Source organism: Durio zibethinus, chromosome 18, assembly GCF_047325235.1.
Source record: "Durio zibethinus cultivar Kanyao isolate XHJ-2024 chromosome 18, ASM4732523v1, whole genome shotgun sequence".
NCBI classification, from domain to species: domain Eukaryota; kingdom Viridiplantae; phylum Streptophyta; class Magnoliopsida; order Malvales; family Malvaceae; genus Durio; species Durio zibethinus.
Genome location: NC_143179.1, coordinates 12,688,562 through 12,760,650, shown reverse-complemented (window position 1 = coordinate 12,760,650; position 72,089 = coordinate 12,688,562). Strand labels below are relative to the sequence as shown.

The following is a 72,089-nucleotide window of genomic DNA, read 5'->3' as shown; positions in this document are numbered from 1 at the left end:
ATGTATATGGATCTCCATTGTTATAGGTTATTTCTGGGAAACTATATGCTGGACCTGAAGTGGATGTATGGAGCTGTGGTGTTATATTGTATGCCCTTCTTTGTGGCACCCTTCCTTTTGATGATGAAAACATTCCCAACCTCTTTAAGAAAATAAAGGTAAGTGGCATCGAATTTTCATTTTTGTAAACTGAGATTTCTCTTAGGTCTCTGACAAATAAGTCTTGATTATATGCTTATGCTACCTGATCTTCACCTTGTTGTTTCTCTATCCTGTCAATAATTTCGGAATTAGATTTTCACTTTCAATCCTGTTTCTTACCTGCTTAAATCCTGAAATTGTTGATGCCTTGGAATTTACATTATTTGCCCTTTAGGAGGGCATATACACTCTTCCAAGCCATTTATCTCCTGGTGCTAGAGATTTGATCCCACGGATGCTTGTAGTTGATCCAATGAAGAGAATGACCATTCCTGAGATCCGCCAGCACCCGTGGTTTCAAGCACATCTTCCAAGATACTTAGCTGTTCCCCCACCAGATACAATGCAACAAGCAAAAAAGGTTATTAATTTTTTTTCTCCTGAGGTCAACTCTAGTTGTAGATATTCTTATGTACTTTTATATTAACCCCTGAAAAGGATTGACATGACATGAAAATCAACCATTATGGTCAAATAAATATACCTAGAGTGCATTTCATTGTAAAATTCTGAACTCTTGTCAGCTTTTGGATGTAGTTTTGCTACACTGTCATACTGTGGTTAGTGTTGTGGAGGAAGCCTTTTGAACACTCATGCCATTAATGCTAAAATGGGATACTTTTTTATCATTTTGTTCTATTTGCTCGTTATTGGACTCTTGGAAATAGGTTTGCTCCAATAAGTTATTTCCCTACCATTCCCTACCCACTAACATCCTCTTTTTGGTTGTTGACACAAGCCTTGACTTAATGCTTTCTGGATCATATTGGAAGATTTAGCTAGCCATTTGGTAGTGCCTGAGAACTTTTGAATTATGCTATATTAGATATTTTAATACTTGTTATTATGTCATGGGCTAGTTCCTGATTTAAACATAATTTACAGATTGATGAGGAAATCCTTCTGGAAGTGGTCAGAATGGGATTTGAAAGGAACCATCTGGTTGAATCTCTTCACAACAGAATTCAGAATGAGGTTTGACCTTCTCCAACTCGTCGTTTTCAGGGTTTTTAGGCAGTTTCTTATTGCATTCAGTATATTCCAGGGAACTGTTGCTTACTACTTACTATTGGACTATCGGTTCCGAGTCTCAAGTGGCTATCTCGGAGCTGAGTTTCAAGAAACTATGGTGCGTTTTTATTTGTATTTTTTCAACTTATTGCCAACATTGCTTATCTAAAGCTGCATCATGTTATTGAATTGATTATACTTATGAAAAGAAAAATTGAGACTCATGATTTAATAGAGTCCACTGTTGAGTGACCTACTTCTGTTACTTTAGTTGATTGAATTATCTTTCTTCTTTTCACATAGAGTTGAAATTCTAACTTGTTTTTTTTAATCCATTTTTCTAGGAATCAGGCTTCAACCGCATCCATCCAAGTGAACCTACAACTCCAGCTGTTGGACACCGTCTTCTGGGATATACTGATTATCAAGCAATGGGTTTAAGAAGCCTTGAGAGGAAATGGGCTCTTGGACTTCAGGTTGAATTTGTGATTTTCAAGTGATTTTCCCACAGTCAGCTTTCTATTACATTGATAGTAGTTACATGGGTGATTAGACATCAATTGATAGGCATTCTAAGGTCTATGCTTTTTTTTTTTTTCAAATAATGACTGGCCATATGAAAAATGAACTGTAACCAGCAGGATAAATGGGGTTGATACTTTTACCTAGTGAGAAGTTGGACAATTGAGACTATATTTAATATGTAGCAGATGTGGAGTTCCAGTAGTGGGACAAACATCTTTTATGTACCAAAGTTTGACATTGCACTGTTTTAATTTTTGTAGTCTCGAGCCCATCCTCGTGAAATCATGACAGAAGTTCTCAAAGCTCTTCAAGAACTCAATGTCTGTTGGAAGAAGATAGGGCTTTACAACATGAAGTGTAGGTGGTTTCCTAGCATTCCTGATCTTACTGAAGGCATGGTTAACAATCATGTGTGCAATAATCACTACTTTGGGGATGAATCAACCATTATAGAAAATGATGGTGTTACCAAGTTGCCGAATGTTGTCAAGTTTGAAGTGCAGGTAATCTATAACTGATTTTTTCTGATAGCAAATGAATTTTTTGAGAAAATCAGGTGTTTGGGGTTGAGACTAGATGATTTATGCTACTGCTTATTGTAGATTATCAAATGCCCTAAATAAAAGTGCTAACATATTTTTGCTGCCATGGATGCTGACAGCTTTACAAAACTGGCGAGAAGTATCTGCTTGATCTTCAGAGGGTTCAGGGGCCACAGTTTCTCTTCTTGGATCTTTGTGCTGCATTCCTTGCACAGCTCCGGGTTCTCTAACATGAGAAGCTTATATTTCTAAGAAACGCTGTCCATGAATCTCCTATGATGCAAGTGAAAAGGAACATTCGATGTATATAACTAGTTTCTTTTTCTTTTTCCTTTTTAGTTTGACTAAAACTTCACCTTTTTGTTATGGAACCCTCCATTTTAGATGGGTAAGTGTGGATTCTGTCCTCAACGCTAGGGTTGGCCAAGGCAATATTGTGTTAATCCAGGTTCTGACACAGTTTGCCTTAATCATAACTAGGGTTTCCACAATATTTGGAACCTACGGGAAACTTTTATGAATTATCATGATAGAATTAACCTTTGGTCTTTTTTATTTTTCAGCAAACTATGCTATTAATGTTCGCATAAGTCAAAAATTTTGATGGGGTTGGACCTATTTTTCACTCCCACTCCACTGTTAATGCAGTATTATCAGCATTCTGTTACAAGTCTCTTTCTTGCCTTATTTTTGGCATGACACATTGATTGAATGGTCTCTTATTTTTGTTCAAGCAAAAGCAACTGAGCATTCAATTTAGCTAAACATGCCTTGGGTTTCAGTTTTTGGGATTGATTTGGCAATTTTTATTTTTTTTGGCACGTAAAAGTTTTGGGTGATGGTGGTTTTCCCATTTAAGTGTTAGGACAGAATGTGGGTTTTAAAGATGATTTAGATTAGATTTACAAATAGTTCATCAAAGATGGATTTACAAAGGAGATTACTGGGATTTGAATCTAATTCTTATAAGCAAAATATTTGCATCTTATCAACTTAAATCTATCATTTGGAAGCATTTTTAGCAGCCAAACTATGCTGGTTTGGTGATTTTTGGCAGACATCATAAAACAATAATGCCCGAGGATCAAATCTAGTTTACTTCATCGGGATACATCGAAAAGAATCCTCTTTTGGCAATTAAACATCCATATACTTAGAGCAAGGGATATGAGGCTGCTTATTATTGTACACTGAATAAGGTCAAGGAGGATTTGAAATCTTCGATATGGAGATTACAATGACTAGGTCAAGCCTCGATCAAAACCGATAAAAGCCAAAGCCAGGCCTGCCTTGAATAAGTTATGAGCTGAATATCCTATATCAGTAAGTTAACCAAGCAGATTGGTGGAAGATCAAGTGAGCTCCAAAGAGATTCACCATCATTTCCTGTTGAAGACATATCCACTGAACTTGGAGATGAAAACCCCATATCACTTGAACTTGAAGAATCAAATGAACTTTTTGGGCTTTCCTCCTGTTTTTTTCCCATCATTTCTGAATCATCTCCTTTCACATTCTTCTCCATTTTGTTCTCCTTACATGCATTTTCAAGTTTCATTAATTGTTCTGGCCTTGCTCTCCCCATGACATTTTCTGAATCAAGCTTTAGCCTTAACAACTCTGGTATCCCATTGAAAGCATAGAGAGAAGCTGAGAATTTGCGTTCATATGTCATTCTCTTTATGGCATCACTAATCGTTGAGGGTTCATCTCCAAAACTCTCTGGCTCCATTGGTACCTCAATCTCTTCAGCAATCTGAAAAGGAGAGTAGTAACAAGATGATCCAATATCATCCACAAACTGGAAATCCAGTGCCTCCATATCATGGCCATCTTCTCCATCCTCTCTTTCTTCTCCCAAATCATCATCATCAGCCCTGGAAGATTGAACAGCATCACTGAAAGTGAAATTAGAATCCAATTCTCTCCTTTGAGAATCTTCATTATCACTTAAACATGATTCAAGGCTTGTTGTCGAGTAGTCAGCGGCATTTGCAGTTGTATTGTTGATGTTATCATTAAGAAAATCAGTAAACTCAGTATCCAAGAAATCTGTTGTTTCTTCTCTATACTCTTCTGCCTGCTGCATCAGTTGCCGGTTGATAGGTGGAGAAGTAGGCAAAGGAGCATAGGAATTTTCCCTTTCTTTAAGCCTTTGGAGAAGGAGATTAGTAATCTTTGAAGAAAGAGCCGGGGTTGATTTAGATGATGGAGAACAAGGCCAGAAGTTTGTCCTTGTATTGGCACCGCGAAGCAAGCAAGCAGCCTCATCATAGGCCCTGGCTGCTTCCTCTGCAGTATCAAAAGTGCCTAACCACACCCTTATATTCTGCATGGTGTCTTTAATCTCAGCAACCCATCTGCCTGATGGCCTTTGCCGGACACCAACAAATCGCTTTCTAGCTCTTCTAGGTCCTCCTAGTGCGGCTGCTGCTGTAGCTTCCTTCACCATTTCATCCCAAGCCAGTGTTTGTTCACTAGCAACATTTTTCTCTTCCACCACTTCACCAACCTTTCTTTTCCTAGCCATAATTCTTTTTCTTTGTATATCAAGTGAGTTTTCTTCTATTCAGTTATGGCAGTTGGCAGATAATTTGCTGCTTTGGTTCTGTTCTGTTGGTCTGCATTTATATGAAAAGGAGTGAAGATCCTGTCAAATGAGATATGAAAAGGTTTTAACTCTTGTTCATACCCTTTTGTTCTTTTTAAATTTCATCTCCATATCAAAACACATGGATGCTTCTTACTCTCTCCTTGAAAATCATGAAAAAATATTAAAATGATTGCTGCATTTCAGGCAATTTTGGCCTGACCAAGTCAAACAGGATCTTTGCTTCCATTTTGTAAGTTCTAAGCACTTTTTTTAATAATGCAACTCAATTTTTAGTACATTTTTTGCAAATAATCTAATAGCGTTTCAACTGTGGCATTTGGCACTTCTAGAAAGTTTGAATGTCTAGGACAAATGTATGTTACATGGACTCAAGATAGAATGTTGGAAAGGATATGTGTCCGAGATAAGGATGTTATGTTTTCGAAAATTTTTAACCTTAATTTAGGGATCCAAGTATCATACTCGTATGAATTTATAAGTGCTAAAGAAATGTTAAATATGAATACGTTAAGGTAAAGTGAAAAATACATGTAACACAGTCTCTAAATGGCTTGAACATGTGATCTTCAAACTCGGAGAAATTATATCATATTAGAGATAGCTGATACGAAAATTTGGTCCTGGAAACTTCAAAACATCCAATTACTTTACATTCTTCTTTGATGAAAAGTCTTGAAATGCTACCTAAATAACTCTTAGAAGATGTGTTTAGGACTGTTAATGTGGATTCATTGAATGTTTCATGTTGTTCCTGTTTTTCTGGTGTTGGTTATTTTTTTGTTATTCATGCTGGTGGTTATGGCTTAATCTTAGGATTATGATTTTAGTGGGTAGTTATTAATTAGGTTTTAAATTGTAATGTTTCTGATATTAAGAAATGTAACAGTGAGTAAAGTTTTTTTTGCTTCAAAAATAACAACATTTGGTATCAGAGCTCTCTTCTTAAGGGATTTGTGTGTGAAATTGACGCGTCATGGAAGCTGAAGCCAGTTTCTCCATAATTGCTCCGACGGTGTTTGACGGAGATAACTACCAGATTTGGGCAGTACGTATGGAGACATACTTAGAAGCTTTAGATCTTTGGGAAGCAGTGGAAGAAGACTATGAAATTCCTGCACTTCCAAACAATCCCACCATGGCACAGATTAAAGCACAAAAAGAAAAGAAGACAAAAAAATCAAAGGCAAAGGCCTGCTTGTTTGCTGCAGTCTCATCCATCATCTTCACTCGTATCATGTCTCTGAAGTCAACAAAAGAGATATAGGATTATCTCAAAAATGAATATGAAAGAGATGAAAGAATTAAAGGGATGCAAGTCCTTAACTTGATTAGGGAATTTGAACTTCAAAGAATGAAAGACTCCGAGAGGATTAAAGATTACTCTGATAAGCTTCTGAGTATCGCAAACAAAGTAAGGCTTCTTGGATTTGAATTTACTGACTCAAGAATTGTAGAAAAAATTCTTGTTACAGTACCTAAAAGATATGAAGCAACCATCACTGCCTTGGAAAATACAAAGGATCTGTCAAAAATTTCCTTAACAGAATTGCTTAACGTTTTGCAAGCATAAGAACAAAGAAGACTGATGAGGGAAGATACAACAATTGAAGGAGCTTTGACAGTCAAGCATCAAAATGTGGCCAAAAGCAAAAGAAAGAAGAAAAAAGATTTTGAAGGAAATGGGGCAAGTACTGCATCAGCCAATGCAAAAGGAAAGAATGAAAATCAGAAGAAATCTTATTCACCTTGCCAACATTGTGGAAAGAAGGGTCATCCTCCATTTAGATGCTGGAGAAGACCTGATGCTAAATGCACTAAATGTAATCAGATGGGGTATGAAGCTGTTATCTGTAAAAACAAAATTTTACAACATGATGAAGATACAAAGATTACTGATCAAGAGGAGAAAGATCACCTATTCGTAGCTACATGTTTCTCCGACATCGAATCAAGTGAGAGTTGGCTTATAGATAGTGGTTGTACTAACCACATGACACATGACAAGGATCTATTTAGGGAACTAAGCAATGCAAACTAATCGAAAGTTCGAGTTGGTAATCGCAAGTACATAACTGTGAAGGGAAAAGGAACAGTTGCAATTTCAACTTGTTCAGGTACAAAGTTCATTTCTGATGTATTATATGCCCCTGAAATTGATCAAAACTTGTTAAGTGTTGGACAACTAATTGAAAAGGGTTATAAAGTTGTGTTCGAAGATAAAAGTTGCTCGATTAAAGATGCAGTTAGCCAAGATATTTTCAAAGTAAAAATGAAAGGGAAGAGCTTTGCTCTAAATCTATTGGAGGAGGAGCAAATTGTTTTCCCAATCAAAAAAAATATCACTGAAGTATGGCACAAGAGGTTCGGGCATTATCATCATCAGGGGCTACTGCAGATGAAATCCAAGAATATGGTAAATGATTTTCCAAAACTTGATGATCATATTCCAAACTGTAAAACATGTCAGTTTGGAAAGTAAAGTAGGAAACCATTTCCCAAGGCAACATGAAGAGCATCAAAAAAGTTACAATTAATTCATACTGACATTGCAAGCCTACAAAGAATGCCTTCTCTAAAAGGTAGTCTTTATTATGTTGCATTCATTGATGGTTTCACCCGTATGTGTTGGATCATTTTTTTAAAGTACAAGTCAGAGGTGGCTCAAGTCTTCTAAAACTTTAAAGTCAGAGTTGAGAATGAGAGTGGCTGTAGAATTCAAACTCTCAGATCAGACAATGGCAAAGAGTACACCTCTGAAACATTCACTCATTTTTATGAAGAGGCAGGCATCCAACATCAATTAACCGCTCCATACACTCCATAACAAAATGGAGTAAGTGAGAGACGAAATAGATTCATATTGGAGATGACACGATGTATGTTACATGAGAAAAACCTGCCAAAGTAATTTTGGGCTGAAACAGCAAATACTGCTATTTTTTTACAAAACAGGCTTCCCATAAGAGCAGTGAAAGATTAAACACCCTTTGAGACATGGTATGGTTATAAACCATCTCTGAATTTCCTTAAAATATTTGGATGTTTGTGCTTCACTTATGTTTCACAGACCAAGAAAGATAAATTAGATAAAAGAGCACTTCCAGGCATCTTTATTGGCTACAGCTCAATTGTAAAAGCTTATAAAGTTTTTCAGCCACAAACTGAAAAAATTATTATAAGCAAGGATGTGCACTTTATGAAAAATGAAGAGTGGAACTAGGATGATGTAAAAAAGATGGATCCAACCTTAAAAGAGCACAAGCTCAAGTTTTCTAGCATTGGAGACTGAGAGAATGAAATAGTGGATGATAGTCCTATCAGAGGTACAAGACTACTTTCTGATGTTTATCAAAGATGCAATATTGTTGTGTGTGAACCTATAAATTATGAAGAGGCCAAGATGGATCAAAATTGGATTGCTGCAATGAAGGAGAAGCTATTCATGATTGAAAGGAATGAAACATGGGAGTTGGTTGATCGACCCTAAAATAGAAAAGTAATTGGAGTCAAATGGGTGTACAGAACCAAGCTTAATGCTGATGGCTCAATCAACAAGTATAAAGCTAGACTTGTGGTCAAAGGATATGCTCAAATACTCGGTGTGAACTATTCAGATACCTTCGTACCAATCGCTAGACTCGACACCATCAGGCTTTTACTCGTCGTTGCAGCACAAAAGAATTGGAAAGTGCACCAATTAGATGTCAAGTCAGCATTCTTGAATGGTTTTCTGCAGGAGGAGATTTATGTAGAACAACCAGAAGGCTATGTTAAGGAAGGAGAATAAGACAAGGTTTATCTTCTTAAAAAGGCACTTTACGGATTGAAGCAAGCTCCAAGAGCTTGGTACAGCAGGATTGATGAACATTTACAGAACTTGGGATTTGTCAAAAGCTTATCTAAATCAACATTATATGTCAAGGACAATGGAGCTAACATTCTTATCATCTCACTATATGTGGATGACTTACTTGTGATAGGAAACAACACAAGTATTGTGAAAAAGTTTAAGCAAGAGATGATGGAGTTTTTTGAAATGACAAATCTTGGATTGATGACCCTTTTTCTTGGAATGGAAATCAAACAGAATGAACATGAAGTCTTCATCTGTCAGAAGAAATATGCCAAAGAGATTCTGAAGAAGTTTAAACTCGAAAAATGTAAAGAAATAAGGACACCAATGAACTCAAAGGAAAAACTCTGTAAAGAAAATGGAACAAAGAAGATTGATCAGGTATATTTCAGAAGCCTGATTGGTTGCTTAATGTTTCTCACAGCAACTCGACCTGACATTTTGAATGTTGTAAGCATTTTGTCTCGGTTTATGCATTGTGCAAGTGAATGGCATCTCAAGGCTGCAAAGAGGGTGCTTAGATATGTGAAAGGCACAAGTAATTTTGGCATTAAATACACAAAGAGCAAAGAGTTCAAGCTGGTTGGTTTCTCAAACGGTGATTGGGGAGGTTCCATTGATTATATGAAGAGCACTTCAGGCTATTGTTTCACACTTGGTTCTGGTGTTTTCTCATGGAGCTCGAAAAAACAAGAAATTGTAGCTCAATCCACAGCTGAAGCAGAGTTTATTGCTGCAACAGCTGTTGTTAATCAAGCTTTGTGGCTAAGGAAGATTTTAATCGATCTTAACTTAGAGCAGGAGGAAAGCACAAAGATTCTTGTTGACAATCAAGCTACCATTACTATCTTTCAAAATCCTGTGTTTCACGAGAAAACTAAATATTTTAATATTAAATTATTCTTCTTAAGGGAAGTACAGAAAGATGGAACTGTTGTTCTTGTCTATTGCAAAACAGAAGATCAGGTTGCAGATGTTTTCACCAAACCACTGCCAGTTAGCAAGTTTGAATTTTTGAGGACAAAACTTGGTGTTTGCAGCTCCTAAAGCAAGGAGGAGTGTTAGAAGATATGTTTAGGACTGCTAATGAAGATTCATTGAATGTTTCATGTTGTTCCTGTTTTTCTGGTGTTGGTTATTTTTTTGTTATTCATGCTGGTGGTCATGGCTTAATCTTAGGATTATGATTTTAGTGGGTAGTTATTAATTAGGCTTTAAATTGTAATGTTTCTGATGTTAAGAAATGTAACAGTGAGTAAAGTTTTCTTTGCTTCAAAAATAACAACAATAACATAAAAAAAAAAAAACTTTCAGTTTTCCATGGTATAATAATATTCTTCCAAACTTGGCAGAACTTTGATATAATTGGCAAATTATATTCCATTCATAGTCCACCACCAAGCCTGCAATGTCACTTTCAGGGGCTGCAAGAGGTCTAGAAAATTACCTTGGATAAGTAGCCCTTGGTGCAAAGCAAGTGATGAGCCAATGATCATTTTGCTTTTGTCATTGCTGATAAAAAGTCAAGCGAACGATTCTCACAAAGCTCCTCTGCCAAAAAGCTTGTTTTAGACGGACGGATGTTGGTTCAACTAGTAATGAGACTTTGTTTTTTTTTTTTTTTTAATTATTGTTTGAGTTTGAATTTGTTAGGAAGCTGTTGAAAGATAATATGAATTCGTTAGGCTTGACATATATATAAGTTTACTTTAACTGATCCGTAAGAGATGTATTGAGCGAAACTCAAAAATCCTTACCACTTGAACAAAAAAAAAAGTTTGTTCTTGGCTTCTGGCCATTAAAGCTGACAATTGAGATTACTATTTACTTAATTATATGATCTAAAGTAAGCTTTTTTGTTTAATCTTTTTGATTAAGTGATTGATTAATCTTGTTGACTGACTACAACAATTTTTTATGGGGTTTGGCCAATTCTTTAAGTAGAGAAAATGACATTTTGGAATGCTTCCAAATGAGTGCTAACTGAGTCACTGTGAAACATTGTAAAAAGGTTATTTGTATAATCAAGCTGAAAATGGGGTATTTGTTCTTTGAAAGAATAGATCTATAAGGTTGTGACAAAATGGAAAAGAAAAGAATCTTTGATTGGATTTGTGAAATAAAATTTTTTTTAACTCGGTTTATGAAGTTAAAGAATTATATATTTTGTGTATAAAAAACGATCTTATATCTTAAATCATGAGCAATGAAAAATGTGAAAAATAAATATTAGAACAATTCATGAAATAATGATTAACTTATATATTAAAAAGATGGAAAATTATCATGAGATTAAGTATAACAACTCAGAATAAACATTAAATTTCGATTAAAAAGGTTTGGAAGTTAAAATATAAATTGAAAATCAACCAAAATTAATTAATCTTAAGTGAGATAAAAGGAATATACGGGACTGTGCTACTATAACAAAGAAATCTGAGATTTTTTTTCTTTTTACAAAGACATCGTAATCTAAAAAAAAAAAAAATTATAAGTGTTCGCTTGAGTCATGAATTTTTTAAATTCTTTAAAGTTGCATAAGAAGACAAATTTTCTCTTTTTGTTTTCTTTTTTTGTGTTGGTTTTTGACATAATTGAAGTTAACCTCTACCAAAAAATTAAACAAATATTATAAATATTAATATTCATTATAGGGAAGAAAATTGGGACTGACCTTTGTAAAATGTAGCTCATGCTGTCATGGGTATTGCTATGATGCTTCATGAATTATTATTATGATTAAGAAAAAAATATTAGTTGATTAAGCTTAATTAAGCTATGAATTGAGAGCATAAAAATGTCAATGGCCATTGTTGTGCCTCCACGTGGAGGACTAACGTAAAGTCAATTGTCTTCCCAAATTTCTTCTTCTTCATGGTCAAGGCCTAGGACTTTGCCATACTTTAAACCATCTTGTTTCCAAATTAATAATTTAGATATGAACTTAGGATTTAACTTCAATGATTTATGTAAATATTTTTAAGAAGTGGTATCTAGTAGTTTAAATAAGATATACAAACAATCATGCATGACCAAAGAATGAGTTGATCCATTTGTTATAAAAGACATCAAGAGGGAGGGGATTTGCAGTTGCAATAAAAACTGCAAAATTGTTGGCCTTCTCTATTCACCCTTACAAACAAGGACAAGACAATGCTTTTTGCTATACCTGCCAAGTCCTGATTCCAAAAACACTAAATTATTGGCGAAAGAATAAAAAAAAAAAATCTCTACATTAAAATTCAATAATTATTCAAAACTCTCTCCAATTTTTACAATCAGTTAAATTTTTAAATATTTATTTCACCAGTTGAGCCTTTGTTAGAGGAAAAATATTTAATTATTTATATCTAATTAAAAGTTTAATTGATTATAATAAAATTTTAAAAACTTAAATGATTGTTAAATTATTGTTCGAGTATTTTTTTTTTTATCTTTTGCCTAATTATTCTTATGTCTGGTTGGGTTAGACCTTTGCCTTCGATTGCTTATTTTTAGCGGTTTTTGTTGTTTGTATGTTTCTGTGACAATATAAAAAAAAAAAAAAAAAACGCAAAAACCCTTATGACATCCAGTGGTAGTGGAAACTCAACATACTATCATTAATTTAATTAAGCAAATATCAAGGTTTGTGGTTCAATCTAAGCTATATCTGAATGTATCCAGACAAGTGCGTAGTGCATGTGAATCAAAAGGACGCCAATGGGCAACGTTTAATAATGATCAGATCAACAAAAAGATGAAATGAGTCCTTGAGATAGCCTCAGCTCCTTCAAAACAATATCTATTCTGGCATCAAATGATCCACTATCATATGAAGAATTCAAGAATTATGATGCATGAAAATTCTTTGAAATCAATGCTGAAAATAGCCATATATTAATGTAACAGTAGCCGCGACAGAAACTACACATAAAAGTTGATGGGGAAGAAATTCTACTACTCTAATTATACGGAACTGAAAAACATCTTGGTCAGAACAACATGCTGAATTGGATGACTGCTTTTTAATATCCAAGCACCACAGGAGAGGAAAAATTACTGACTTTAAACTTCTACAGCACAAAGATGCTAGAGGAATGCCGGAAAAGGGATGGTTAAGCTGGTTGCTAGAGGAAGATTCTGAAGCCCGAATATTCCAATCGCAATAATATGCATCAGCACTAAGGAAAAAAGTGTTGAATTGCTCACTATTGGCCAAACCTTTCCACCGGTTCCGAACTTGGGTGCATATACATTCAAGAACTGGAAAAACAAATCAAAATAAAATGATAATATAGTGTCACAAATTCAGTGATGGAATGTTGGTAGGAATTAAACATGGGAAAAAAAAATCAATGATTCCATTTGTTGAAACTTCTTTAGTCAAGATCAATCCACTAAAGAAAGTATTACCATCTAGATAACATGTTTTTGACTTATAGCTCGTACAATAATACTAATTGATACGAATAAAGATCATTCAGAAAGATGAAGTAGTGCTTTGGAAGGATAGTTACTTGGTTCTCCATTTTCTTTCTTTCTTTTTCTTTTTCTTGAGAAATTAGAATTTAGAATAGAAAGTGAGCGTTATCTTTTCTATGTCAAGCCAAATTGAAAAGAGGCAACAACTCAAGCATATAATCCTAGTACCGGCTTCCTACATGTATCTCAATCTTTATAGTCAATCACATTAATCTGCATAAAATATCAGTGACTTGAATTCAGTTTCATCAACATGCAGGAGGGATTGGGAATACTTAGAAGTATCAGAAATATAGATAAAATGAAGTAGATAGCAGCTTTAAAAGGTTTGCCTTGAATCTTAACGTTTCTTTCTGTTCTATTATCTGATGGAAGCTGCAAAAGGGGCATTTTGCTTGCCGGGTTGCGATGATGTATCCCAGGCAATAATAAACCAAGAGGAATGGCAAAATTAGTGGAGCAAGGAAGAAATAAGTATCACCGATAAGTTTAAAGAAGAGAACTTTGGGAATTTCACTGTGGTAAGGGATTAAGGAATTTCAGAGTCCTCATCATTATCTTCTTCTTCTTCTTTTCCCGTAAATAGTCGACTCATGAAACTTCAAAGAAGAGGAATCTGGTAACCTTGCTTGCCCCGAAACCTCTTTCTATGTTGCATGAGAAAGATGAACTTTTGAAACTTGAAAATTCCCTGTCAACATCACCCTAAGGCAGCCTCTGAGAAGGGTTTTTTTTTTTTTTATAGTTATATTTTTTATTTCATTTATGTTGACATTCTTTCGTTAATTGCTGCAGATAATATGAATTTTCCGGAGTTTTTGCATAGTTGCCAGATTCTTCATTGAAATATAATTTTCATTGTACTAAGAAACTTGGTTGAATATGGGGGATCTGACTACACAATCTGGAAGCAATGGATTTAATGGAGAACTTGTCAAGCCCTCTAGAGGTGCTTTCGCATGTATGATTAATGCTGAAATTGGGGCTGGTTTGGCTGTCATGAGGAGAAATGTTCAATGGGGAGTCCACTATGTTGCAGATGACGATCAGCTAGATCACTCTCTCATTCATTCCTTGAAAGAATTGCAGAAACAAATTTTTTCATGGCAACATCAGTGGCAAAATGTTGATCCAGTTGTGTACCTCCAGCCATTTTTGGATGTAATTCAATCTGATGAAACTGGTGCACCAATAACTGGTGTTGCCTTGTCTTACATTTGCAAAATCTTAACCCTCGAACTACTTGATTTGGATACTGTAAATGTGGAAGATGCTATGCATCTAATTGTTGATGCCGTCACAAGTTGCCGGTTTGAGGTAACTGATCCAGCATCTGAAGAAGTGGTGCTGATGATACTTCGGGTTCTTCTAGCCTGCATGAAAAGTAAGGCGGCTGCTAGTTTGAGTAATAAGCATGTGTGCATGATAGCAAATACATGCTTCCGTATTGTTCATCAAGCAAGCTCCAAAGGTGAACTTTTGCAGCGGATAGCTCAGCATACAATGCATGAATTAGTTAGGTGTATTTTCTCACATCTTCCTGAGATCAGCAGCACAGAACATGAAATGGCTCATGGAAGCCCATTATCTGCTTCGGAAATGGTATTTTGAAATTTTTATTGATGAATATATAAGTTTTAGTTCTGGACCTTCTGGTTCTTACTTGGTTGAATATCTAAACTCATTTTTTACCTCCTAATATTTTATGAAAGTCGTTTTTCTTCTGCAGGTGGGTATACAAAACAGCAATACTCCATCCTCCCTTAACGATGCTTCTAGTCCTCTCATAGTGAAGTCAGCTACTGAAATGGACACAAACAAGATTGGGGAAAGTGATGGGAATGAGGATGCTCAACCTGGTGAAATATCAATGATGGCACCTTTTTGGATCCCATGCATGGTGGAGATGTTTCGATTTCTTTGTTCTTTGTTAAATGTCATTGAAAACATTGGTATTGGCCTTAAATCAAATTCCATCACATATGATGAAGATGTTGCCCTCTTTGCACTTGGTTTAATTAATTCAGCTATTGAATTGGGTGGGCCATCATTTAGCAGACATCCCAAGTTATTGGCTTTAATTCAGGATGAATTGTTTCATAATCTGATGCAATTTGGCTTATCCATGAGCCCACTTATTCTTTCCACAGTATGTAGCATTGTTCTCAATCTATATTATCATTTGCGCACTGAACTAGAAGTGCAGCTTGAAGCTTTCTTTTCATGTGTGCTTTTGAAGCTTGCAAAAAGCATGGGTCTTCATACCAACACCAGGAGGTTGCTATGGAAGCTTTGGTTGACCTTTGTAGGCAGCAGATGTTTATGGCTGAAATGTATGCCAATTTTGATTGTGACATAACCTGCAGTAACGTTTTTGAAGACATTGCCAACCTCCTGTCAAAGAGTGCATTTCCTGTGAATGAACCTTTGTCTACAATACATATCCTTGCTCTGGATGGTCTGGTATCTATGATAAAGGTTATGGCTGAGAGAACTGGCAGTGAATTGCCTATTTCAGATGAGGCTTCAACAGATCGTGAGGGATGTGAAGCTTTCTGGTCATTGAAATATCAGAATTACAGTGATCCTAATTCTTGGATTCCTTTTGTCCGTAAGATGAAGTACATCAAGAGAAAGTTGGGGAGTGGAGCTGACCATTTTAATCGAGATACCAAGAAAGGTCTAGAATTTCTCCAAGGAATCCATCTATTACCAGATAAGCTAGACCCAGAAAGTGTAGCATCATTCTTTAGGTACACAACTGAGTTAGATAAGAATCTTCTTGGAGATTTTCTAGGAAATCATGATGAATTTCATGTTCAGGTGCTTCATGAATTTGCTAGGACCTTTGATTTTCATGACATGAATTTAGATTCAGCATTACGTGTTTTCTTGGGAACTTTCAGATTGCCTGGGGAATCGCGGAAGATACAGAGAGTGCTTGAGGCATTTTCTGAAAGATATTATGAGCAATCACCACAGATATTGTGTAATAAAGATGCTGCCCTCTTGTTATCATATTCACTTATAATGTTTAACACAGATCAACACAATGCACAAGTTAAGAAGAAGATGACTGAAGAAGATTTTATCCGTAACAATCGACACATCAATGGGGGAAAAGATCTTCCTCGAGAGTACTTGTCCGATTTTACCACTCTATCTGTGAGAATGAAATTCAGATGATCCCAGATCAAGGTGCTGGTTTCCCATTGAAGACGACAAGCGCTGGATTAATTTGGTGCACAAATCCAAAGAAAGCACTCCTTTCATTGCTTGTGATTCTGGAGCACTCCTTGATCATGATAAATTTGCTATCCTGTCTGGCCCCACGGTAGCTGCTATATCAGTGGTTTTTGATCAAGTGGAATAGGAAGATGTTTTACAAGCACGCATTGATGAATTCCTGTCCATTGCCAAAATTTCAGCACACTATCACTTTGGCGAAGTATTGACTGATTTGATTGTGTCTCTTTGTAAATTCACAACCCTCTGGACTCCATTGTCGGTTGCAGAAGCCATTGTTTCCTTCGGAGATGATGCCAGAGCCCGGATGGCAACCACAACAATTTTCACGATAGCAAATAGCTATGGCGATTATATTCACAGTGGCTGGAGAAACATATTGGATTGTGTCTTAAGCTTGCACAAGCTTGGCCTTCTGCCTGCCTGTCTGGCTAGTGATGCAGCTGATGAAATGGATCCCACATCTGACCATAAGAGGGTTAAGCCTGCTACTAGTTCCTTATCAAAATCACAGACAGCACCTGCTGCCACTCTCCGGAAATCCTTCAGCCTTATTGGTCGGTTCAGTCAACTCCTATCCTTTGAAGTGGAGGAGCCAATGTTAGAGCCAACTGAGGAACAGCTCGCTACTCAACAGCAACTTCGTGCGATAGTGCAGAAATGCCACATTGACAATATATTCATGGAGAGTAAGTTTCTCCAAGCAGAGTCTTCATTGCAACTTGTTGGGGCTATTATCTTGGCTGCAGATCGATTCAGTGAGGGAAGTGGTGTTGTGGAAGATGAAGACACTGCAGTGTTCTGCTTGGAGTTGCTGATTGCTACTACACTAAATAACCGGGATAGGATTTTGCTTATCTGGCAAAATGTTTACAAGCACATAGCAGATATTGTTCAGCAGAAGGCATTGCCTTGCAATCTAGTGGAAAAAGCCGTGTTTGGGCTCCTTAAGGTATGCCAGCGCTTGCTTCCTTACAAGGAAAATCTAACTGATGAGCTTCTGAAGTCAATGCAACTAATATTGAAACTTGATGCATGGGTTGCTGATGCATATTGTGAACCTATCACACAAGAAGTCATGCATCTTGTAAAAGCAAATGCAACTCACATCAGATCCCATTTCGGTTGGCGCACAATCATCTCCTTATTTATCACCGCTCGACATCCAGAAGCATCTGAATTTGGATTCGAGGCACTTGCATTCATCATGTCTGAGGGGGCACATCTTTTGCCATCTAATTAGGTTCTTTGTGTGGAAGCAGCAAGGGAGTTTACTGAGTCTCGGGTTGGAGAGGTTGATAGGTCCATTTCTGCCCTAGACATGATGGCAGGTTCAGTTGTTTGTCTAGTAAGATGGTCTTACGAGGCCAAGAATGTTGTGGAGGAGAAGTCTACTATGAAAGTGAGTCAGGAAAATGGAGAGATGTGGCTGAGGTTGGTGCAGGTCCTAGAAAGGAGCAATTAATCCCATATCAATTGTGTACTAGAGTTGATCATGGGATATGAGGAGTCACACCATCTTTAACTTGTGAGGCATTTTTTGTAGGATAAACCATAAGCCTAAAGATGGTCAAAGCGAAAATACTTTATAAGAGTGTAAACCGTGATAGTTATATTAATTTAGAACGTGAAAAAGTCTATCTCCATGTCTTGAAGTGGCACAAGCATAGAGTTTAAGTCTCGACCCGATCTTTTCTCTGTAGGCTTTCGTTGGAGTAAGCGAGGATGTCACTGTCTTAAAGAGAAGTTGATTATGAGATGTAGAAGAGTCCATGGTATCGGAGTCAACTCTAGAAGTACTAGTGATGTGCCATCGAAGACAGTGGGCCTCTGTTGGAGTGGAAGAGGATGTCATGGTTTAATCTAGGACACGAAAAAGTCCATCTCCATGTCTTGAAGCGGCACGAGCCTAGAGCTTAAATCTCGACCCAATCTTTTCTCTATAGACTTTCGTTGCAAGGGGAGAGTATGTCACGGTCCTAAAGAGAAGTTGGTCATGAGACATAGAAAAGTCCATGGTATCAGAGTCAACTCTAGAAGTACTAGTGATATGCCACCGAAGATAGTGGGCTTGTGTTGGAGTGGAGGAGGATGTCACGGTCCTTCCTCGGTGTCATGGTTCTAAGGAGAAATTAATCATGAGATATAAGGGTTCACACCACTTTCAACTTGTGATGCCTCTTTTGTAGGACAAAACCATACAGTTAGGCTAATTTAGGATGTGAAAAAATCCATCTCCGTGTCTTGGAGCAACACGAGCCTAGAACTTAAGTCTTGATCCGATCTTTTCTTAGTGGGCTTTCGTTGGAGTGAGGGAAGATGTCACGGTCCTAGAAAGAAGTTAGTTATGGGACATAAAAGAGTCAATGGTATCAAAGTCAGCTCCATAGGAGGTACTAGTGATGTGCCACCAAAGACAGTGGACCTCCGTTAGAGTGAAGGAAGATGTCACGGTCCTTCCTTAGTATCATGGTCCTAAGAAGAAGTTGATCATAAGATATAAGAGTTTACACTACCTTCAACTTGTGATGCCCCTTTTGTAAGATAAAATCATAAAACCAAGAAAGGGCCGAAATGAACAATATCTCATAATTGTATAAATCATGATAATTAGGTTGATCTACGACGTCGAATGAGTCTATGCCTGAGTCTTAAAATCGCGCGAACCTAGAAGTTGACTTTTGGCCGGTGACACAGAAATTGAAGTTATGCCTGAGTCCTAAAATTGCCTGGAAGTTGAGTCTCAACTCGTGACATAGAGATTGAGGGTAGTTTGTTTGGAATCGTGACAACGGATTTGGAAGTTAAGTCTCGACCTGTGACACAGGAACTGAGAGCAATTTATCTGGAATTATGATAGTTAAGTTAATCTAGGATGTCGAATGAGTCCATTTTCGAATCCTAAAATCGCACGAACTTAAAAGTTGAGTCTCAACCTGTGACATGGCAGTCCGTTTGGACCAGAGAGAAGAGGTGAGGAATCATGCTATTTTAATGTTACAGAGGGGTAGATGGAATTCATGTTCCAAATGCTTTGTGGATCCAGTGTTTTGATCTTTTGATTTTTACGTTAATGGATGATTTACTAGAAATTGCATAGCAGAGTTCCTCTAAAGAACATCGGAAAATGGAGGGTACACTTGTTTTAGCCACAAAACTAATGCCAAAAGCTTTCATACAGCCACTTCAGGATTTGTCACGGCAACCATCCTTCTGCAAACTATGGCTAGGGGTTCTAAATCGTATGGAGAGATATATGAAGGTTAAGTTCCGCGGAAAGTGTAGTGAAAAAATTCATGAATTAGTCCCAGAGCTTCTCAAGAACACCTCCTGGTGATGAAAACAACAGGTGTTCTCGTGCCTAGTGATGATATTGGTGGAGATAGTTTTTGGAAATTGACATGGCTGCATGTGAAGAATATAGTTCCATCTTTGCAATCCGAAGTGTTCTCAGAACAAGAACTGGAGAAGATGCAAGCAAAACACAAGAAGACAGCTGGAATTCCTATGACTGATGGGGCAGTGCTAGTTCCAACCAATAAGACCACAGCATGAAGAAGGAAAATCCCAGAGCATTATGTGTTTTAAGATGATGTAAATGGCATTCATACCCTGCACCATACATTGCAAAACCTCAGAATCCAGAATTGAAGTTTCACAGTTTGGTTCTGGAATCTTGTCTTGGCAGGCCAGGAGGACAGCTTCATTTTTCCACTCCCTGAAAATTTTCGAAGGAGTTTTATGGTTGGAAAGTGTGTGTAGAGTCCATTTGTTCTACACAGAGTAAATTCCCTGTATAATTTTTGTGTTAACACATAAAATCTCTTTACCAGAAACCCATTCCTCTGTATTCTTATACCCATTCCAAGAAGTGTACGGCTGCTGCTGCTCTCGATGGAGGTTATAATTCTAATCTACCTGTAAAAAATCATTTCTTTATACATTTTTTTGGTTAATTTCTTCGTTATCTTGCTCCTAATTACCGACACGTGATATCATAATCCCTTTTTCCTTTCTAATTTAGAGTGATTAATGATGCTCGGATTATTTTGTGCTTTTTTTTGGATTTATGCTGATCACAATTTTAAACAAAAGAAAAAAACTAGATTGCTTAATCTGGGAGATATGAAGAAGAATAAGAAGAAAAGAAGATCCGATATTCTTTACTCTTCTTTGGTTTTTAAATTTTAAATTTGATTTAATCTAATTTACTTAATTAGATTTCCACGCTGCGTATTTTCATCTTAAAGTATTTAATTTTTTTTTAACTATTTTCTGGAATTCCCTTTAGCATTGAGGTAGATTAGGGGTAAAAAGTAAACTTCTGTCACTTGAATTTGGAACTTTGAGTTATATATATATATATATATATATATATTTATATATGGGGGAAGAATTTGAAATGTCTTGAATTTAAGCCATAAATTGGGAATTTAGGAAGTAATTCTGAAGTAGAAAGTGGAGTGTATGTTGTTATTGGAATCAGTTTGCTTAGTAAATTAGTAATATATTAAACTACTACAAATGAAATGAATCCGAGTTTTGGAATTAACTTGTATAGTTGTATCATATTTTGATTTGAAATGACGCAGCTTTAAGACGCTTTGATTTTGTTTTTTACTTGGAATCTTTAAATGGATGTATTGTTACTTGCATGTATCGTGTGAATCTCTGAAACAGCAAAGGAAAGCGAAGAAAAGAGTTGGTAGACGTACGATTAAGATATATGAATTGGAATTAAATTCAGCAGTCACTTGATAAGTTTGGTCTTGTAAAAAATGGCATCGAACTGATATGGCTTAGAGTACCCCATTTAAGGGATAACTAAGATTAAATGTATCTCTACTTGGGAGTAAAGATTTTAGTTTACTCCATTTTAGAAAAAACTTATGCGCGGTTACCCTTGCATCAACTGTGTGAAGCATTGAATTGGTAAAGAAAAGTGATAGTAAAGAGTTTGGTAGACAGACAATTAAGACATATGAATCTGAATAATATGCATTTCATTTTGTTGAATAATGCAGTAAGTTCACTTTTTTAGTTAATCAGAGGTGTTTGATGAGAAATGTTTTGAATTTGTTCGAGCATCAGCCTCTATGATTAGTTAATTGTTCTTTTTCAAATTCTTATTTGTTTTTTTTATTTGCAGAGCTGAAGAAGCAAAAACTTTCTGATATAAGAGCTGGGTTGGATGATGCAGAAGCTTTGGTACCTGGTTCATTTTATGCTTTGGATACTCCTTTTTAGCCTTTCCTTTCTTTGGCTATTCAACTTGATGTTGCTCTTTTCGTTTCTCAGATTCGGAAAATGGACCTTGAGGCAAGAAGTTTGCAGCCTAATGTTAAGGCTGTGCTTCTTGCTAAGTTAAGGGAATATAAATCAGATCTTAACAATCTGAAAAGTGAAGTTAAAAGAATTGCATCTGGCAATTTAAATCCTGATGCTCGAGATGAGTTCTTAGAGTCTGGAATGGCTGATGCCCTTTCGATATGTTTTGCTTCTTCTTCCTTCCTTTTAACATGCTGTGGTTCTATTACTGGTCTGCTTTCCTTACATTTAACTTTTGATTACTTATTGATGAATATGTAATAAGCATCATCTGATCAAAGATCGAGACTAATGATGACTACAGAGCGGTTGAATCAGAGCAGTGACAGAATTAAGGACAGCAGAAGAACCATGCTGGAAACAGAAGAGCTTGGTGTTTCAATTCTTCAGGATTTGCATTTGCAGCGACAGGCTTTCTTACATGCCAATAACACGGTATTTCTTTCTTTTCCACTGAGGTTGTCTACTCTCTTTATGGCTTGTGACCTTTGATTCTATGTCATTTGTATGCTCTTTTTAGCATTTTATTTTTCTCATATTTGAGTTGTAATTTCATTCATGCGCTATCTAACAACACCTTAATCGTAACTGTTTTGTTTGATTATGAACTTAGTATTCATTCCAAAAAGGCACCAGCGTGCCACCTTGTAGTCATCAAGCATGATTCGTTTCCTTCTTCTTCCCTGTTTTGAGCTGACCATTGCATGAGCATGCTATGTGGAAGGCTTATATGATAGTTAGACCTTAAATTCTCACATTAAGCTGTAATGATTGATTGTAAGCCTTCCTGTCGCATAAACATGTGTTGAAGTCTTATATGGTAGTTAGATGTCAAATTTTCTTATATTAAACTGTAATGGTTGATTGCAAATTTTTCCGTTCATGAAAATGCTAGGTCGTAAGACTTATATGATAGCTAAGCCTTATATTTTCTCACATTAACCTGAAATGGTTGATTGTAAACCATTTGGACTATCTATTTAAAGTTGGGTTTTCGTTTCTATTACAGCGGATGACAACATTGGCAAGAGTAAGCGAGTTTTGACAGCTATGTCAAGGAGGATAAGCAGGAACAAATGGATCGTTGGCATCATTATTTCAGTCCTTATCATTGCTATCGCCGTTGTTTTGTACTTCAAACTTGCTAAATGGTCACCATTGCTATCTTCCGGTCTTGGTTTTGTCTGGGTTTGTGGATGTTTCCGAGATACATAATCTTATTTTGTCCATGCCAGCTTGCCCATTTTGAGTGCTAGTATAAATGTATTCTTCATTAATCCAAAGACTGTACTATTCATTATTTCAATTCTACGCGGTGATTTTTAAGAAATAATTTTGCCTACTCTTCCACTTCGGCTTTGAAAGGGAAGAAGGTTTCCCGTTTTGCAGCTTCAGCAAATGAGAATAATTTGGATCCAGAGCTTAGATCAATGAATTCATATAGTAATCTTAAAAAAGTGACACTTCGAGGATATAAGGATTAAATTTTAATATGAGTAATTTTATTTTTATTTTTAAACTGTGAAATTTTTTATAAAAAATATTTAAAGAATATGGCCCTTCTCTGTTCATTGTTGCTTGGAAAATTAAGATGGATGACATGGCCAACCTCCGAGCCTTCCCTTCCTTCTCTTCTCGCTTACTCCGTCTGTTATGTGCTCAACAAAATCATTCCTTCGAAGATCTACAACCGGGAAAATGTTGTCAGAGATCGCAACTGTTTCATTGTTTTAAGCAAGGATCACGTTCTTGCTGTGATTTCTGGTGATAATCCACGATTGTGTCACATCGACATTGAATGAATCAATTTGAAAGAATGCCTACAGTTAAGAGTAATTAATACTTTTATTTTGTGGCAAATAAAGAAGTGGGGATGTAGCTCAAATGGTAGAGCGCTCGCTTTGCATGCGAGAGGTACGGGGTTCGATCCCCCGCATCTCCAACTTTCTTCTTCTTTTGCTTTAATTCTTTGTCATGACAAAGAAGAAACAGAGGAATTCCCATCTTGTCTGCAACATGAGAGCTTTGGATTGTTTAAGAGGAATGATTTACCGTGCAATGTGCAAGGCTCATGTTTTTCTTCTGCTGCTTACAATGTCAAGCTCAGGAACTTTTTTCATATCACGAGGAACTTCTAGTGGGTAACCTCTACCTCTTGATTTGCATCTCAACCTCAAGTCTACTATCGGCTGGGGAAACATCTTAATTCTCAATTCATCCTGCTGTTTCTGAGTGCTTCATGTGTGTGTGTCACTGTCCGTGATTGTCAATAAAATCCCCCCCAAAATCTAGTTTGCTGCACTTGGTCGTGCTTATTATCGAAGCTTGTATTTACTATTTAATTGATTGATATATGAAAGGTGAGACTTGGCATAACTACAAATTGAACTTTGGCTTCTAGATTCATCTAAACATCAATTACCTTCGTTGTTTCATATGACAATTTTCCATTGTGATTCTCTAAAATCATGTATGCATTTGAGTCATGTACAGATTCATTAGAATTCGGAACAAACATCAGAATGAGTTGGCAATACCACTCGGCAAGACATCAGCTATATTTCAGCTTTAGTCTCAGGTTATGACTGAACTCTTGTTAGGACGGGATCTTAATTCCTAAGCATTATACTTCTGAGTGTGTAGCTAACTGATATCGAATCAATCATGAATTATACTACTTGTAAGCACTATAATCAGGGATTTCTTTCGTAAATCCTCGTGCTTTTTTCATTAGGAACAGTTACAAGTTTTCTTCAACTAAAAGGATAGTCAAGAGCTGTAATTCGATTTGTTAATGTAATTTCAGATCTTGATGTGAGAGAGACCCGCTGGATGTTAAGATGGTGAGAGAGAAAGTAAAGAGAGTAGAGTAGCAAATACGATGCATGTCTGCTCTGATTCCCCCTTTTAAACCCTCATAGATCGCGTGGCTAGTTAGACAGCCATGTGTAAGCCCTGATGACGTGAATGTTACTGACGTGGCCATTAAGGTATAACACAACTCAACAAATTAATCAAAAATAAATAATGTTCAAACTACAGCAGATAGGAAAATTTTCTATTGTGAACTTCTGCAGACTACAATTCCAGCTTGATTCATAAATTAGTCTTATTACATTTAGCCTCTGAAAAGAACAATGAAGGTACATATGAGAAGCCTGTAGCTTCCACACATCAAAGTTAGAAGGAGAACAAAGCAAAATTACAGGAGCTTCTTCCTCTCAAAAAATGTCTTTAGATGCCATATCTGCAACCCAGCCACACACATGCAAACAACAAGCGAAAAGAAGCTAAGAGTAGCCATTTTGGAATTTGTTTCACTATTAAGCTGTTGCATTTCTTCCTCCCTGGAAAAAAAGAAACAGATAGAGAAAAGGAATGATCAAAACATGTAAAAGCCTACTGGTGCTTCACAATAGCTATAACAGCAGTAGTTGTTTCATACCTCTCACGAAGATAAAACATCTCTTCATGAATTGATGTGACAGTGTCATACAATTTCTTCAACTCAAGTTCCATTGTCTAGCACAAGGAAACAAATTTTAAGTCGATAACCGGTGATACAATCCAAAACTCTCACTAAAGTTGTCATGTTACATTTTCTTAACCGTCTTTTTTCCATGTTAACAGGCATTCAATGTTACAAACACAACTATGAAATAGCATATTCTGACTTCTTTATTAGAGGCATTCAGACATCCATATATCATATCAAAATTCACACGAGAATGGTGCACAGCAGATTTCTCCTTTCCTCCACCTCCTATGTTCTCAAAGCAGCTTCATACTAAGATTCATTATACTTATAGTTCACATATAGGAGGAAAACTAAATCATCCAGAAATACCAAAGAACAACAACTTCCCATAAAAAACTAATCCTTAACTCATATTTTGTTGTGACTTTCCACTACAAGGAGTGAAATTACCATTCAAACTAATCCTTTAACTCATACTACTTTGTAATGTGACTTTCTAAAGCAGGTTAAATCATATTATCGCATTCATTAATAACATTTAAAACACCAAAAACATAGTTCATTATGCATCTTAGAACATCCTTTAGAACTGCAGAAACTTGTTCTTTCTAATGATAGTTGTACAATCAAGTTCAACTAAATGCTTTCTAGGGACATAATTCAAGTAGAAAACAGAAAATGAAACACAATACCAATCATAAATATCAATAAAGCTCACTGTTAGATGCTATATATGAAAGAATTCGCTCATGTATAAGAATGTTTGGCTGACTTCAACTTCAGGCATGTTGTCAGCAATTTTAAATGGCAGCTTCATGAATATAGGTAGCCAAAGCTATACGATAATTAGTCGAAATTACGAATTATGGATTTATATTAGATCAAAAACATGAGAAGCAATTATTATATGAACCAAGAAACTACTACCATTGACTGGACCTACGAATCTACTTTTGTTTCCAGAAGTCGCAAAATCTAATTTAGACATTAATCAAAGTACTAATTATGCACGAACAATATGAAAAGGGTCATGGTGAACACACTTACTTCAACCTGCCCTTTCTTGGCAACCTTGGACCAACCCTTAGCAGCAACACCAGTTTTCCAATCAAATTCAATGGTAATCCTTACCGGAGGCTTGTGCTCAATAGCCCAAAAACAAGTAGTGTAATCACCACCCTCGGCTGCAGTGAATGCAAAAGTACCTGAATCCACATGATCTCCAAGGTGATAATTGTTCCCATAAGGTGAAGTCACCTAAAACAATAAATAAACACCTTGTTAGCAACAAAATTTATCCCCATGAAATACAAAATCAAGGAGGGCTAATTTCAAAGCATAATTTGTATTTCAAAATTTTAATTTATACCCATTAATCCTTTTTTTTTTTCTCTTGCATTAATTCCCTAAAACAAATGGAAAATGAACAGTAAAAATAATTGAAAAATAGAAATAAATCAAGCCTAATAATATCCCAACAACAGAAATGCATTTAGCCCAAGAACAATTGAGTTTTCAAATTACCATTTTCATTCAAAATTGTTATCTCATTCCAACAATCTAAATTCTTTCCTACATCAAACTTCCACCATAGATTCACCCAACGAAAGAAAGCATTTTTTTTTTTTTTGAAAAAGAACAAACTTTATCTCCAAATTATATCTTAAACTTTCCAAACTAAATTAAACTTCTCAAATCAATCAAAATTCAACCCCCAAAAATCCGAAAAGGCAAATCAAAATAAAAAGCAACAAAACCCAAAAGTAAAAAAACAAAAAAAAAAGCTTGGGACTTACCCTAACAGTGAGTTTGTGGGTATCAGGCAAAGAGTAACCTTCATTTGGATTGACAATGTTGTATTTGCCAACAGTCATTGCATTTGGCTTGATGTCTTCTGAAATGCATTTGGTGTTCCCTGAGTCCAACTCAAATCTCATTGATTCCCCAATGTCTGTTTCCAACATTAACCCTAGCATTATCAGAACTAAACCCAGATTTAATCTAGACATTCTCGTCTTAGACAAAGAGAAGAAAAAAATTCCCTGTTTTATTTTTTGGTTTTGTTTTGAAACTTTCGCAAACTTTGGAAGAGATCTGTTTCAGTTAATGTTGTTGGACCATTACGTTAAGGAGTATTTTTTCTATCGTTAAAGAACGCTTATTTATGAGTTTATGACAGCCTATTAGATTCTGCCAAGTAATTAAACTAATAATACTAATAATAATTGTTAGAATTTCGATAGGAGTGAGTTTTATTTTTCGGTTCTTTATTTTTATAAATTACCCATGTATTAAAATATATATCATTGAGTGGTATATACCTACACGAGTGTAAGTTGTATATATTTTTTTTATTTTTTGGATCAAAATTAAATTTATGATTAATTTGGATCATAATAATATTTTTAATTTTAGTTATTTTGATTTAAAAAAAAAAAGACTTAAAATTTACTTTGATATAAATAAATTTCTTTTTTATAAGTTTATATTTGATAAACTATTAATATAATTAAAAATTTTAATACGTTGTCAAAAAATCATATGATATTATTTTATTAATAAAAAAAATTTAAATTAAATTTTATATATTTATTTTAAAAAATTTTAAAAATTCATATTTATTTATTAATAAAATAATTATAAGTAATAATATACAAAATTTATATATTAAGAATGTATTAAATATAAATTTATATATATAAACATATGTATGCATTTCTATACAAATAGATGGCCTCAACCCTAAACCAATTTGAAAACAGTCATTTGATAAAGGAAGAATATATTCTAGACGGGGAAGTAGTTTAATAAATCTCGTAACTTTTTGAAATCCTAATTAATTTTTAATTAATTACCTAATGATTGAAGCATCAATTCACATCTACTTGATTATGGATAAGTGACTAGAAAAATCCCTACAAACGCAAGGAAAATCATGGACTGAATTAATTGGAATCAACATCATATATGCTTAATTTCTTGCACTCTTCTCAACTATGGACCAACCACCATTTTTATGTTCTAGATTAGTATGCAGATTCCTGAAAATTGAGTTGTTCCAAAGTTTTTGACAAGTTTCAGCTTAAGCACAAGCTAAAAATTGGCAGATCAATTTCCGGTTCTTTTATTTCTTCATTTTTTTTTTTTTTTTTTTTGTCGGATGTTAAAAAGTACCTACTGTATTCCTTTTCTTTTTATTTTAACTCCAAATATAGGCTTATGAGCTTTTAGCCCCAATATCCAATTTTACGACCTTTGGACTTATATGGGGCGGGTCTATCTATTCATTGCTGTTAATATTGAGTCTTCTATGTGTGAGTAAATCTATGTTCCTAGGGTTTAACCTTTACCTAAAATCAAGGTAAAATATCTTAAGTATAGATTTTGATCATTTATATATTTATTTCAGATAAAATATTGATAATTTTTATATTTATATAATATTTTATATAAAAATTATTTATTTTAATTCGTGTCGATAAAAAACACGAAATATACTTATTTATTTTTATTAAAATCATATATAATTTTTACTTAAACTTTAAATCATGTCATTTTTATATCTATTTTCATATTATTTTTATATTAATTATAATATTATATTTTAAATTATCAAATAAACCATAAGCCAGGTAAAACATTTTTCCATAGTCCATAGGAGATTTATTTTACTTGAGGGTTACCCTTTTCCCCTCGGCCTTTTGATGCAATCATGTGAACTAGTTTCACATTTTTTCAGCTTTTTCGGCTTTATACTGTGCCTTATAGGCTGCCATTATTTTCACATTTTTAAGTGGTTTCCTTTTCATTGATACGAGACCTACTAACCCAAACCGTTTCTTACTTGATTTTCAACTGATCAGGTTGGAGAATGAGCACTTGAACAATGTGGCCAAGTACCGGGCATTCATATCAGTAGCCTTGCCTTTTTACCATATATGACTACAATGAAGACTTATAAACATTCACTGCACAGGAGAAATGATAGGAGATTTTTTTTTCCTATACAAATTCACTGAAATTTCATTCAAGATTACCTTGTTATATAAATATATATATATTTTTTTTTTAATTACTTAATTCATTTTATTGTCAACGGAGGAAAGCATATCAAAAGGGTACATTTTAGTGGCACAATATATATTGGATGAAAACTACATCCTGATAGCCAACAATAGATGCACAATTAAAATTTTAAGAGAATTTCACCTTCAAATATTCGATCTTTCAATCCAACTCTAGTACGTAATCGATGTAAGACTCTAATGGTTGTTTTCTTTCCCGTTGGGGGGTTTAAGGTTACAAAATTAAAATCCCCCTTAGACTTCTCAAATATACCCAAAAAAGAAAAGCATTAAAAATCAACACTATTCAGATTAGTGTTACCTTAATCTTGAACCCAGCTTATGCACTGTGAAAATGCAAAACACAGCGTCAAACACATTATTCATTTGTCAGTCGTTCGAAGATATAAAGCCAAAAAAAAGATAAACTAGCCAAGAAAAATGGAAAACTAGATTAGTTGCACAGATTGTGCATCCTCTTTATCAGCCTCCTCGCCCATTTGCAAAGTGGCTGAAGATTTTGAACCAGAGTTTTCTGCCGTTAAAGCACCATTGTCATCATCCTGGTTCCTAAGGAGAGCGGAGAACGATAACGGATTGTAGGTGGAGCTTGCCTTTTGAAGGCCGTGCATTGCTTTCATTGCAGCCAGAGTGCTACGATATATCTCCAAGGTTTCCTGACCCAGAGTTGATGAAGCTTCCTGTGAATGATTTGCAGTGTTATTTGATGGTTGGTTTGGTTCTCCATGTGGAGAAGATTCAATGACTTCTGCTTCAAGTGGAAAGAGAAGCTCAAGATTGGCTTCACACTCATGTACTAGCCTTGTAAGAGATTCTATTGTGAAGAAAGGCTGGTGAAGGACAAATTGCGTGAACTGGAGTCGCAACAGCCCCCCTGTTCGTTTATCATACTTCTTTAAAATTTTAACAATCCCTAATAAAGCAGAAATATAGAAATGGTTTAGAAATTGACAATACGTATAGTAGAAAGAAATATATGATGTAATTTTCGTACCTGCAAAATTGAGGGCACTGTAATTTTTGAGAAGTACCATTTCCCCATGAATAGTGACGAGATCCTTGTGAATATCCATCATTTCTTCACTAAATTCACGCTCTGATCCAAAAACTCCACCCTTGCCACTGTACTCCTTAATTTGTTCAATTCTTTCCTTCAGCTCCTGTTACAAGAATAGAATTGCATAAAAAATTAGAAATAGAACATTAATTACATGCAGAGAACTCTACACTGACCAATGGAGATTATTACACTAGGAATCTTAAAAAACTGCAGAATAAATAAGATTTATACAGATTCATACTCTCAAAAACCAAAACCAAAACCTAAAGCAAAAAGAGCTAAGTAAACCACCGAAAAACATTTACACAAGATTAGTGTTCTGTTATATACTAGATTTCAGATTTCAATCTTTTGTTTTGATGCAATAGATGCCAACTAGAACATGGAAGGAAAAATCACATTATGATCAACAGAAAACTAAAATAAACTGAAAAGATGAGCTGGCCATTTACACTATGGGAATAAGAAGACCATGATGAGAATGGGGATGAGAGGAGTGCTTATTGAGTTAAAATTGGTTTAATATGCAACTTGCACTACCTAAAATAACAAAAGATGAACTTGAAAGTATATTAAGCATGACTGACCAATTGGGATTTCTTGAACGACTTGAGTAGATTTCAAAGGATTAGACCAATTTAGCATCATTGCCAAAAATTATGTTACCCAAGGAAACTGCTCATTCAACATATTAAACTGATAAAAGAGGAATAACTTTTTAAGACATCTAGACGATTATGATGTGCCAAAAATATTCACATTCTCCACCACTTCCAAATAACTAGAAGGCATATAATAATCTTTGGAAAACTCAAGCAAATCAAATTTTGACAGAGCTCCACTAGAGATCCAGTTGATATGGTAAAATGGATTGTCATGAGAGGTTTTCTCAACATACCAAAACCTATGGAGTTCAGCTTAACAGAAGAACACTCAAACAATGTCGGAACTCAGATGCAAGCAAAATTATATGGTTATAATCTCCCAGAGATATCTTGACAAATCATAATTATTTAGATGTCTTAAAATGTTATTTGGCAAGCAACACCAGCGAGTACTGGTTTATGATTGTTACATTTGCCGGACAATTTTTCTTTTCTGGTACATATTTGCTTGACAATTTTAAAGCTTGCATCAAGTATCATCATCCATGAGAAATTCCCAAGACAATAACCTTTCCAAAAATTGCATTCAATATAGGGACTTTGACCACAAATTTAACAAGATAACTATAAACACAGAGGAACCAATGGCATTGAAAACATTGTCTTGGAATTATAACTCTCATATCCCCACTATTTTGCATATTCCAACAACAATCAGAGTTTCTAATTCTCAGTGGCCCTCCAAAATTTGCTTGCCACCACCACTGTTCCCGTCCAAAAAGTTTCAATAACCCAACAATCTATAAAGCAAAAACAAAACTTTAAACTCCTAAAATCTTTCTTAATTTTATCTTTATGCCATCAAAAAGCAAAATTCAACTTCATTCTCACAACTATATGTTAAAAAAAAAAAAAAAACTGCCCATTTAATGAAAATTTTAAGAGAAACCCAATAACCTATTTATTCATTTGTAACACATAATCTAACTAATACCCAAAAAAGGAAAAAGAAATGAAGATAAAAGAGAGGGTTAAAAGGGTGAAGAACCTGAAAGCGAATAACGAACTCTTCTTCTTTATCAACATAAAAATCATTGAACTTTTCAAGCTCTTCATTCAGAATTCTAAAGAACCAATCTTGCAAATCAACCGAAGGCTGTTGGTGATAATGATCAACGGCCAGAACAGCTGTGTTGGTGGCGTCCGCTAATACAAGCCGTTGATCACGGGGAAGATGAGGATCAAGCGATGGGGTTGAAGGAATGTTTTTGAGGAGTTTCTTCAGGGGTTTGTAACATAGGAATTTGTCCCTCCACTCGGGTAGAGTCTCCTCTAGATGGGTCTTGAACTCCTTACCGAATTTCATTGATTTTTTTTTTTTTTTGGACAATTACGATGAAGATTTTTTCTGGGTTTTCTTCATGAAGTATGGGAGAAAATAAAAGTGGGAGGACAATCTCAAAAGGCCGTAAGCAGGAAGTTGGAGTCTAATGGAAAATGGATAAAGATGATAACAATAGTAGTACTTGATTTGTTTAATCTATACATTGCTTTTGTTTTATATTTTCCCCAATATGATTACAAGTGAAAAAAAATTCAATGTTTTTATTTTTATTTTATATATAAAGCAAATCACATTCTGGCAATAAAAAATTTCTATACGTACTGAAATTTAAAAAATGAATTAAATGTCATTTGTTAAAAAATTACTCATGATCCAAATGATTTTATAATAAATATTAGGGGAATGAGAGATCCAATTATATCATTCAGCAATTACCAAGTACAATTTGGTTTTGATTGGCATATATTAAGTTGCATTTTGATTCAATTAACAGATGTTTTAGCAAATCTAATTCATTTGCAATGCAAGAAAGTTTTAAAATGTAAATTAAGATACCGAATTTCCCTCCTTGAGCTTGTTTCAGCTTTTGTTTTCAATTTTGATCTTGCTTATTCCCCCTATGAAACATTCAAAAAACTGGATATCAAAAGCCCAATCTCATCGAGAAAAGCATTACAAATAAAGTTCCTAATCATCCCTGAACTTTGAAGTTCAATGCCAATTGCAAAACCAAAACAACTAGATTGGTCTCCTAAACTACCATAATCGTTGCAACAAGGGGGGGAACAAAGACAGGCAATGTGCGCCATTATATGGTCTCCAGGGCCTGGAGTATATCAGCCTTCAAATCTTCAAAGTCTTCAACTCCAAAGCTGAATCGAACCAAGTTATCCTCGATTCCATACTTGCGCCTCTCAGCTGGGCTAAGATCCCTGTTTCATATTGCACAAAAAGATTAATGGAGTTTTAAAACCACCCGTAAACAAACATAATTATGTTAAATAACCATGAAAATGATTTCAATCAATGTCAGGCGATGTCTATATCAAATATTTAACACTCTTATTTATTAACATAAGTCGATATCAATCTGACAGTGTATTAGTTACGAACTCTTAGGTTCATCATGCTCTCATTGTTTTGTATGTATATGTTCTCATTTCTTTCCTCAATCTCACTTCATCAACAGTTGACCTATTGCTTAGATGGATAAACAAATGCAGTACGGACGAATACATAAAACAGAAATAATGCCATACCAATAGGACATTATAGCTGGTTGATCCACAATGCTCTCACAGCCACCAAAGGATGGAGCAATGTATGGTATCTTCAATGCATCAACGAACTTGATGGTGGTCATCAAATCTCCATCCACCTGAATGATTTAGAAGACATGAACTTTTGAACAATTTTTGCATGAATAATATCAAATAAAAGCAACAGAGATTAAAGATGAATTCCTAGTTACAAGGTTAAAATAGTTAGAAAATACCAACCTCAAAACTGACCACACCACCAAAGCCAGTCATTTGCTGCTTGGCAAGTTCGTGTTCAGGATGACTTGGCAAGCCTGGATAATAGACGCGCCTCACCTGCCATTGATATTTAATAAGCCAAGAGATCAGGGAAATAAGTCCAAATTAGATAAGAAATGATAAATCAAAGAAAGTCAGACTAGGTTCGAAATACAACGACATCAAAAGCTAGATGAAGGTCATTCAACCAGTAAGGCCATGCAAATACAACTTATAATTACCAACTGTTGAGGAAATATTCCCATTGGGAACCAGATGCAATGGCACTATCACATCTATTGAAAGTAAACCAAATCCTCTCGAGGAAGTTCAAGCATGCATAAGAATGACATAAAATGTTGGAAAGAACCAAAGGAAGGATGGACTTGTTCATTGAAGACACTAAAATCCAACAGCAACCAACTTAATTCACAAGCGCACTGTGTTGTTCACTTCTTTTAAAATTGACTACAGTCATTCCCATGATCCCATCCTCCACTTTTTTGCCGTTTTCTGGTTGATTGGCACTTAAATTGAGTTGCATTAAATGTTATATACACAAAAAAAAAAAAAAAGGACCAAAACAAAGGGAAAGTCACAGCTATTCATACATTAGGATGTGCCTCTAAAACTTTGGCCATCCTTAATGCTGTTGAATTTTGTTGCTGTACACGAAGATGCAGTGTCTTCATGCCTCTGATGATCAGATACGCGGCATTCTGTTTAAACATTGAAACAAACATATTATTTTGTAAACTATGCAACTTATAATGGAGAAATATTAGGGCACAAATCTTCAAAAAATAAGGTGAAAGTCATTATAACGCAACATATTCTTCTCAGACTAGAAGTTCAACCTATCACCTTAATGATCAGTCCTCTTAACTGAGTACAATAAACAAATAAATCTACTTAAGGCTGACAAATTAGTATATATGATTTGACAACATGAAAGAAACTGCTTAATCAAGATTCGGGAGAACTCACTGGGTTGAGAGTACCGCCCAAAATATGATGCAAAGTACGAATTTCAGTAACCAACTTCTCAGAACCACTTATGCAACCAGCAAGAACCTGTGACATGAAGAATTACACTTGTTTATTCCTTGAATTAAGGATAATTGACAGCATAAACAGAGAACTCATTTCATTACTGACTAAATGAACAAGAGCAAATGCTTACATCATTGTGGCCCCCAATGAATTTTGTCGCAGAGTGCAACACAAGATCAGCACCAAGGGCCAGGGCCTTCTGGTTAAGAGGTGTAGCAAAGGTACCATCAATGCAAACAAGTGCACCTTTGCTGTGGCACAGCTTTGAAACTTTTTCTATGTCAACACATCTGAGGAACGGATTTGTTGGAGACTCAGTAAAGAAAAGAGAAACCTGCATGGAATCATAAGAATTCACTCTGAACTCAGGATGAACCGTCATTTTCAAAGCAAACATAACAAGATAAATCTAGCAAAACAATGGAACCACTTTCTATGCTACTAACTTTGTTCTTATCGAGTGCAGCCTCCAAGCCATCCACATCCGCTGGGTCAATAACAGTAGCCTGCAAATTGGATGATAACCAGAACAAAATTAGAAATGAACCAAAATTCAACATATTACCCTATAGAAATATAGAATTTGAGCAAGTCAAGCATTAAAATTGCTACAAACAGCATTAGGTTCTTATTGCATTGGAACTTCTCATATATAACCAAAATATCAAAAAAAGAAAGGGGGCAGGTGTAAACTTTTACTTTAAAAACTACATTCCCCTAGATGCATCTATATTTTAGTTAAAAGCTATTTCAACATCATTGCCCCAATGCCCACCATAAAAAAAGCATGGTACAAAATCCCTGGGCATTTCACTCACCAAGATTCTTAAAAAACAATGCAATGAAACAAAAGAGTAACAAAAACGAATTTGAAGCCATACTGAGATTCCCATTTTAGGCAGAATGGTCTCAATGAATATCCTAGTTTTTCGGTAGCAATCTGTTGTTGTCACAATATGACCACCAGCAGGAACCAATGCCATCAGCATGACTGTGCTAGCACACATTCCAGATGCCATAATCAGGGTCGATTCAGCCCCCTCAAGTGCACTGAAACAAAGAAAGATTATCTAATGAATGTTTCAAAAATGACAATAAAAATGACAAAAAGAGAGAAGCAGCCAAACCTTATCTTCTCCTCGGCAACCACTGTGGTTGGATTCCCATACCGCCCATATTCAAAACTTTTATGGCGTTTCTCCTGCAACAAGATCACACAACATGTTAATGCAATACAATCTCTGGGTCAACCATCACATGCTCATCCAACAAAAAAGCAAAAGACATCATTAGCATTGTATTTTGGCAAATGCTACCTTATAGTAGCTGACCTGAGAATAGCGACTTAATATATAGTGAACCAAGATACTTATTTAAATAGAAACCTTAACAAGTACCTAAATGGATCAATGAGAATCTTTTTTTGGTACAAAAGAGGCCACAGCCTGAGAATAGAGAAAGGGTTGCATATTATTATACCTTGAAGTCAATAAGCTCCTGAGTTTTCTTAAAGAAGTAAGCAGAAGTATTAACCACCGGAGTAGTAATTGCATCAGTAACTATACCGCGACCTAATCTTTCACCTGCAAAAAAATTTTAAAAAAAAGAAAAAGCAAAAACCTTAGTTTTTAATTATTAAAAAATCATATAAATGGGCTTAGATACTTATTTTTCCACGTAAACGTAGGATTTAATAAGAGAAGATAACGTGATTAAAGGAAACCGTAAATAAATAATTATTAATTAATGATTAAATCTATAAAAAAATTGAATCTTTAATTACTAATGATCTCAAAAACATGAATCAAAATATTAACTACAAATATCGCTATCCTTTCAAAATCAAAACTTTTAAAAAAGAAAACATTAAGAAATAAATAAATATATATTTTTTAAGGGAATTAAAAAATTAAAAATTATTAATTTATTTACCAGCATGAACAGTGATGCTCCCATCGGAGCTCAAAAACGATGTCCTGGAATTATCTGAAGCCGCAATCTGTACACTACCGTTGTCAATACAACCTTCTACAACCGCCACGACATCAGCTACGGGGGCGGCAGCGGCGGCCGCTGCGGCTGCGGCAGCCTGAGCAGCAGCAGCCGCCGAGGAGGGGGAACCTGAAACGGGACTGTTCGACCATGAAGCAGCGACGACTTGTGCGACACCGATGTTGCTACAGTTGCGGCGAGCCTTGACTCTAAGCTGGCGCACGAAGTTAGGCGGGAAACGAAAGATCAGAGACGATAAACCCCCGCCGCTGATTCCTCCTCCAGTGCAAAACGACGATGCCGTCACCCTTCGGGTAGACCCGACACGAGGCTTGTCCCCGATCGGTGCACCGGAGAAGTCGGGATCGGAACGGCACTCGAATGAAGAATATGCATTAAAAACCCTAGCAGGACACGTACACGAGGACACAGCCATTTGTTCCTTTCACCAAGACAACGACACCGTGTCAGCTCTCTCTCTCTCTCTCTCTCTCTCCTCTTCTGCGACTTCTCCAAAATGCGAATAGGCTCCCTCTATTTCCCTTCAATGGCTTCGAATGTAACCGGTTAAATACGCGAATTCCATTGTCGTTTTCTGGATCTTTTTTAATTAGTGGAGTGGGTTGGTTCTTTTAATTAGGGTTAGATTCTGTGGAGTTAGGTTTTGCCAACGTGGCAGTTAGAGACTGGTTGGAAGTTCGATTTTAAGGTGGCGTGAGTTTTTTTAGTATATCCCTACCTTACCCTGGAATTGTAGGGTTTTCCAGACTCCGACTTAGATAACGTGTTTTACTTTAGGTTGTAATTTATTTTTGGATTTGTATTCTTAGTGTATCAAAAGGAATTATTTTATTAAAATAATTATTTTTTAAAAATTAAAATTTTGTTTATTTATCTTAAGGTTAATAAAAATTTAAAATTGTATTATTTAAAATTTTTATTATAATTTTATAATTATTTAATCACAATCGAGAATTATATATGAATTCATCACTTATAAATATAAGTTTTAAATAAAATTTGGATAGATGTAATACAATACAAAATTATAGTTAGTTAATTGTATTATAATAATTATAGATAAAATACTAAAAATTTATGCTTGATCATTAATATATTGTATTATCTAATATATTGATAGTATATAAAAAAATTTATATACTAATAATGTATCAAATATAAATTTTTTATTTTTAATACAAAAAAAATTTTTAAAATGATTGTTGGTATTAAAATTTAACTTTTAAATTTATTGAATATGGTGAGTGCATAAATTAATTTAGATAAATTTTAATTTTTTAAATAAATAAGATAAGATTGGAAATTATTTAAAATGTATAAGTCGTTTGATCTCCAAATAAAAAAAAAAAGATAAATTATATGTGATAATCCTATATTCAAAATCAACATCCACCAAGAAAGATTTTTTAGACTCGAATTTAAGATTAATCTTTTATAAGAAAAACAAACTAAACAATTGGGATATCTCATTGATATTTTGTGTATTTCTCATATGCATAAAAAATTTGATGATGAATAAAAAAATACTATTAAGTTAAAATATGTTATTACACCATTCAACTTAACGTTCAAATTTTTATATAAAAAAATCATAATTTAAAAATACAATAAAAATAATAAATACTTAAATTTTAATATAAATTTATTATATATTACATCTTAAAAGTGATTATATAAATTAATTAGATTCAATTTTGGATTCAATTTAATATTAAATTTGAAACGAGTATGTGCTAAAAGCTATGTGATTTGTTAAGAGAATCATTTATTTTTGTTAAAAGTACTGTCAATGGAACAATGAAATTTGTGTAAATCTTTATTTCTTTATCTAAATTGTTTCTAAAGAATAAAAATATATGATTTGAACAAATTTTGTGAAAAAATATATATGGTAATAAATATGATATTACACATTATGACAGAATTAATTGCAACATTGCTGATCTAATGATTGCTTGTAACTTGTAAGTTGGTTCAAAGTATTAAATTATAGGTTGATTTTAAGGTTTGAAATTCAATCAAAATTTAACAGGAACAATTGAGTTGCTAAATAAAATTTCTGAGCAGAAAAAAGTTACTTTCTTTGATAATATAGTTAGGAATATATTAAAGACTTTAACTTTATCTAATCTCTTCTTCGAACGATCTTAAAAATACATTTTTCACATGAAAAGGAATATTCGATTTTATCAAATTTTAGTGTACAATTGATGTTACAATGTGTGGTCCATATATAGTTCATAAAAGTTGATACTAGCAATATCACAAGTCACTGTCTTGGCTTTGTTGAACGGTGGGTTCAAAGAATTTGGCAATTTTCAAATTGGGACCCCCAAGTACAAAAGCAAATACTTTGAACCTTTTCCTTGTAGACGTGAGTTAGGACTATTTTTCTCCCCTAAAAAGTAGAACCGCGTTTTTCTTTTTTTTTTTTTTTAAATAATTGTATTGTTTATTACATAAATGAGATAAACTTTTCTATGTAAAAACTAATAAACTTTTTTTATGCAAAAACTTGAATTTAAGACATTTCTTGTTATGAATTTTCCCTACTGAAAAACACCTTTTGTTTGTGTTAATAATTATTTATATATTTTAATCGATCAATTATTTTTAACTTATCTATTAAAACTATTTATTAGTAGATTCTATATATTGTAATTTTGCTAATCCAATTTAGATGCGAATGATCTTTATCAATTTTTCTTTGTAAGATTTGTAAAGATTATAGTTTTATTTGTGGGATCCACTTATATCAATTTTTTTTATTTTTTTCTTTTTTTAAATTTTTAAATAAAAAAATAATTAATTTTTTTATTATTATTTTAGAACACACTTGAATGATGGATAGTATTCAATCCCATTTTCATTTGTCTATTTTGTGTCATTTTTTTGTTTTACTTTTTTACTTTTTTTTTCTTTACTTTTCTTTCAAATTATTTAATAAATACTTTTGCAATTATAAAATTATAATTTTTAAAAGTTTTTTTTATATTTGAGACCCACTTATATCATACTTCTTTTTCTTTCTTTTTTTTTACCTTTTTAACATTTTTCATAATTAAATTTTTAAATAAAATTTTTTGAATTAATTTTTTAGTAAAACCCACTTAATACTAATTATATGTTGTGTCATTTTTTTTTTTTTTGCTCTTACCATAATTGACCAAAATTATTATAGTACCCCTTTTACTATAATTACAAAAAATACCCTTCATATTATATTTAACTAAAATTACTATAATACCCTTTAGCATAATTACAAAAAAATGTCATTTTAATTGTTTTATATGTTGCCACTCCTATCATAATTATGAAATATCTCTCATATTATAATTGGCTAAAATTATTATAATAATCTATAATCATAATTAATAAAATATCATTTTAATTGCTCCATGATTACACATTAAATTTTAACATTTATATAATAATATGAAATTAATTTCCTTAAAAATAATCATAATATCCTTTTAATTACTTCACAATTAAATTACATACATCTAAATTCGTTGTGATGTCTCTCTTTTTATGATTAACTAAAATTACTATAATATATTTTTTAACACAATTACTAAAATATCCCTCTTACTAAATTGATCAAAATTATTATAATGTCCCTATAATCATAATTACCTAAATGCCCTATTAACATCATTTACTTAAACTACTATAATGTCTCTATTATATTAATGAAAATATCCCTTATATTATAACTTATTATAGCTAGAGTTTTGAAAATATCTTTTATATTATAATTATTAAAATTACTACAGTACCTTGTAACCATAATTATAAAAAAAGTTCATTTTATTTGCTTCATATGATGTTTTATATAATTACAAAAATACTCTCATATTATAATTGATCAAAATTATTATTATATCTTCTAAATATAACTATATTTACAAAAATATTCTTTTGATTATTTTATAATTACGAATTAAATTTTAACATTCATATAATAATATAAAATAAATCTATTTATAAATGATCATAATATTTTTTTAATTATTTATCTATTAAATTATATGTACTTAAGTTGATTGTAGTTTTTTTATAATTAATTAAAATTATTATAATATATTTTTTAATATAATTATTAAAATATTTTTATAATAATGGATTAAAATTATTGTAATACCTTTCCAAATAGTGCTATCGGATAGTTTTCTAGTATTTCGTAAAAGTTGTACCCAAAATATCACGACTTACTTTCTTGGCTTTGTTGAACGGTGAGTTCAAAGAATTTGGCAACAGCCAAATTGGGACCCCACCAAGTACAAAAGCAAATGCTTTGAACCTTTGCCTTGTAGATGTAAGTTAGGATTATTTTGCTCCTCTAAAAGTACAACCACGTTTTTCTTTTTTAAAAATTATATTATTTATTACACAATTGAGATAAACTTTTCTATGTAAAAACTTGAATTTAAGACACCAACGAAGGTTGACAGAAATGCTAAAAGATGAATATTGGGTATATTGACATTTACGTTTAAAGCCCTCCAATTGTTTTGTAAATTAAAACCTAGATAGTAAAAAAAATCTCTAAAATATATTAAATTCATCAACGAAAAAGTCAATCTCAAAAATCCTAACACTAACCATCATATTAAATCTAAATCACATATTAAAACATAAAAATGCATCTAAAATAATAATAAATCAAAAAATAATTTACAAAAAACAACTAAAAAATTACCAAAAAATAACAAAAAAAAATTCTTTAAAAAATTGCCAGACCTAAAATTTATTAAAAAAAAAACATTTCACCTAAAAATTAAAATTAAAATTAAAAAAATTAAAGACATTAGATTTGAGGTTTTAATAAATTAAAAAAACAACAATTAATTAACACAAATAACCGTACAAAAAATTTTAGATATATGATTTTTAATTTTTTTAAATCCCATAAATCCAAAAACTAAAAAAATAAAACTTTTAAAATTATTTTTTATAAAAATAAAAAAAAAAAAATCTCGCAAGATGGTATTCTAGTATCTATAAAAGAAAGGTGGACGGTGATAGGATTTAGGGATGAGCATAATTGGCAACAAACAAGCAAAAAGAGAAGCTAGTTATATGAGCTGTACCATAATAAAGCGACAAATTGTAGACAAAGTCATGTTGTAAGAGAATCAAATCGCATTACTTTTTGTAAGGAAAGGAAAAAGAAAGAAAAGGAAAGATCGTACAGGGTAGAGAAGATTAAAAATCACGTTTTTTTCTTCTTGAATATTTCACCGTCACTTGTATTCTCAAGTACCCTCGAATGACTTGATTTCCCTTTTTTTTTTTTTTTTTTTTTCTAAATGGATTTCTTCTTTATCATATAGTTCAACATGATTTTATATTGTTGCATAATAGATTTGCAGTTATTCAGTAATTGTGTTTGAATTAACTCATCTAAAAAAAAATCGTAAATCATTACAGTAAAATAACGTATTAACGACAGTTTTATAGCGATTTTTCACTTACAAACGTCGTTAACTTTCGTATTTTTATAAAACTTCAAGCATTTATTATCTAAACATTATTAAATATTCAAATAGCGACGTTGTTACTTATAAACGTCACCCATAACTTGATATTAGAGGCATTTTTCGATTAAAATGCCTTGAATATTTTTTATTAAAAATTTTAATGAATAGTTAAGGCATATTTTTGGTAGATAACGCTTTCAATAATCACGTCATAAAAAATTATATGAGATTAATAAGGTGTTGTTTACAAGAAACGACTTTAGTATTTGGATCAAAAAATTTCGCAGGCTTATTGAATTTCTTTTGTTAAAAAATATATTCAATATTAAGCTTATCAAATTGTTTAGATCGTATGGATATTTACCATAAGGTTGTTGGTTCGATCCATCTTTTTAGCCTTTTTTTGGGTTTTTACACATATTATTTATTATTGATTATTATAGGCATTTTTCTTGACAAAAACGCATTTATCAATTGCTTTAAAAAAAATTTCATTGAATATTGAAGACGTTTTTCGTGGAGAGACGCCTTTAATAATCTATACAAAAAATATGGAGTTGATTCTTGAAGGTTTTTTTGACCGAACTCGCCTTCTATAATCTAATTAGTAAATTTTTTTTGTGATTTTTAAAGGCGATTTTGTAAAAAAAATGCCTTCAATATTTCATAGACAAAACTTGGATGGGATGCTTGAATGTGTTTTTTGCTCAAAACACCTTCAATATTTCCAATAATAAATTTTAATGATCGAATTATTAAAGGCGGCCATATCCAAAAACGCCTTCATAAACATTTTGTTAGGTATTATTGAAGGCGTTACCCGTAGGAAAACGCCATTCATAATCCATTCGATTAATTTTTAGTTGGTATTATTGATAACATTTTTTACCCAAAATGCCTTTAATATTTCACACAATAATTTCTTGGAGGGATTATTGAAGGCGATTTTTATAAAAAAAACGTCTTTAATGTTTTTTGTTATGAGTGATTGAAGGCCTTTTCTTGTTAAAAATGCCTTCATTAATTGCATTAAAAAATATATTTAATACTGTATATGTGAAGTCAGTTGTAGGTTTATCCCCAGAAAAATATTTGTTGTCAGTTGTATATTTATGCCCAAAAAACGCCTAATTTATATATCTGATACTATGAATTACATTTTGGAATTTACATAATGAACATTGTTATATTTTAATAAATTGACCACACATCCGAAATTAAAACTGATAATGTTGTCATATTAATATACTTTTATGAAATAATCGTATTCAGTAATTTATTAAGTACATATAGTGTATTCATATTAAGTATAATAATAATATTAAACCAATACCCCCAATATACAAACTTAAAGTTTTCATTCAACATGGCATGTTAAAAACATTATAACAATTTGTTCCATATATATTTACATTCAACCAATAATGTCTAACCTTGAATGGTGTGATCATAAATTATGTAACACTATCTTTCGCATAAAATGAAGGATAGAATATCCACATTCAGTATTATCGGGTTGACGAAATTGAGTCGGTTTAAAAAATATTTATTTACACAAACTCAACATTAAAAGAATATATTTCACATTTACCGATAATGACATTCATTTCGATTTATTTATCTTCTTATTAAATGCAGATATTACCCTAAATTAAAAAAAAAAATTAGTGGGAACATAAATAAAATTACTTATGAAGAAACAGAACATATATAATATAATAAAGTACTGTAATACCTCTTTATAAAAGTTTGAATATTGGGGTTAGGCATCGTCGTTGGATTAACTGAATTAAGAAGGTATGGTGTTAAGGATTTAGTGTCAATCACAATAAGCACCCAATGACGACTGTAAAATAATAATAATATACTCATAATATGCATCGAATCATAGAATGGAGCAGGTTAGAGTAATTAAGGTTAGAATATAGCTTACTGCATATTATACGAAAGCAAATAATAATCAGCAGGTCTTTTCATGTATAGGATCACATGATTAGCATGATACACGATTATGCCACTCTGCTCACTAATGAAGTTGGGGTCAATGAATCTAAATCTGTTCGTCTACTGTCTCCCCTTCAACTCTCTATATAGGAAGCTATACGATAACAATCAATACTGCTGGTTAGTATTATACCATAATACTAACTTACTACATATTGAATGTGCATATTTGTATTTATAAGCTAACCTCATATAAGCAACAATTTCAGCAATTAATAATTCATCTATTTCACAAAATTATTTCACCTCCTCCATATTAATGAAAGAAAATGATTGTTTATCAAATAAGTCTTCCTCAGACTCAATGGATATGAAGTTTTCGTTAGATAAATGCTCCAACGAATATTTTGTTAACTCATCCATGAAAGCCTGGACAAGGGTCATACTTTGAGTCTGAACATCCTCCTACAATATTTAATGAAATATAAGTATTAAAATCAAATCAATCAATATAATAAACAAATTAATATTCATATTCTAAACAATATCATACTTCTTGGTAGGTAGCGAATGATGGGATCGCTTTCTTACTTACAACGAAAGCTTCTCGTACGATGACGATGCTATCAAGCTAGGCTACTAGCATAACCTGCTGCATTGCTGCCCATATGGACTCCAAAGCAGTGAGTCTTTGCTATTGGTTATTGAGGCATTACTCTTGGTCATTAATTTATTGTTGTTGTTGCTCAATTATTGCTTCATATTATACATTTCTTATTCATGTGATTTTTGGTTGTTTACCAAAATACGTTGATGGCAAGATAAATTTACTAACCCTACGAACCCGACCAGTCCTTTCTTTAGCGTTTAATGCTAAAGATAAAGGATTTTCACTATATTGGGTTGCCAATTCACCAGATTTTGCTTTGACAATATAATCATCCTGAAAGATAATAATAAATTGGGCTGTTATAACAAATCTACACAAGCTAGTATACACTCATGCATATAACCATAATGCCAATCATACATTATATTAAAAAAATAGTTATACATATAATCTTTTTTACCATTTTCTCGGTTGCTTTATCTGTGAAAGATCCATCTTTTCGTAGATGTTCTTATTCTAGATATCTCATCTAAAAACTTCTGTGTTTAAGCTCACTGATTCCTATTAAATTATCACAATAAAAGAATCACAATGTATGATATGAATGTTCATAATATTCATTAATGAGTATAAAATAAGTGTACGAATACATACAAGCTCATACTTCACATTTGCATATCATTTTTTTACTGTTCGATGGTGATATTACTGTTTGGCTCGAATGTCCCGATATTGTTCTTTGATTTTCTACAAAATAAAAAAAATTACGTCAATCACATATAAATATCAAAGGCTATATTGCATAAAGACTTATAAACTTCAAGAAATTACGTCAATCACATATATAGATCAGAGGCTATATTGCATAAAGACTTATAAACTTGAACTATTTTGGTAATGAATTTGCCTATTAAGAAATCTTTTGAAATTCGATATTGAACAAAATTTGTCTAATCTTAAACACTTATGACATCTGCATATGTCATAGGTGGAATAGTCAAAACATCACCTTCACCAGCCAGCAATAAAATATATTAGGTTGTCAATTTGTTTTTAAAGTCTCTGAAAGCTTTCTCAGTAGATTACAACATAATCTTTTTACATTAAATTGGGATATTGAACCGTTCCTAAATAAGTTAACACAATTAGTATCAACACATTGAATTTTAATTAAATGATCATTTAACAAATTTTATGAAATAGTTGAATAAACATACCACAACAGACTGTTTTATCTCATCATTTAGATCATCAAAAACTCGTCACCAATTGGTGTACGTAATTGAAATCCTCCGAAAGACGATGGCTCTAATATGAGTAGTCATCTTGGCAGCTCCTTTCGATACAGGCTGCCCACTTTGATTGAAGTCAACATAAATTTTTGTATCAGTCACTTTGATTTGTTTATTTGAGCCCTTTTTTGTTTTTGGTCTACACTTTTTTCTTATGCATGTTTATTAGAAAGAGAATGATGTTGTTCGAAGTCCATAATACCTGTAATATTGATCATAATTATACGAATTACACAATATGACCCTCTAAATTGATCATTGTACTTAATTTAATATAACAAATACCATACTATGTATAAAAATAACATTTAACATACCATTCAGCAATGTGCTCATACACATGCTTTAGCAAACCACTCAGAAACACCATTCAACATACGATTCAGTCCCCTAATTTCATTCAAACCCATTCAGCAAAACAATATCAAACAATAATGTTCAACAAACCATTCAGCATGAAATATGATTCAGACCCCTAATATCATACAATACCATTTGACAATACAATATCAGTCAACAAGATTTAGCAAACCACAATATTTAATACGTAATACATAAAAACAACATATTTGTAATATGAATAAAATCTTGGACGACTATGCTGACGGTGATGTTAATGAAAATATATAAACGCATATATCAATATTAAGGAACAAAAAAAATAAAAATTATCTATTGAATATTGTAGATAATATAGTAAACTAAAAAAAAGACTTATCGGTTAAAACAGAGGTTCGTAACAGTGATTTGTTAAAGGTCGGTGGTGACGAATGGGAGAAAGAAACCAATGGTCTGCTAGAAATGTGTTTAAGGGTTTAGTTTGTTTGGTTGAATAACGCAGCTTTTAATCATTTTATGTACCAGCCCTCTGTAAATTCCTATATTCAAGGCAGGGAAATAAATATAAAATTAATTATTAAAGGCATTTTTATGGAACAACGCCTTCAATAATCACTTGAAAATTTTATTGGAGATTAATGAATGAGTTTTTTTTACAAAAAAGATGCCTTTAATTATAAGATTATAAAATTGTCCAACCAACTTATTAAAGGCATTTTTTATAAAAACAAATTACCTTTTCTAATTCTTAAAAATTATAAAAGGTGTTTTCAGTAAAAAATTATCTTTAATAATTATGGATTTCCAAAGTTTATAACAAATTATTGAAGGCGTTTTATAATAAAATATGCTTTTAATAATCCAAAAAGAATTTTTTAAAAAAATTATTGAAGGTATTGTTATCTGCAATCATTTTCACTAATTATTTACAAACTATGATAGAAATTATTAAAAGCTTCTTTCTTGGATATACGCCTTCAATAACCGTGTTAGAATTTATGTAATGGTATATAGAAGGTATTTTACAATAGAAGATACCTTTAATAATTCCTAAAATTTTTAGTGAAAAATTTTTGAAAGCGTCTGTTATTAACAAACGCCTTCAGTAATGGATTACTAAGTTTAAAGATATATTGAAGGTGCCTTTTCGAATAAACACATTCCATAACCATCGTGGTATATTAAAGGCATGTCATAATAAAAAATGCCTTTAATGATCTAAAAAAAATTTTTAGAAAAATTATTAAAGGTATTGTTATCTACAATCGCCTTCACTAATTATATACAAACTGTGATAAAAATTATTAAATTTATCTTTCTTGGATATACGCCTTCAATAACTATATTAAAATTTATGTGACGGTATATAGAAGGTATTTTATAGTAGAAGTCGCTTTTAATGATTCTCAAAATTTTTAATGGGAAAATTTTGAAGGCGTTTGTTATTAATAAACGCCTTAAGTAATGGATTACTAAGTTTAAAGGTATATTAAAGACGTTTTTTCGAATAAACGTCTTTCATAACCATTATAGTATATTGAAGGCATTTCATAATAAAAGACGCCTTTAATAATCCAAAAACTTTTTTTAGAAAAATTATTGAAGGTACTGTTATCTGTAATCGCCTTCACTAATTATCTACAAACTATGATAAAATTATTAAATGCATCTTTCTTGGATATACGCCTTCAATAACTGTGTTAAAATTTATATGACAGTATATGTAATACATTTTACAGTAGATGCCTTTAATGATTCCCAAAATTTTTAGTGAAAAAATTTTGAAGGCATCTATTATTAACAAATTTCTTCAGTAATGGATTACTAAGTTTAAAGGTATATTGAAGGCATCTTTTCGAATAAATGCCTTCTATAACCATCATGGTTTATTGAAGGCGTTTCATAATAAAAGACACCTTTAATAATCCGAAAAACTTTTGGTAAGCAAATTATTGAAGTCGTTAACATAAAAAATGCCTTCACTAATTATTTGCAAACGCCTTCACTAATTATCTATAAATTGTGATAGGAATTATTAAAGGCATCTTTCTTGGATATGCGCCTTCAATAACCGTGTTAAAATTTGTATGGCGATATGTTCAATGCGCCTATAATATATTCAAAACATATTTAAGAGAGAATTATTGTTAGTGTTTTTTGTTAGTAAACGCCTTCCATAATTCTATCTAATAAAAATCTTCTCAAACTTAGCACATCTAATCACCAACTTCAAGCTTCATCTTTGTTATTATACTATTTCTCTTTTCAAACCAAGTACAATTTACTTTCCATTTTCTTCCACTTTTAGTATTCGAGCATTGTCTTTTAGAACCCTATCTCGACTATTCATTACTTATTGACTTTAGCTTTTACTTCATTGACTATTCTTTCAACTTTTACAATTCGTAATTTTCTTTTTGGTGAAAAAATTTTTCTCCAAAACCCACCTTATTTCACCTTATGTCAACCTCAACTACAAATACTCTTGGGTACTGTCTACGTTAGCAACAGAGTTTTAACAACCATAATATCTAGTAACTGATAAATTACTTCACAATAAGGAGTTTTCGTTTTGTGTAGGTACTGGTCTTGTTATTATCTTTTGTTTAAAACATAGTAAACTTAAGTATTGTACATGTTCATTTTCATATTAATTATTTATATACATTTGGTCTGATAATGTAGCAACTAATAAATGGATAAGAGTTGGATGTAAAAGTCAAGAGTACAAAGATTGAGTGAAATTTTTTTTTAATTTTGCATTTGAGAATACAAGTGAAGATAATATGATCATATGTGAAATATGCTAATATTGAGTGACAAATGCGTTAAGTTGTTTATGAGTAATTAATTTATATTAGATTTCTATCGGGATATGTTAATTGATATTTTCATGGAGAGTCTATACTTTTAAAGTCTTTCACTATACTTCCTTCAACATCAAAGGCTCTCTCATCACTAATATAATCATTTTATAGCAGATGATATTGAAGGCATGTTGCGAGATACTTTTAACATTCATAACCAATATTTTCATAATCTTTTTCTCCAAAATGAAGGATTTAATCAGTCCAATGTTGAAATGCATGAATTTGGTTAACCTGAGATAGGTGTACGTGACCAACAACTTAAAGGAAAAGCAACAAAGTTTTATAGGTTGCTTGAAGAGATGAATGAAAAACTTTTTAAGGGATCAAAGCATTCAAAGTTATCTTTCTGTGTTCGTCTTTTTCACTTGAAATATTTATGTGGATGGACGAAAAACTCTCTGACTTTATTATTATAGTTTATGAAAAAAATGTTTTCTTTTGCAAAAATCCCTGAATCTTGTAAAGAATAAAAAAAAATGATCAAGGATTTAGGTTTCGAATATGAAAAAAATTTATAGTTGTCCCAATGATTGCATCTTATATTGGAAGAATAAAAAAAATTAAGAATCTTGTCATTTATGTGGTATTTCTCGTTAGGTCGATAAAATCCTCGATGAAAGGTTGAATGATAATGGTGATGAGGTATATGTCAAAAAGAAATATGTTAAGATTTTACGTTATTTTTCATTAATATCAAGACTTCAACGATTCTATATGTCTTTTAAAATTGTAGATTCAATGAGCTGATATCATGAGAAGTGGATGGATGATAAATCATTGAGACATCCTACAGATTCTTTGGCATGAAAGTCATTTCATTCTAGGTTTTTAGACTTTGCATCTGATCCTCGAAATATTATGCTTTGACTAGATCTGATAGATTCAACCCGTTCAAAATGATGAGTACTTTTTATAATACTTGACCAGTTATATTGATTCCTTATAATTTACCATCATGGATTGTTATGATAATTTTTAGAGAAAAATGTCTGGGTAATGATATAGACATCTATTTACAACATCTTATTAAAGAGTTAAAGTAATTATGAAAATGAGTTAAGACTTATGATGCATTAAAAATAGAGAATTTTAATATGCGTGTTACTTTATTATGGACTATCAATAATTTTTTTGTTTATGCAAATTTATCTGGTTGGAGTACAAAAGGTTGTTATGCTTGTTCATGTTGTGCTACACAGACATGTTCGATGTGGTTACGTAATGGTAAAAAATTTTGTTATATGGGACATCATCGATGGTTAGATGATAATCATCGATTTAGATTCTAAAAACATCTCTTTGATAGAAATGAAGAGTTGAAGAGATCGCCTTTACCCATTAGTGGGTCTAATATCTTGTTAAAGCTAAAAGATATCAATTTTACATATAAAAAAATGACTTCATCAAGGAAAAGAGTAAATGATATCTTTGAAGGTGTCTGGCCTCGTATTACGTAAGTTGGTGATAGTTATACAGAAGTTGGTGATATTGATGTTCAAAGTGATGAAGAGGATGATGAAGCAGATGACCCCAATGATTATGAGTTGTGAAAAAAAAGAAGTATATTTTTTGAGTTACCTTATTGGAAATATAATTTATTACGTGATAACCTTGATTTGATGTACATAGAGAAGAATGTTTATAAAAATTTTATCGAGATAATTCTCAATGTGAATAGAAGATTCAAAGATGACTTAAAGAGTTAGCTTGACCTAGTTGATATAGAGATTCACCCAGACCTTCATCTGATGTTACTTTCTAATGGCAAATATTGATTGCCTATTACTTGTTTTGGGATTTTTAAAGCTAAAAAGATGTGTTTTGCAAGGTTTTAAAAAATATCAAAGTTTTGGATGGCTATTTGTCAAATATATCAAGATGTGTGAATATGAATGAGTGAAATTTTCTTTCATTGAAGTCACATGATTATCACATTTTGCTGTAAGACTTACTTCCAATTGCTTTACATTTATTAATGTCAAAGCAAGTGACTTCTGTGGTAATTGAATTGAGTAACATATTTAAATCTCTATGTCAAAAATGTATGAATGTGGAAAAGCTTGATAAAGTTCAAGATCGAGCCACGATTACTTTATATCATTTAGAGAATATCTTCCCTCCAAACTTTTTTACTATTATGATGCATTTGGTTATCCACCTTCCATATGAAGCAAAAATCGATGGGCCGATTTATTATTGATGGATATATCATATTGAAAGGTATTATATGTTAATAGATTGATTACATTTTTATTGATTATCAAGCCAATCTATTTAAAATAACATATGACTAATATTTTATGCTATAGGTTTTTGAAGAGGTTAAACTCTTATTATCGTAACAAATGCTATCCGAAAAGTTTTATTGCTGAAGGATATTTAGCAAAAGAGTGTATGACATTTTGTTCTCGCTATTTGAAAGATGTTGAAACGAGATTTAATAGACCTTCGAGAAATGTTAGTATGTAGCATACAGACTTGGCCTATAATTATCTTTTTCAAAATTTAGACAACCCATAGGCAAAGCTGAATTGGTGGAGTTAGATGATAAATCTTGAGCACAAGCACATCAATATGTTCTTTTTCATCATGACTCAATTGAATCGTTTCGCACGTAAGTTGTTTAGTAAGGAAATTATTAATTACATCAGGCATAATTTATTGTGTTTTTTTTATCGTTAATACTTTATCATGATGCTTTATAGTGAGTATAGAAATAATTTAAGAAATCTTGTATATTATCGACGATCAAACCTCGAGAGCTTGATAAGTTGTTTGTTGAAAACTTTCATAAATGGTTAGGAGCAACTGTAAGTAATGCCATACTTTTTGTTATTTTTTTATCTACATAGAATACTTATGGTAAAAATAACATTAATAATATATATATATTTATTCCACTTTTATAGGTTTAGAGTGGAAAACTTGTTAGCGAAGAGGTGAAGTGTCTTTCACATAATTTGAACTGGATTGTGAAACGATACAAAAGTTTCATCATCAATGGATTTAGATTTCACACAAAATCTCGTGAGAGATTTAGAAGTACATAAAATTCAAGAGTTATTGTAACTTCATCAACTACTAGCTATTCTAGTGCTAGGGACACAAACCCTTTAAAAGGGAAATGTTAACTATTATGGCATGATTAATGACATCATTGAGTTGGATTATTATGGCAAGTGAAAAGTTATCTTATTTCGGTGTGATTGGACTGATGTGAATAATGCGAGGGGTTTTAAGAAAGATCAGTACAGATTTACACTTGTGAATTTTTCTTGATTAATTCACACTGGACAACAATTCATCGATGAACCTTATGTATTTTCATCTCAAGTCAAACGAGTATTTTACTCTAAAGATCCAAAAAAATTGGGTTAGTTTGTTGTTCTTTGAAACACACCTAAAGACTTATTTGATATGGGATTATATACCAAAGATGATGTTGAACATGAAACTGAATGTTATCCTTTTGCTGAACAAAACTTAGATGAAAATATCTCTAGTACCTACGCTTAGTGGGTCTGTGAAGATGTTACTAAAAACATTTACAAACCATGATTTTGTGCATCTATAATTTGTAATTCGATTGTTTAAGACATAATGTAGTAAATAATAGTATGTAAATAATGTCACATTTGCTATTGTATAATTATTGTCTTCTAAATCATACATTATATTTTGATTTAATTAAATCGATATGTTTTTTATATATCGTAGGTTTTAATTTCTTAAATTGTCAATGTCTTTATATATTTTTTGAACTAACATTTTTTCTACATTCGCTTTTATGATGTAGGTAAGCTACAATATGAAGATGTAGGTTGAAAGGAAAACATATCAGAGATATTAGTTCAGAACTGTCTGCGGCACCTGTAGATATTGGCTATGAACTGAATCTTTTGAAGGTAAATGAAGGTACTATCAGATCTAACTTTGCCACTTCTAACCCTTCAACTGATATTGGATCTGACAATAAGAGAGGTCCAGTTTTAGATAATACCTCATCAATTGATTATGCTTTAAAATTTGAATGCAGGTATGATATACTCCAATTTTAGAATTCGATTATAATGATAAAAGTATTGAGATTTTACAGATATATTTTATATTTATTGCAATTGATAACAATAATCAACGGAGGACCAAAGGAATTGTTTGCACTACCTCCTAACGAGTGTATTGTAGTGTCTATAAACTCTTATAAGCAACCAATTGGTGAAGAGGCTCAACTATTGGCTTAATTTCTAGGCATGCTAGCTCGTAATGGAATGAAATTATCTATTGATGATAAAACATGGCATAATGTTCTAGAAGAAGTTAAGACCGATGCGTTAAACTTTATTAAGGTATTAGTATAATTAATTTGATGTATTCAAACTTTTTATTTTACATTTTGTTTACTTATTCAAACTTTTTTTATTGTATTATTACAGTTAAGATTTGTACTTGAAATACCAACTTCATTTGTGCTTAAGTTATTGGGAAATATATGAAAAGATTATAAGCATAATTTGAAGAATAAGTATTTCAATTAAAATGCTACTGTAAAGGCAATGATGCAAAATCTACCCCGTAATGTGATTAGATGGCAATATGAACAACTGGTTATATTTTAGTTCTCAAGAAAAAGAAAGGTACTAATTTATAACTTTGCATAATATAATGAAATGATGAAAGCGTTTCATGGTTTCAGTTAGAAATATTTGTATTTCTATCATATACATAATTATTTTTTATGACAGGAAAGAGAACCGATTGGGATTGGTAGCAGAAAGTAACAGAAATATAGCCATACAAGTGGATCAAAAAATTTTACAAGAAAGTAAAAAAAATCATAAGTTTATGATAATTAACTTATTCCAATGAATGAACTTTTTCTGCCGTTAAAAAGTAAATATACAAATTAACATTTATTGTTTTGTTTTAATAGATTTGATTGTTTCAAAACATGATATTAAACTTATCAAAAGTTTTGAACTTAGTTACACAGATGATATGTATGAAAAGTTACTGTTTAAGTATATTTACGCTTTTAATATCTAGTTGTTGTTATTGTTGTATTTTAATAGTTTTGATAGCTTTAATACTTGATATTAAGCTTGTCTGATTAATTGAACTTGGTTTCTATGGTTGATATGGGAGAAAAAGTTATCGATTATGTTTGTTTGGGAATATTTTTACATATAAAAGGTAAATATATAAATAAATTTTGGATGCCTTTAAACGTATTGAATGGCTTCAATCTTTCGTATTAAATCGAGAGAAAATAATTGAATTTGGTTTTCATGATCGATATGTGTGAAAGCCCAAAATACTTTTATTCTTTGTGTATGTTTAAGATATTATATTGTTACAGGGCCAAAATATAAATAAATGAGATTAAAATTATTCAAAATTTTAATACTTGATTGCCAGGATTGATATGCATAAATAAGTTACGATTGATATGTATCCTATCAAATAACATATATTTTTGTATAGGAGAATGAGATAGGTGGTACAATTGAATGTGTGAAACTTTTTCGCGTAATACACAAAAAAAAGATGGATCTTATATGAATGTCGAAACATAAAAAATTATGATAATTTGTATCATCTATTTTAACATAAAGTAAATATTTACTCTTTTTAATATATAATCAATTAATCATTAAACTTGATAGTTGTATATAACAAATTCACAGGAGAAAGCGAAAGAAAAAATGACTGCTGAGATTGAAGTAGCATTTAAAGGTTATCTCAACATGCAAGAAATGAAAAATTAGATATTCATAGAAGTTGCTGAAAAAAAAAAGCATGGACGGGTCTGAGGCCTTGGATTGGGTCTAACACCATCTGCTTATTATGGACATAACTCTCTGTAATTTACACTTTCAACAAGTCAATCTTCGCGAGACATTTCAATATTGAGAGGGGAGTTGCAAAGTATGTAACAACATTTTCAGCAAATGAAAGTAGAAAGAGAACAAGAGTGTGCCAAAATTGAAGAAAAATGTGCTAGAATGGAGCTAGAGCGTGTAAAATTTCAACAGTTGCATAATCGATTCGATCATTTTATGAATTTTGTGCAACAATAATTTTTAGGAAATGATCTTGATGCTCCACCAACTCAAGTTTTATATTTAGTAAATATTAAAATTTTTAAATTAAAAAAAAGCATACAGTGAAGTGTTAAAAATTGTATGGTATTATTCAGTAGGTTCTTAAGCATGCTAGTGACCAAGGTGAAAAATTTTTTTCATCAATTGCAGCCAGCAAAATGTATGCAATCATCAATTTCATACATTTTAATTTTTTATTTTGTTAATGTATTAAAAATATTTGAATGTTATTATACTAATTATTAAACTTTGTATTAATTAGATGTATATTTAAACGTGAATAAAGTTAATATTAATTTCAGTTTCTGAATTTAAGCTCTTTACTCAAAATAAAATTTATTATAAGAAATTAAAAAAATACATTTTTACATAATGATGGCGTTTGTGTTGGGCAATATCACTAAATGAATAATTTAGTGACGTTTGTTGCATAAAACGCCACTATAAGTAGCGGCGCTCTTTCCAGCAAACGTTGCTAGTTAGGTGGCGTTTTTTATAAAAACATCACTAAAGCAATAGCGTTTTTCTCATAACAATGTCACTGAATTAGTGGCGCCTACAAGATACAAACGCTGCTAATATTGAGACATTTTCAAATTCAAATACCTTTAAAGTAGCGACATTTTCTTTTACAAACGCCGTCAATACAACGACGTTTTTCTCATAAAAATGTCACTAAATTAGCGGCGACTAAAAGATATATACGTCGCTAATATTGAACCATTTTTATATTCAAACACCTCTAAAGTAACGGCGTCTCAAAGATTTAAATGCTACTAAAATGGTGACGTTTTAGATATAAACGTCACTAATATTGAGGCGTTTTTTTGAAAACGTCGCTATTTACAACGACGTGTATATAGGTGACACTTTACGTAGTATTTTTTGCAAACGCCACAAACCTTATAGTAGTGTTAATAAACGCCGCTAAACGATAAAAAAAATGCCATTAAAAACCAAAACTCCTGCAGTGAATGTTCATTAAAACATGGTTGAGGGTAAAAGCAAAGATTTTGTTATAATTTTTTAAAACAATAATGGAGCTACTTTCAAAAGGAAAAAAAATTTGTCCATTGAAAATAATGTTAATAAACACAGAAAACAGTTCACAACCAAAGTTGCATTTGAAGCTACAATTGGTTTCTAGAATTCATTGCAATTCGCAAAATAGGATTTGTAAATTATATATTTTCCTTTATTTTTGGTAAGAAGAAATTAAGGTGAAATAAGGAAATGGATGAAATTGCAGATTTTATTTTCAATTTTGTGTTTTTCTATGTAAAGAAAATTTTATTGGGTTATGATATATGGAATAAGAGGTAATTATTTTCTGTCCATAAATCCTAACTTATTCATTTAAGAAAATTTGAATTCCATACCTCAAAGATATAATCTCAACTTTTAATGGTTGGGGATAGATTTTAGGAGTGTTTTACTATTATTTTATTGTTCATGCATCTTTTTAAATGTTATTAAGAATAAAATACGAGTGAATAGCAATATATATTTATATATCTTAGATAATATAAATGAATAATCAGCATAAATTTTTCATACAAAGTTTAAAATAAAAATTATGATTTTAAAATTTCTAAAAAATATTAGCTCTATTTCTATTTTTATATCAAGTATTTTTATTGTTTAATATACTAAAAAAAACTTCTTCCTATACTTGGTAACACAACATTTTCAATGAGATTGAAGTAGCATTCTCAAATAATTGCAAGAGTTGAGGTATGGATAATCTACACTATATATAGATATATACAGATAGTAATTGTCCATGAAATATCCATTTTGCCCTTTGAATTTTATGCCAATTACTTGACATTTGTCCAAAAAAACCACAATGCCTCTCCTATATTAAATTATAAAAATATCCCTCTTTTTAATGATAAATTATTATAACATCCCTTCTTTCTTAAATGATAAAAATACCCTTATTATAAATATCAAATCACTATAATGCCTCTTATGGCTTAAATGATAAAAATACCCTTATATAAATGATGAATTACTATAATACCCTTATATTATAATTATGAAAATATTCCTAATCGTATAATTTACTAAAATTATTATAATATTCGTTCTATTATAATTACAAAAATATCTCTACTACCATGATTGATTAAAATTATTATAATATTCTCCTATCATAATTACAAAAATGTCTTACAAAAATTGGTTAAAATAATTATAATACTATTTACCATAATTACAAATTTATCTTTATGATTGCTTCATAAGAGTTGACATAATATTTTATTTGAAAATTATTATAATACCCCATTTAATTTACATATTAAACTTTAATATAATAATTAAAATTAATCATATATTAAATTATTAAAATATCTTTATAATTGCTTTATAGAAATTTGATATGTAGAATTTTATTCGAAAATTACTATAATACTCTTATTAAATTATATGTATTGACTTTTAATATAAAATTAACTATGTATTAAATTAATAATCTCATTCAGACTATCAAAATACCCATATGGTTTTTTGATTAAGAGTTGGCACATTGTCCTAAATTATTATAGTATTTGTGATAACAGTTTTAGGATTGCTAGACGAATTTAAAAATAAATAAAGTCGTTACCAATCTTTTTTGATTAAGTGTAATTGGTCACTTATTAAAATTTATATTCTTAATAAAAATTTAAAATTAATTAAAATTTATTAAAAGATAATTTTTACGTATGTGAAAATAGTTTCAATTTAGAAGTCGATTATTCGTGGATTAATTTTAGCATCTCCACAACGCCCGTTAAAAAAAAGTAACAATTAATTATGTGTTATTATTTAATGTTGACAAAAATGTCTTAATTTTGGTATTTAAAAAAATAATTCCTTTGACTATCTTTCTTAATTTATTTTCATCTCTACTTATGTTATTTCACCATTTTTTTATTATTTTATTTTTAAAAAAATTAATCATTTTATTTAAGAAAAATAAATTAGAATTTTATTATCGAAAAACTTTCAAAATGTTTCAGTACGTTAGTAATATTGAAATAATTTTTTTACTTAGAGATTTTTTAATGATTACTACTCGGATTTTCTTAAAATCTCATCCTCAGAGGTTTGTATCTATTTTTAAAAAATAGGGATATTCATGCAATACAAACGACAAAGTATTGATACATATATTTTAATTTTCCAAAAAAATTGTTGGTTTTTTACACACATTTTTATGGAAGGAAAGAAAATTTTTATAAATATTCTAATACATTAGTAGCATTTAAAAGAAAAATTTTCATATAAAGTTTTTTTAGGTATCACTACTTGAATTATTTTGAAATCTCATAATCGGATAAAATTTTTTTTTATTATTATTTTTATTGGTTTTTTCACCCTAAAAATTTTACAATAATACAAATGTCTATTAATAAATTTATTTAATATAAATGCATATTAACAAGTATTAAAATAAATAAATAAATATAAAACATAACTGAATAAAAAAAGTGCCCTAATAAAGATATAGGATTTAGATTCAAATTAGTTTAACTTGCTCTCCTAAATTGTCTAGTCCCAAATTGGATAAACTTCACCTAGTTCAACCCCAAAGCTTGAAATAAACAACTAAATGCAATCCTGTGACTTTCTTTCACGTGCCTTTTCCACTCGTTAATTCAACTTTCCAACATTTCATTTCACTTTTTTCTTTTTTGACATTTCAAACTTCTTTCTTTCTCTTGTTTTTTTTTCAACCTAAACTACACTACTCATAACACCTCTCAAACTTCCCTTCTTTCTTTTATGGCATGCTCTTTTCTTTCTTCTTCCTTCTCCTTTCTCTTATTGTTATTCTTTTTTTTCCTCTCCCTTTTCCTTTCCACGCTGAAAAAGGTTTTTTTTTTTCTTCAACCGTTCACCCCCATATGGTTCACTAAAATTTTTTGATTGATTTTTTTGATTGCTTCTGTTAGGTTCCACACTAGCAAATGAGGATTATGTTTTCTTTTTTTTTTTTGGTAAACAATAAAAGAATTTTTGGTTTGGGATTGTTTTAGAAATTGTTGACTTTTAGAGATTTGGCAACGGTGGAAGTTATGTGTTAATGGGAGATGTGCTTTAGTGGTAGGGGATTAGTATTGGCAGTGGGTTTTTTTTTTTTTTTTTTTGTTTCATAAGAAGGTTGGGCTGGCGGTCAATGAATAAGGTCTTGATTGGGGTTCTTTTGGTGGTGAGCTATCTGTAATATAGATGTGGAGGATGGTTTTCTCAAGCTCTTGGCGGTGGTTGGGATTGGTGATGGGGCTTTGTTGTAGAAGTTGAATGGGATGATTGCTTTAGTTTTTCTTATGTATTATTATCTATTGATAGTCTGAAATTGGCCCCCTATTGTGTCAAATTCAGTTGGGTTTATAGAATTTGATTCCCCCTCATCCTAGAAATCAAGGCATAATTTTTGCTGCCATGGTAAGAGGTGCAAGGTAGAGGGGTTGTAAGGGTAAGAGGTGCAAGGTAAGGTGGCTTGGGGTAGGGTAGAGGGGGGTTGGTGCCACGGCACCAAGCTTCAATTTCTATCTATTTCTCTTTTTTTTTTTCTTTATTATTTTATTTTATTTTTTAAATTAATAAATATTAAGACGATTTGGTAAATTTTTGAAAATAAAACCTGAAATCAAAATTAATTTGGAACATAAAATTATTAACTCGGACAAAAAATTGATGATGTCTACAATATTTTTTATCATAATTAAAAAAATATTACTCTTATCATAAATTAAAATAAATTACGATAATGCCCTTTATAACATAATTTAACAATATTACAATGATGCCTACTACCATAATTAAAAAAATAACCTTTATACCATAATTTTTTAAAATTATTATAATATTTCTCCTAACATAATTACAAAATACCCATAATATTATAATTAGTCAAATTTACTATAATATTATTTTATCATAATTATGAAAATATTTTTTAATTACTTCATAATTATTTATTAACTTTTAACATTTATACAATTACATGAAAGTAATTCTCTTATAAATCGTCATAATGTCTTTCTAATTATTTGATAATTGAACAACATGTATTCAAATTGATTATAATACCACTTCTTTTATAATTAATTAAAATTATTATAATGTCTTTTTTATCGTAATTATTAAAATACCCTCCTACTATAATTGGTCAAAGTTATTATAATGTCCCTATAGTCATAATTATGAAAATACTCTCCTACTATCATTAACTAAAATTACTATAATGCTTTTTCTACCATAATTAAATTATTAGTTTTTTTTTTTAAATTAAGTTGAATAGGTGATCATATTTGTGGCTTTTGATTTAATTAGTAAATGAGTTTGAATTTGATAATTGATTAATATTGGTAATAAATAAATATTGTATCAACAGATTAAATTGTCATGTATATATTATTTAGTTTGAATTTAATCTATACAAATTTTTTAAAATAATCTCTCTTATTTAAAATAAAAGTTAACACCTGATCAATTGTATTTGAGTAACACAATTAGAATATTAATTTTTTTTATTTTTTCAAAAAATTATATTTATCAAAAATAAAAAATAAAAAATAAACAAAATACTAAAAATATTTAATTTTTTAATTTCTTATTAAATTAAAAAATTAATATTTTATCAAAATTAAAAAATTTACAGCCTGAGTGTAACCGGATTATTTTTCTAATTTAATTTTACGTTCACCCAAATTAAGAAAAGTGCTAATCCAAACAAATTTTCCAATCATGTGAAAAATATTTTATAATCATTTCCTTTTGTGTTGTCAATCTCAACGAGGCTGCTTAAGCCAGCGACCTAGATGACAATTTTGACCAAATTGATGTCTTCAAAGAATAGCGTTCCATTTGTTAAAATAAGACCTTTTTTCTACTTCCCTAGGACATGTTTTTTGACTTTGCTTTTTGGCACGCATTTTTGTTGACTATTTCCAAGGTAGTACAGCATGAGTTTTCATTGTAGGAGGAAAAGGAAAGGATAGACAGAAATATTGGAAAGTATGGAAAATGGAAGGAAAATTAGTAGTTAAATTTTCTATGTGTAACTGATTTTACTTAATTACGCACTACCACATTTTGAGAAAATTTAGAGAGTTTTTTTTTTTTTTTAAAGCAAATCTCTTTTTATCTTTTTCTTAATTTTTCGTACATATGACGAAGTTTAAAGAAAAAAGAAAAAAAAATCGAGTTTTAGAGATATCAATTCTTTCAAAAACAAAGAATGTTGGGTTAAACCCAAAATTTTTCTATCCTTTTATTGCTAAAATATATTTTCCTTTATTTCTTTCTTCTCCGGTACACTAGCTTAAGGGTGTCAATGAATCAAAGATTGGCACTGTATCGGCCCGGTTTAATTTGATTATAATCTTCATTAGCTAAGTTTTGTAATATGTTGGTTATTTAATTTTTTGTCTTTTTTTTTCGGCAATAAGATTGTAAGAATATGTGTATTTTTTTTATAAAAGAATATATATATATATATATAAATATATTTAAAATTAAGTATTTATAAAATTTAAAATATAACTCAATTAATTCATACAATCACTTAAAAATATTATTAAATAATTTTAAAATTTAAAATTTAGTATATACAATTATTTTTACCGTCCCCAGACGGGCTATCGTCTTTATGCCAAAAAACAATAAAAGTACTCATAGTGGGCATTACTTACTAAGTTGTAAGGTGAGAAGTAGTATTTACTTTCCTAGTTAGGCCTGTTGTCTTTCCTACCATGGGTTCTGTTTATATGGGCCAAATTGTGGTAAAATTGGGTTGATATAAGCATACCCAATTACTTTAAGCCCACAAGTCCGTAACACCTTTTTTTTTTTTTTTTTTTTTTTTTTTTTTAAGTGGAACAACACTATTTTTTACAAGTTATACTTTTGAATTGTGATATTTACTACAGAAAATTCAAAAAAAAAAAAAAAAAACCCTAATTTTGGTTGAATTGGCGTTTATGTTTCACATATATGCATGCTTTATTGCTTATTTTCTTTTCTTTTTTGGGTGATTCTTCATATTACAAAAAGTTTTATTTATGTATGCTTATAATTGTTTTCATGCTTCGGTGAAAACTGAAAATATCTCTAATTAAATGGTAGAATAATACTTTTTCTAAATGAATAGTTATATAAAGATCATTAAAATATATATTGCTCATAATAAAATTGTCTTTATAGGGAATTTTGCAATGGTTAAATCTTGTGATTACAGCCTAAAGATATCGGGGCTAGAATTGTAAAACAGATAATAAATAGGAAGATGATTTTATGAAATGGAAGATGATAAAGTTGTCCATCTAATGAAATATCTACTATGAATAATTTTTTATTTGTTTGGGTTATCAATCATAATAATTAGTTTAAAAAATAGTCTTGTGATTCCTGACGTAGTATTAGAATTGATATATAGATTTTTGTTTTTCGAATATTGTAATATTTTTTTTTCGACATTTTTCTAATTCATTAATATAACTTATTACAATGTATCAATCGAATAAAAGCAAAAGTTAATCAAACTCAATTGACAATTTTAAAAGTTTGTCTAAAGTATGATCCACCTGTTTAAGCTCGTTATTATTCAAAATATTACTTTAAAAATAAATAAATAATTTTTTATTAATAAAATAATATTTTGAGTTCAGCCGAATTCAAGCCTAAAAATTCTATACATGATTCGAAATCCGTGTTGAGTTATGCAAGCGGCTGGGCAGACAATTCAGGCCACGGATAAATCTAGAGCAGACAACTATTCTTCTTGGTTTTCATGTACCAAAAACAATTTTGGAGCAAAATCTATCATTGATATGATATTTTAACATTCCTAATCCGAACCGTCCGACACCAATTATTTTGCAGATTATCCAAACAAAGTATCAGAATATGATGTTACATACCAAAGCTATGGTCCAAATGGGTCTTCCCTGCAATGCCATATGCTTGAACTACATATTTAAAGCCACCATTCTCTTTCTTTGCAAATGCTAACATCCTCTTTAATGGTGGCTCAAGCCGAAGTTTTAAGGCAAAAAACCAATTCCGGTGATTGTTTTAAGGCAAAAAACCAATTTGAAAAAAAAAAATTGTGAAACTTTGAATCAACACCGCAGTTGTCTGAGGTATCATGAACATTGAAATAGTTAATGATTTTGCCTAATCTTAAATGTGAAAAAAATGAACAAAGGGATCCGCTTTGCAGCTTTAAATCTAAACCATATTTTTTCTATCAGTAATGCCCTTCATATTCTTCATAAATTCTTTTCTTGTATGGTTTTACTAACATCTAAATTTTCTGAATTTGGACATACATTTTTAATATAAAAAAACCCATTTATGTGAATAAATTTAGAGTCTAAATATCAAATTTTGATTAAAGAAGAACTACTATAATAAATTCTGAAATTTTGAATATAAAATTTAACTTAATTGATTGATGTAGTTACTTTTAAAAGACAATATTTAATAAATTTAAAATTTAAAATTTAAAATTTAGCACATGTAACATTTCTCAAATCTTCAATTTATTCCCTCTTTTGTACCAAAAAAGTTTAGAAATTCCAAGAAATTTGGTTATTAATAACATGAAAAATAGCATCAGCTAGTAATACATGCATCATTCATTGAGCCAAAGGATTAATTTAATGAAATTCTTGATGATTCTAATGAAAATTTAGACGGAAACAGCAGGTTGTAAAAAGGGGTGGAACATTTGAAAATTTAAGCTAATTTAACTGACAAAAATGTAGAAGAAATGTAATCTAGATAGATTGGCAAGCAGGCATGATGAGGAACAGATGTTTCTGCAGATTTTATTTAGCAGTTTTTTGTTGCAAATTTTCGGTTTGTCGCAGAGAATAACGTCTGCTATCCATATAATTTTGTCTTGATATTTGTGGTGATTGTTTCTCAATGTGTTTGATTTACAGACGCGTCTTATTAATGGATTTAAATGTGTTTGTTTTCATTGAAGAAAATTAAAGCTTTCAATGTGAGTTATCAGTCAAGGTGCATGCCAGCTAACTTAGCCTGTAAACTTTTTTTCGTTTGTGGTTATACAAGGATTATTAGCATTGGCAGATTAATATAAATTATAGATCCTATTTGCTCTAAGCTTCTTGGCTAAGGCTGGCTGGATTTTATCAAAGGGTAGGTTTTGAAGAAAGTAGCCAGTCTAATTCCTTTAGATTATGTTAATGCAGAAAGATTAGATCCTTGTGCAACATTTTTTACCACTCTAAATTCATACGAGTACAATGCTTGAATCCTAAAAATTAATGTAATGTGTTTGTCACATACTCCTATACCACAACTTAAGGAGAAGAGAAGGGTTGTAGGTATGACTGATGATGATGTAAATAGAATCGAATTTGGTTCGATTTTTCATATAATGTATAATATTATGAATTTTTAAAAATTAATTCGAATTCAAATAGAATTTTATTGATTTGATTCAATTTATCGATAATTTAATTTTTAATTTTTATATTATTTAAATATAATTTTTAATATATTTGAATAGATTTAAAAATAAAATAATTATTTTATTTTATAAAAAATTTAAAATATATAAAAATTAGTAAAAATATATAACTTGGTTTAATTCAGCACGAATGTTTTTGGTTTTTTCACTTTTCAATCCAACTTAAAGAAATCCATTTAATATCTGAATTTAAATTGAACTAAAAAAGAAAAAATTGATTCGAATCGAATTCAATAATTTTGAATCAAAATTTGATTTTCTCAAAATTTTTTTTTTTTCATATCTAATTATAGATATTGAAACTTAAACTCTACATCTATTAAATATAATTTCGTATTAATCAACTAAGCTAAAATTCTGTGTTTAACATATAGGTTATTATGGTATAGCTTTCAATAAGTTTTAAAGTTGATGCATAATTCACCACAAAAATTTGTTTATGTTTTAGAGGTTGCCTTAGAAAATCGAAAGATGCTTTTATCAGTTAACTTTTTCAAAACCTTTGTAGTATTAATTGATTTGTTGAACAAGCCATTGAACAAATTGTCTAGGAACAATTACTGCCATGTTTCTTCAAAAAAATCAATGCAACAAACTTCAAAATTTTTAAGCCTAAAACTCAATCAATAAAAAGTACCCCGGCCCCATCATCATTTATCGAAGTTTGAATTTAGTTCACTTTTAAAACTTGAAAAAAAAAGAGTCATCCTTTCTTTCCACCATAAATATGCCTGAGGTAGGTAGTGAGAGCTGAGATCACTGTGATATAAGCATTTCGACACATATAAAACAATCAATAAAATCCTATCTCTGCTTAAAAGTACAGAAAAAAACAGTTTTGGAGACTTGGGGTTTCAGAAATTAATCTGTTTCATAGGCCATAATCAATGGTTACTTGAAATTTTCTTCTTTTTTTTTTTATGAATTAATTACTTAATTAATCTAGTATCTCAAAAGCTGAGTTGGATAATTATCAATAAAGATGGTTGATTTTCATTATGTCATAGCTTCTCTGGCCTGGCACTGAGCTAACAGTCTAGATGTACACTGTACAGATCCAACAATTACATTTTTGGCTCGGAATTGAACAATTTTGGAGTATCAATGAAAGATATGAAACTGAGATATTATAACAGCATTCTGTTCCTATATAATATAAAGCTAATTAGTTGTCCCTGTTTGATAAGATGATTAATTAGGCGACGGGGATTATGTGATCTCCGGTTCTTACAAAATGATCAATGACATTAGAAGATATTATAATAATAGTTTGGTTTCAATTTTGTCAACTGAAGTCTTTTTGGGAAACAATTGATTTATATATTTTTAAGTTAATTAATTTTTTGTAGATACTTCATTTTATCCGAATTTTTTTTTTTTTTTTGAGATTGGAAATAGGTTTTCGGTTGTGAATTGAGCCCAATTGAAAAGTCTCGGGCTCAATAGGAAAATTTTTATTTAAAAATTTGACTTAATTAATTAATTAATTAATTAATTTGTTTAATTCTTCTTGTTTAAAAAAAGTAAAAAAAAGTCAAAAATTCCAAAAGAAAAAAAAAGAAGAGAAAGGAAACAAAATCAAAAAATTTTTTGGAAAATTGATCCAAAAATCATGTGTGCGTGAATTGGAAACAAAACAAAATCAAATGAAATTAGACTCCTAAATCAAAGCAAATTAAGATTAGATTTGTTGATCTCTAAAATTACTGTCTAAGGTTATAAAAATCAAACACATAGAAATCAGTATTGAGGGAGGAATCAATTTGGGTTAAGAGATTTTTTTGGTGGGAGGTTTTTGGTTGCTGGGAACACGATTTTGGGATTAAGTTCAAATTTTGGTTCTATTTTTATTTTTTGAAGTTTCCAGAAGTTCATAGAAGTATGCTCGGAGATTCTATCTTGATTCTTGTTGAAACCTTAAATTTCAAGTTTTAGGAATTGGTTAGATTGTTTCAAGGTTTAGGAATTGGTTAGATTATTTCTTTGAAAATTTTGGGTTTGAAACCTAATCTTTTTGAAAAGCATTTGGCAATTTGAATTATTGGATTTTGGATTTTTAAGAATTCTGGGTTTTACTGGGTTTAGGTTGAATTTTACGGTGAATTTTGAAGTTTTCAGTGGTCGACTGATAGTGGTTGGCAATGACTAATGGTGATAGCATGGCAAAGTTCAATCAGAATCTGGAAAAGATAGTGGTTGTTCTTTGTGTTATTCATTTGCTAGAGAGAAAGTGGAGAAAATATTTTTAGAGAAAAAGAGGGGCTGAGGCAAACTAACGAAAAGGTTGAAATTTGGCTTTTTATACCTAAGATGAAACGACACCGTTTTGGCAATAGGGTGACCAGCATAAAAATGTGCCTCGACCAATTTGGCGACCCGACCCAATCACAGGTTTTTTTATTTTATTTTATTTTATTTTATTTTTTCTTGAAAAATATTTTTTAATCCTACCACACTATTGAAAGATTTAAATTTTAAATTAAATCTTACTAAATTATTGGAGAACTTAATGAATTTTTCTTATAAAATATTTAAAAAAATCTTACCAACAGCTTGAAAGATAATTTCTTGATAGAAAATCTTACCAACATATTAGAAGATATTTTTGAAAATAAATTATTATTATTTTTTAAATTAGGTTTTGAATATCTAATGATAGAATTACTAAAAGCGTTGCAAAATCGCAATCTTTATGTAAATTCTTAGGTGAGAGGATATTTTTATAAATTTTACCAACATATTGGAAAATTTGAATGAGAATTTTTTGATACAAAGGTTCTAAACTTCATTTTCATAAATAAAAGTTTTTACAAGAAAATTAAGTGAATCTGATGACAGAACTTCTTCAAAGTGTAACAAATAGTTTCCTTAAATACTTTTGAGGTAAGAAAATATTCTTAAATTATTACCAACATATTAGAGTAATTTAAGAAAAATTTTCAATATTAAATTATTTTGTAGATTTTAAATATGTTATAAGGCTTGGATAACTTGAAATCAGATTGGTACAATCTCTTGGATGGGTGCTATAACCTTTTTCATATATAACCATACTTCTAAACTTAAATTTTGGTTTCGTGAACTAAAATCTACTATTCGAAGATACCTAAGTTAATTTTAAGACTCTTTAAATATGAAAGATTTTGTCAAGTGACCAATCATACTTTAATTAAAAAGATTGGTGATGACTCCTCTAGTCTATGTCTAGCAGTGGATCTATAGATCTATAGGTTATGACAATTTGGAGACTCCACTAAAGAAACTGAGAGTCAAGCTAGTAAATAATTTCTTGTTATCCAAGCCTAACCTAATAAATTTAAGATTTTTTTCCTTTATTGTTTGTATTTTATTTGTTTTATTTATTTATTCATTTTATGTATGTTATTCATTTGCACATGCATAACACGAGTTCTATACTTGAGTTCTATCCCTTATGAGGGAGTAAAGTACTTACGCCTTTGTGAGATTTTATGTCTCTACATAGGTTAGTGAAAAACTCCCACTCAAATTGAACCATTTCTGTTTGTAGCCTATAATTGGTGAGGATTATAATTCCTTATTAGTTTATAATGGACACTTATATAAGGAACAATTTGAGAACCCTTAGATTGTCAAACCTTTGAACCTAACATGTAAATAAACCCTAAGGGTTTGAACCTACATTAAAGCCATCCCTTCCTTTGTGTTAGAAAGTCCTAAGTAGGATATATGATGAGACGTTTATTCTACTTGTAAATTCATATATTTTTTTTGCATTTACATACTAACCTTTTATGTTGTTTTTTGTATATATATTATTCTTTATATATATCTTTTTTGACTAACCATTTTCTTTTATTGTATATACATGCATTTACATCATTAAATTCTCCTTGTTGCATTCATGCATTTTTGCATTCAATCTCATGCATAATCTAATAGTTATATAAATATCACTCTAAATCTGCACCTTAATTGTGAAAAATTAAGGTTCAAGGATAGCTCGACTAACTTACCACAAGTACATTATTCAAGCTCAAGCTAGAAGAATGGAACAAGATAATGCAAGTCGTGTTGAGAAATTAGAAAAGGCCTAAGTGGAGATTAAAGAAGAGCTGAGCAAAATCCTTGAGGCATTGGGCAAATTGAATAAAGGAAAAGCTGTAGAAGAAAACATTTTACATAACGTTGTTGATTTTCTATATCTTTTGGGTTATGATCTATATCAAGCCCAATCTACTCCATATCTTTCATCACAATAGTTTGCATTTCTGATAGGCTATACTTACTCAGAAAATGTTGCTTGCACCTAATAAAAGAGAATGTCCAAAACTACAACAACCCTGTCTTTGCTGAAAAAGCCATTGAACTGGTCCAAGTTTCTAATTTGGACATCCCAAAAGAGAAATTGAAAATGGTTGAGGCTTTGAAAGATTCAAAAGCTGATTACAAGATGAACATGCTTGAGAAGAAATTGTGAGTTGTTGAAAGGATAGATTTTTATGGCTTCATGGATGTTGCTAACCTTTGTTTGGTCTCAGATGTTATGATTCTTTTAAAATTTTAAGTTTTAGAGTTTGAAAAGTATAATAGTACTAAGTGTCCAATAACTCATGTCATCATGTACTATAAAAAAATGGCAGCTTACACTAATAATGCAAAGCTACTTATGCATGTATTCTAAAATAGTTTAACTAGTTTTGCTGCTATGTGGTATGTTCAGTTGGACAGGATTCACACTCGATCATAAAAAGATTTGACATGTTCCTTAATCAATCAATATCGTCATATTATAGATATGATTTTTGATATCTTTTCTTTACAGAACATAGAGAATAAGGCAATAAAGTTCTTAAAAAAATGCCCAACAGTGGAGAGATATGGCTGCTTAAGTTCAACCTCATTTGATTGAGAAAAAATAATGATTTTATTTGTAAACACCTTGAAGGTACGCTATTATGAAAAGATGATAAGAAACGTAACAAAAAACTTTGCTAGTATGGTAATCTTAGGGTAGATTACTAAAAAGCCATCAAAAGTAGTAAGCTTGAAGAAAAAAGACTAGCAGTGCCAATAAAGGTGGAATGCCTAAAAAAAAAGAAACAGAAGCCCATGTGGTGAGTTTTGAGGTGCAATAATTCAAAGGTTATGCTTCATATCGCCACTTGATCATCTTGCTTACTACTTTGCAATCAATAATATTATGCCAGTTCCTTACCAGCCTCATTATCTAACCATGAATAACATCTGCCTATGCCTTTATCAACTAATTTTTTAAGTATAGGCCTAATTTTGTCACTACACTAGTTCTAATCCTAACAACCAAGCGATTGGTTTGGGAAGATCTAAGGACAACCAAAAGAAAGCTTGTATTGATCCTATCCTTATAACCTATGTTGAGTTATTTTCAGAATTGGTCAAGAATGACTTGGTATCCCTAGTCTTTTTGAAGCTATTGAAATCACCCTATCTCAAATGGTATAATGTTAATGCCACATGTGACTACCATAATAGGAATGTGAGTCACTTCATAGAAACTTACCATATTTTTAAGCATAAGGTGCAAAGTTTAATTCGAGCAGGCTTAATAAGCTTCAATGAATCAGAGGAACCGAATATCCACAAAAGCCTTTTACCTAATCACCCAGAGGCATGATTTTGAAAAGGCTAAAAAGAACTACTTATCATCTTAAAATTTCTTGAGAATATGTATGTCTTTTATGTATTTGGATTTCATTTTTTTTTCATTATTTTAATAAAAGTGACAGATTTGATGTATTTTCATGACATTGTCTTTTTCGTGTAAAGTACCATTATGTATTTTTGTCGTCTCATATCTTTTCACTATATCCATTCTTTGATTTCGAATATTGAATATTTAGACTGTCATGACCATAATTCAGTATTCAATTTAAAAAATATCATTCATGATGATATGATTGATGAATTGAGATTATTGATTCATTAGGACTATTGAATAAAAAAAGATAAATCTGGTGAAAAATTTTAAAAGTAATGCAATATATGATCTTTGCAATAGTTCATTCACAAGTCTGATCTTAGTCAATTAATATTCTCAATTGAAAGTATCCATGTTAGAAATGATAAATGGCTTTTTTTTTTATACCTTTCATAAGAAGAGTAAAATTATCCATTGCTACCATATTTGAACCTGTTAAAATTTTCTTTCAAGAAACCCTAGCTAAGGATCATCCTACATTAGGGTAAACTTTGATAAGCTTGTTTATCCGTAATGATTTCAAGGGCAAAATCCATTTGTGCTAAAATTTTTCTCGAAAAATGATGAAAGGGAAAAAAAAGAATAAGAAAAAAAAGAGAAAAAAAATGAAGAAGAAATTGATAGGACAAAATGTCAAGGTGTTCCATATGAAAAGAAATAATTACTGGTTTAATAACCTTTCAAATACAATTTGGACTTATATTGTCCATTTTTTCTATAATACCTCACCATAGCCTACATTACTTCCTTTAAAAGTTTATTTTTATTGAATGTGAATACTAAAATTAAAGAATTATGGATTGAATTAAGCAGATTTACTGTTAGATTACTTGAAGTTTTGATCAAACTATCATTGATGGATCAAAAAGGAAAGAGAAATAAGAAGAAAAGATAAGAAAAAAAAGTGTAAAAAAAGTGAACAAAAAAAAAAAAACTTAAACTGAAAACCTGATAGAACGATTTAAATAAAGATGGAAACTTGAAAATATAGCTTCATTTGAGGATCTTAAGGATATAGATAATGTCTACAAATCAAGAATAATCAAATGTATTTTTGAAAGAAGATTCTAAGTTGGAATTCAAAATTATTTGACAGTGATTATTCTGGATGTAAATATTCCACTTACACAGCCACAACATTTTGCTTTCATTCATCTTTGAGTTGTTTTTGACTATACTTCTTTTCGATAATGAAGACCCATTTTTCTTATTCTTAACCAAGTGTACATCTTTTGAATAAATTGAAAAAATGTACCATGTTTGTCATGAATTGGAATGGTGATAAATAAGGG

General features: G+C 31.2%; 5 protein-coding genes, 1 non-coding gene and 1 pseudogene across 9 annotated transcripts in view; 3 read left to right on the top strand and 4 right to left on the bottom strand.

Moving 5' to 3' along the window:
- The window catches only part of LOC111299634 (SNF1-related protein kinase catalytic subunit alpha KIN10-like), a 4,537-nt gene extending 1,703 nt beyond the window's left edge, over positions 1–2,834 (top strand). For 2 of the 3 annotated variants that reach the window (XM_022894940.2, XM_022894939.2), the window contains exons 5-11: positions 27–158; positions 377–562; positions 1,087–1,176; positions 1,247–1,330; positions 1,557–1,688; positions 1,998–2,240; positions 2,399–2,834. In XM_022894940.2, the coding sequence (XP_022750675.2) occupies positions 27–158; positions 377–562; positions 1,087–1,176; positions 1,247–1,330; positions 1,557–1,688; positions 1,998–2,240; positions 2,399–2,509 (978 nt within the window). In that variant the 3' untranslated portion in view covers positions 2,510–2,834. The remainder of the gene's footprint in view (positions 1–26; positions 159–376; positions 563–1,086; positions 1,177–1,246; positions 1,331–1,556; positions 1,689–1,997; positions 2,241–2,398) is intronic. The other variant, XM_022894942.2, reaches the window with a different exon arrangement.
- A 666-nt stretch (positions 2,835–3,500) lies between these two features.
- Positions 3,501–4,809, bottom strand: LOC111299635 (uncharacterized). Its single transcript, XM_022894943.2, has one exon. It carries the CDS (start codon positions 4,807–4,809, stop codon positions 3,595–3,597), a length of 1,215 nt encoding a protein of 404 aa, XP_022750678.2. The 3' UTR covers positions 3,501–3,594.
- An 8,955-nt stretch (positions 4,810–13,764) lies between these two features.
- On the top strand, positions 13,765–20,409 carry LOC111300567 (ARF guanine-nucleotide exchange factor GNL1-like; annotated as a pseudogene).
- A 3,244-nt stretch (positions 20,410–23,653) lies between these two features.
- On the top strand, positions 23,654–23,726 carry TRNAA-UGC (transfer RNA alanine (anticodon UGC)). The gene has a single exon. It is a non-coding gene; the product is annotated as a tRNA-Ala (tRNA).
- A 1,106-nt stretch (positions 23,727–24,832) lies between these two features.
- On the bottom strand, positions 24,833–27,401 carry LOC111299633 (transmembrane emp24 domain-containing protein p24delta9-like). The gene is made up of 4 exons (XM_022894938.2): positions 27,059–27,401; positions 26,310–26,519; positions 25,230–25,306; positions 24,833–25,131 (listed from the first exon to the last, which is right to left on the bottom strand). The coding sequence occupies exons 1-4, from the start codon at positions 27,269–27,271 to the stop codon at positions 24,987–24,989; spliced, it is 645 nt and encodes a 214-aa protein (XP_022750673.2). The 5' UTR covers positions 27,272–27,401; the 3' UTR covers positions 24,833–24,986.
- Positions 27,402–29,616: 2,215 nt separating this feature from the next.
- Positions 29,617–32,540, bottom strand: LOC111299632 (SPX domain-containing protein 4-like). Its single transcript, XM_022894937.2, has 3 exons — positions 32,061–32,540; positions 30,342–30,507; positions 29,617–30,260 (listed from the first exon to the last, which is right to left on the bottom strand). Exons 1-3 carry the CDS (start codon positions 32,376–32,378, stop codon positions 29,776–29,778), a joined length of 969 nt encoding a protein of 322 aa, XP_022750672.2. The 5' UTR covers positions 32,379–32,540; the 3' UTR covers positions 29,617–29,775.
- A 454-nt stretch (positions 32,541–32,994) lies between these two features.
- On the bottom strand, positions 32,995–37,462 carry LOC111299630 (cystathionine gamma-synthase 1, chloroplastic-like). Of its 2 annotated transcripts, XM_022894935.2 has the most exons (11): positions 36,860–37,462; positions 36,407–36,510; positions 36,055–36,128; positions 35,809–35,977; positions 35,374–35,433; positions 35,058–35,261; positions 34,862–34,948; positions 34,486–34,593; positions 33,857–33,952; positions 33,617–33,735; positions 32,995–33,289 (listed from the first exon to the last, which is right to left on the bottom strand). In XM_022894935.2, exons 1-11 carry the CDS (start codon positions 37,353–37,355, stop codon positions 33,166–33,168), a joined length of 1,641 nt encoding a protein of 546 aa, XP_022750670.1. In that variant the 5' UTR covers positions 37,356–37,462; the 3' UTR covers positions 32,995–33,165. The 2 variants fall into 2 exon arrangements, with proteins under 2 accessions (XP_022750670.1, XP_022750671.1); XM_022894936.2 differs by lacking the exon at positions 34,486–34,593.
- Between the last annotated feature and the right edge of the window lie 34,627 nt (positions 37,463–72,089).

Coding starts and splice junctions, on each gene's coding strand:
- LOC111299635 (XM_022894943.2), bottom strand. CDS start 4,809: ATGGCTAGGAAAAGAAAGGTTGGTGAAGTGGTGGAAGAGAAAAATGTT.
- LOC111299630 (XM_022894935.2), bottom strand. CDS start 37,355: ATGGCTGTGTCCTCGTGTACGTGTCCTGCTAGGGTTTTTAATGCATAT. Junction 36,511..36,859: donor GAGCATCACTGTTCATGCTG/GTAAATAAATTA, acceptor ATTTTTTTGCAG/GTGAAAGATTAGGTCGCGGT. Junction 36,129..36,406: donor AGGAGCTTATTGACTTCAAG/GTATAATAATAT, acceptor ATCTTGTTGCAG/GAGAAACGCCATAAAAGTTT.
- LOC111299633 (XM_022894938.2), bottom strand. CDS start 27,271: ATGTCTAGATTAAATCTGGGTTTAGTTCTGATAATGCTAGGGTTAATG. Junction 25,307..26,309: donor CCAAGAAAGGGCAGGTTGAA/GTAAGTGTGTTC, acceptor TCCTTGTGCTAG/ACAATGGAACTTGAGTTGAA. Junction 25,132..25,229: donor ATGTTTTATCTTCGTGAGAG/GTATGAAACAAC, acceptor CTTTTTTTCCAG/GGAGGAAGAAATGCAACAGC.
- LOC111299632 (XM_022894937.2), bottom strand. CDS start 32,378: ATGAAATTCGGTAAGGAGTTCAAGACCCATCTAGAGGAGACTCTACCC. Junction 30,508..32,060: donor AGTTCGTTATTCGCTTTCAG/GTTCTTCACCCT, acceptor TTCTTGTAACAG/GAGCTGAAGGAAAGAATTGA. Junction 30,261..30,341: donor CAGTGCCCTCAATTTTGCAG/GTACGAAAATTA, acceptor CTGCTTTATTAG/GGATTGTTAAAATTTTAAAG.